The 70399-nt window shown below is 43.7% G+C and overlaps 5 protein-coding genes and 1 long non-coding RNA gene across 12 annotated transcripts in view; 3 read left to right on the top strand and 3 right to left on the bottom strand.

Annotated features, from left to right (window-relative positions):
- The first annotated feature begins 205 nt into the window (after nucleotides 1–205).
- On the top strand, nucleotides 206–12286 carry sik1 (salt-inducible kinase 1). Its single transcript, XM_064326568.1, has 14 exons — nucleotides 206–497; nucleotides 1029–1248; nucleotides 1475–1591; nucleotides 4112–4175; nucleotides 4527–4688; nucleotides 4828–4952; nucleotides 5090–5213; nucleotides 5425–5651; nucleotides 5917–6066; nucleotides 6161–6268; nucleotides 6483–6708; nucleotides 6995–7252; nucleotides 7486–7711; nucleotides 7841–12286. The coding sequence occupies exons 2-14, from the start codon at nucleotides 1096–1098 to the stop codon at nucleotides 8319–8321; spliced, it is 2421 nt and encodes an 806-aa protein (XP_064182638.1). The 5' UTR covers nucleotides 206–497; nucleotides 1029–1095; the 3' UTR covers nucleotides 8322–12286.
- Nucleotides 12287–22376: 10090 nt separating this feature from the next.
- cryaa (crystallin, alpha A) lies at nucleotides 22377–28251 on the bottom strand. Its single transcript, XM_064326569.1, has 3 exons — nucleotides 27915–28251; nucleotides 26267–26389; nucleotides 22377–23202 (listed from the first exon to the last, which is right to left on the bottom strand). The coding sequence occupies exons 1-3, from the start codon at nucleotides 28110–28112 to the stop codon at nucleotides 22990–22992; spliced, it is 534 nt and encodes a 177-aa protein (XP_064182639.1). The 5' UTR covers nucleotides 28113–28251; the 3' UTR covers nucleotides 22377–22989.
- Nucleotides 28252–28586: 335 nt separating this feature from the next.
- On the top strand, nucleotides 28587–30902 carry LOC135250364 (uncharacterized). The gene is made up of 3 exons (XR_010328910.1): nucleotides 28587–28950; nucleotides 29237–29443; nucleotides 30203–30902. It is a non-coding gene; the product is annotated as an uncharacterized LOC135250364 (long non-coding RNA).
- LOC135250362 (cystathionine beta-synthase-like) lies at nucleotides 30388–51666 on the bottom strand. 3 transcript variants are annotated; one of them, XR_010328909.1, is made up of 16 exons: nucleotides 51530–51666; nucleotides 44411–44710; nucleotides 43382–43488; nucleotides 41761–41895; nucleotides 41259–41338; nucleotides 40659–40863; nucleotides 39914–40005; nucleotides 39106–39231; nucleotides 38550–38634; nucleotides 37875–37980; nucleotides 37538–37615; nucleotides 37003–37137; nucleotides 36146–36254; nucleotides 35195–35279; nucleotides 31297–33623; nucleotides 30388–31228 (listed from the first exon to the last, which is right to left on the bottom strand). XR_010328909.1 is itself a non-coding variant. In XM_064326570.1 (15 exons), exons 2-15 carry the CDS (start codon nucleotides 44701–44703, stop codon nucleotides 33496–33498), a joined length of 1764 nt encoding a protein of 587 aa, XP_064182640.1. In that variant the 5' UTR covers nucleotides 44704–44710; nucleotides 51530–51666; the 3' UTR covers nucleotides 30388–33495. The 3 variants fall into 3 exon arrangements, 1 of the variants encoding a protein (XP_064182640.1); XR_010328908.1 differs by having other exon boundaries at nucleotides 30388–31261; XM_064326570.1 differs by having other exon boundaries at nucleotides 30388–33623.
- A 2632-nt stretch (nucleotides 51667–54298) lies between these two features.
- Nucleotides 54299–65093, bottom strand: u2af1 (U2 small nuclear RNA auxiliary factor 1). 2 transcript variants are annotated; one of them, XM_064326571.1, is made up of 8 exons: nucleotides 64940–65093; nucleotides 63541–63628; nucleotides 59704–59770; nucleotides 58202–58251; nucleotides 57029–57127; nucleotides 56377–56510; nucleotides 55670–55762; nucleotides 54299–54621 (listed from the first exon to the last, which is right to left on the bottom strand). In XM_064326571.1, exons 1-8 carry the CDS (start codon nucleotides 64981–64983, stop codon nucleotides 54468–54470), a joined length of 729 nt encoding a protein of 242 aa, XP_064182641.1. In that variant the 5' UTR covers nucleotides 64984–65093; the 3' UTR covers nucleotides 54299–54467. The 2 variants fall into 2 exon arrangements, with proteins under 2 accessions (XP_064182641.1, XP_064182643.1); XM_064326573.1 differs by lacking the exon at nucleotides 59704–59770 and adding an exon at nucleotides 61452–61518.
- A 2310-nt stretch (nucleotides 65094–67403) lies between these two features.
- Nucleotides 67404–70399, top strand: part of LOC135250365 (B- and T-lymphocyte attenuator-like) — a 10401-nt gene continuing 7405 nt past the window's right edge. For 2 of the 4 annotated variants that reach the window (XM_064326575.1, XM_064326576.1), the window contains exon 1: nucleotides 67407–67705. In XM_064326575.1, the coding sequence (XP_064182645.1) occupies nucleotides 67627–67705 (79 nt within the window). In that variant the 5' untranslated portion in view covers nucleotides 67407–67626. Of the gene's footprint in view, nucleotides 67706–70399 lie in introns of all 4 variants that reach the window. The other 2 variants (XM_064326577.1, XM_064326574.1) reach the window with 2 other exon arrangements.

Below are 70399 nucleotides of genomic sequence, written 5' to 3' on the forward strand. Positions count from 1 at the left end.
AAATCACGTGGTGACACATCTCTGGGATTGGCGTCATCGTCTTCATCTCCAAGCAACGGCTCCATCAGCACTCGCGTCAGAGCAGGCAGAGCCGCAGTGTTGCCCGGCAACTTGTGCCTTGCGCGCTCGCCCGGCCTTGCGCCCTGCTAGAAGCTCTGACGCGAATGTGACGTTAATGAGGTAGGTATCAATTTGTTATGGAAGAGAGGAGGGGTGGAGTTCCCCAGCAGAGTATCAGACTGTAGCTCCCTGCATGCCAGCAGAACGCACAGTAAGTGCTGAACACGATGTAGGGAGACGGGATGCATTGTAAATAGTTTTATTTTTTTTAAAGGTTTGCTCATAAAACGTTCATTATCACTGTAAACCCGTCAAAGTCACCTTTAATACAAAACGTTCTGTTTTAAAATACATTTTCACATGGAATCGCTGTTATATGAACTGAAGAAAATTAAAAAGCAAGAGTAGAAGAAGCTCGTGTCCACATGCCCGCTAAGGTAAGTTCAATGTTGCTACAACTGCTCGGAGCTGAGGGAATGCGTGACATCAGACTTAATGATTCTTAATATTTATGTCTATTGTGGGTAATTAGGGAGTGTAATCAAAATGAATCTCTCTCTCTCAAAAAAATTACAAGTCAAATTCGGGAAATGTTTTTTTGTACTTCAGCTTTCACTTACAATACAATAGTGCACAAGCTTTAAAGTTTTTTAAATATTTGATCTGTTTTACTAAGACAAACACAGGAACTTTAAAGCACTAAAGAATATTTTTAAATATAAATTTCAGTAGCCTATTTGGTAAACTACAGCATTACACGAGAATATCTGTTTAATATTTCTATTACGGAATTGGATCTATCATCGCAATTCGTTGTCGTCGTTAGTGTGTTTTATTTAGTATAGAGTGAAATTAAATATAATAAGCTATTAAATAATTTAACGATAATAATAATAATAATAATAATAATAATAATAATAATTGGCCACCCACAAAACGGAATTAACGTTACTTCTTGTTTTACGCAGGCGTAAACAATTAAACAAAACAAACTGATCCAGCTGGAATACGTAGACAAAAGAACATTCTACCATCATGGTGATCATGTCGGAAGTCGGCCCAGGGTCTCAGTCGAGTCCACCACACGGCAGGCCGCTGCAGGTCGGCTTCTATGAGATTATACGGACGCTGGGGAAAGGAAACTTCGCCGTAGTCAAACTGGCTAGGCACAAAGTCACAAAAACACAGGTATACGTTCACTTTGCATTTTCTTTCTTGTGCGTTTTAAATAATTCCACTGTTTGTCTATTACACATTAGTTCGTATTGTTTGCTTTTTTGTGCTTCATTACGTTGTTCTGGCATTTACTTTAAGGGGGTAAATGTTTAGCAATATTGTTATTTAAAAAATTGCAACATTAAAAACCACATGACGTAGACTGAATAATTGACTTGTCTTGTCCGATCACACGCAGGTCGCAATCAAAATCATTGACAAGACGAGACTAAACTCCTCAAACCTGGAGAAGATCTACAGAGAGGTTCAGATAATGAAACTCCTCAACCACCCCCACATCATCAAGCTTTATCAGGTGAGGTTTTGCTCTACGTTTATTTTACTGTACGTTTCTGTCCACCACACGAGTTACAGGGAAAATGTATGGAAAAAAATAGATATAGAGGCTCCGCTCGGGACGTAGCCTACAGGAAAGCTTGTCTCGTATTCTCGTCGTCCACGGAGTTGCTATTCATTGAATGCAAGTCCGGGGTTAATGAACCTGCTGACAGTTTCGGTTTCAAAAAGCGTTAAAACAGGCATAGGCAGCGCAGCGTTTCTTCCATGGATTAATCCGGTTCTGACGAATTAGACCAGAAGTAGTTGCAACAGAGCAATTGCGCGTGCTTTCTGTGAAAGGTGTCTGTCTTTTGCAAGCTTGGTAGTCATCTTGGTATGTTGTCCTGGGATGTTCTATAATTTAAGAACTATTAGCGCAATCCCTTTTGACCTCTCCCTGGATTTCTGTGTAAGACACAGACCATCAGTGATCAGGGATGAGCCGGGAATTATTAGTCAGAAGGCTCAACTCAAATTAGTCACGAGTCAATGCAATGTGCTTGACCAATCACGTGAAGGCCTGCTCATAATGTCCTGCTCTCCAGTTCCCTTGAATTGTAAAGGAATTAATCCGATTTTTGCCTAAGAATTATAACAATGAGCAGGTATTTGGGAGTATTTCTTGCCCCTTCCATATTTTGTCTTTGTTTTTTTGCATTTTGGAATTATCTGTTTTTCATCAATTTAATACTCTGAGTGCTGAGAATGCAAAATTGGCCCTAAACAAGTGAAATACTGGAAATAAGCATAGATTAGAACTGGTGCAAAAGGCTTCATGTGTGGGGGCATGGGAAAATGCTTGATAGCACTGATCTCAGAAAACGGACTCTCAAATTGAGTTTGAAGTTAACAAAGCAATCAAAGGCTTAATTATGTGTTCCCAGATGTTAATTTAAGCAAATTTAGTTGTATCAAGGTACATTAATTTTGTTTTTCCTAATGGTAATGGCCCCTGTAAAAAAAAGTTAGTGGGAGGACTAACAGTGTAACGGGTGCTGCTTCTGCAGTAGACCAGATCACCTTTGCTGCTGGATAATACCCTTGACAACATGTCAAGGAATCCAGGGAAAATTAACACTGTTGTTTCATCAACACTTGTGCTTTTGCTTCAGCTAAAGATTTGACTATCAAAGCACACTATCTTATGTGAAAGGTACTTGGATTCCTGCAACTATGGCATTATTTTTTTCATGCTGGTATCTCTGTCTGCCTGAGCCCCCTGTGGCAAAATCTCTCTCTCGTTCTCTCTCTCTCTAGTTTCAGACACTGTGACCTTGGGCCACACAAGGTCAAGTCGTTTGTCTCAGGCATATGTTTCCCACCCAGCATGGCCTTATTTTCAGTCACGCACAGTTCTCTTGCTCTCCTGGGGGGATTTCAGGAATTGGGGGGAAAGCAAAGCAGCAAACCACAGGTTAACCCCCTTGACCTTTTTTTCCAATAACACAGTAAATTAACATCAGTCAGGGAGGGCTCTCTGCTGCGTTATGGCAAGCTGATTAACTGAAACCTTTGTAAAGGAGAAATAGGGAGCCAGTGACCCCCTAAACCAAAACAATAAGCTCTCCGTTTCTTTGTCCACACAGCTCTTTTATTTGATGTGGCTTTGAAGTCTGGAGAGAGATAATTATTCTGAGAAGTCCTTGTTGAACCGCCTTGCCTTTCTGCCGTTATTGCTGTATTTGAGACTGGGGGGAGGGAGCTTTTATAAAACTAACGTGGCAACAATTAATCTGTTATTCTTGGAAAGGCAGTCATTGTATCAGACTTCAATCCTAACTGTGACGCAGGCTGGATTCATTAGTCAATGCGTGCTTTCCAAGCCTATGCAAAAAAATAAAAAATACCCTCCAAAAAAAGAAATGGTTCCGTCCAGTCCCGGATCTTCCATTCCTACCGTTTCCTCAGAAATGGCCTGCAGCTGTTATACCCCCTTTGCATTCAGACATGTGTGTTTTTTCCCATAATGGGCTCGGTGTGGGTCGTAAGAAAGTTTCACTCTTGCTGGGAAATTCCAGGGAAAATGTTAACAACTCTCTTGGCACCACCAAATTTCCGGTTCTGGAATGATGTTCCGGAAACTTCCGGCCAGTGAGGTCTTGTTTTGTTAGCATTTCCCTGGAAGAGGATGTCAGAGTGGCCAATAATGGGAAGCCCGGGGCAGTGTCGTTAAAAAAGGAACAATAGTTTGGATGAGCTGTGTGGGCCTGTGGGCTTGTATTCATGTCCTACTATAAATAAGTTGAGTACAGCATCTGGCTTGTGGATGCTGTTGTGTAATAACCCATTTTGTGGAAGACTCAGCTCATCGCATGAGTGATATTAAGCTTATGGTACAAACAGGAAGCTATTTCAGCAGGAAGAGAGAAAAAATACAAATGAGTATCGTAATGACAGGCGGTCAGCATTGTGTAGCAACGTTCGAGTCTAGCTGTGAAAATACGCTTCTGATTTAAAAAAAAAAACTGACAGATTTTCTTTATTTTGTGCCTTTCAGGTCATGGAGACCAAAGACATGCTGTACATTGTGACGGAGTATGCAAAGAATGGAGAGATGTTCGGTGAGTTGAAGCTCCTGGTTTCCCATCGTTTTAATAGCATTTTCTGCCAAGGAGTCGGGTGGATCACTGCCTGAATTGTGCAGGGGATGTAGTAACAGGTGCAACTTAGGCCAGTGAAATATTTTGGGTGATATTTTCTGGGCATTCAATCTCACTCTCCTACCAAACGTTTATTTTTTTAAGGCTTTGGAGATAGTAAGAGCCAAGTAAAATGAATTTGGATTTGCAGAAACCATTTGAATTCGTCTGACCACAAAATGGCCAAATGACAGAGATCCTGATTGGCTTCTCTCTGCCTCGAGTGTTGTATAAATTGACAGGAATCCCATTTGTTCCCCTCCTCAAATGCAGATTATCTGACCTCCAATGGGAGAATGAGTGAAGGAGAGGCACGGAAGAAGTTCTGGCAGATCCTGACAGCCGTTGACTACTGCCACAGGCACCATATTGTACACAGGGACCTGAAGACCGAGAACCTTCTGCTGGATGCCAACATGAACATCAAACTGGCAGGTAGGCAGACAGGCCAGTGTCTTCCAGGCTTTTAAACTATGGCATGTTACAGTGCCTAAACTGTCAGAGTGTCAGGAACTGCCATTTAAAAAATGTTTCCATGTTTTTCCTGCCTCTTTCCAACTCCTCCCACCCCTAGACTTTGGCTTTGGGAACTTCTACAATTCGGGTGAGGCGCTGTCTACCTGGTGCGGGAGTCCCCCTTATGCGGCTCCAGAGGTCTTCGAGGGGAAGGAGTACGAAGGGCCGCAGTTGGATATTTGGGTAAGGTCCGAGAAGCTGTTAAACATGTCGGGTCTCTGCTTAGTGATGTACTGTTGGTGGGGAATGGGATAATGATGAGTGGAGATGGAGGGGATTTAGAAGAGATGGTTGATTTTTGGACTGGTTCATCTCCTCAGAGTCTCGGGGTGGTGCTGTATGTGCTGGTGTGTGGCTCCCTGCCCTTCGATGGGGCCAGCCTTCCCGCGCTCCGCCAGAGGGTCACCGAGGGCCGCTTCCGAATCCCCTTCTTCATGTCCCAAGGTACGCACGGGAGACCCCATCATCTCTCTCACATTGCGGAATTATACACACACATGCACACCCAGCTGACCCATCGAATGACCTGAAACTCCAGAAAGAAAGGCAGTCTTTCCTTGTGTCAAAGTCAGCATCTTTCCTCTCACTCAAAGCAGCAGCGCGCCAAGGTCTTCCCCTTAAGCTGAAACCCAACCTGCTTTTTGCCTCCTTGCAGACTGCGAGAACCTGATCCGGAAGATGCTGGTGGTGGACCCCGCCAAGCGCATATCCATAGCCCAGATCAAGCAGCACCGCTGGATGCTGGCCGACCCCTCGGCCCCCCGCCAGGCACTCTCCCTCTCCCTCTCCATCACCGACTACAACTCCAACCTGGGAGACTACAACGAGCCTGTTCTCAGCATCATGCAGACGCTGGGCATTGACCGGCAGAGGACCATTGAGGTGAGGGGGGAGAGGCGGAGTCACCACAGCAGCCATACCAGCACTGTAGCCAAAAGGGGTCTCCTTTACAGTCTGGTCTTTATAAAGTCCCTGTGTCAAGAGATTTAGCTGGTGTATGAGATAAGGTGTCTCTAAAGGCTCTTTGGAAGTTGCTTGTTTAGTTTCTAAAGCCCCCCTTCGAGGAGATTAGTTCCTAGGCTGCACCATGTTTTAAAAAAAAGAGAGATTGTAAAACTGATGGCCCCCATCCTGTATGTCATTCCAGTCTCTACAGAACAGCAGCTACAACCATTTCTCCGCCATCTACTACCTGCTGCTGGAGAGAGTGAAGGAGCACCGGGGCCACCAGCTGAGCCGGCAGTGTGGGGGCTGGGCCCAGTGGCCCCGGCGCACGTCCGACTCGGCCGTCCCGGAGGTGAGCGCCGCCCCCCGCCCGCACGTTCGCGGTCAGCCACCGCTGCTCTTCGGAATGGGCTCTGACGTCCGGCTGTTCCCTGTCCCTGCCCCAGGTGACCATGGAGTGCACCGACGGCTTCAGGACCGCCTTTCCCTTCCCAGCTAAGCACTGCGCCCCTGTACATTCCGAGATGGAGTGCGAGTCTGGAGGATTGTTTCAGGTGAGCGAACGCACATGCACACGCTCACACACACAGACACACACACACATGCACACACACACGCATGTTGACAATCTCCCCCAGAATGCATTCCGACAGTGTATGAGGATTGATTGATTCCTTCAAAATTTGCAGCCAGCCCCCCTACCTCCCAGCTGTGTGCCCCCCTCCCTGTGAGAGGCCTGGCTAATGTGAGCTTCCCTTCCCTCCCCAGCGCGTGGTCTTTCCGGTGGAGGCCAGCCTGAACGGGCTGCTGCAGAACCGCTCCATCTCGCCCAACAGCCTGCTGGAGACCACCATCAGCGAGGAGGTCCGACCCCACGACCTGGAGGAAGAGGAGGGGCTGCAGGCCGTTTCCCCCCACAGCCTGCAGGGCAACACCTCCCGGCGACACACCCTGGCTGAGGTCTCCGCTCGCTTCCACCAGTGCAGCCCTCCCTGTGAGTATGACACACACTTTTGCCTGCACGTACATGCACACACACACATGGTACCTCACGCACACACACACATAGACACAGACACAGACACACCCACACAGGGTACCACACACACACACACACACACAAACACACGCAGACGTAGACTCAGACACACACACACACACACATTACAACCTACAGTCTAGATAATGTTACATGGCTACAAAGCTACAGTGTGGATGATATTCCACCAGAAAGATCCTGCTTTCCGGTTGTTCCTAAACTCCCTACTCCCCCCACCCAGGTATCGTGGTGTCCTCAGTCAGCCCCTCTGATGGAGCTTCCTCAGACAGCTGCTTGAAGTCCTCATCCTCCACCGCCAGCCCGGCCCTCTTCACCCCTGGGGAGGCCTTCCTGGCCGCCACAGCGGGTCCTGGCACTTTGGCCCCCGTTGGGACTCCCCTCACCCAGTCCTCCACCCTGCTGCTCCAAGCTCGGGGCAGCCTGCCCGGGGCCAACTTCCAGGAGGGTCGGCGGGCTTCCGACACCTCCCTCACGCAAGGTACAGTGCGGTCCGGCTGGGGGGCTCTGAGGGGATGACAGTTCAGTAGGGTTAATCTCTCAAGTTAGGGAGGGAGAACAAGGGTGGCGGGACACTAATTTAATCAGCTTCATATGTCAGGAGTAGAAAAGCAGAGTGAAGCGAAGATCAATCACCCTGACTTTAAACTCACTCTCTCCCTCTTTCTCTTTCTCTCCCTCTCTCTGCCTCTCTCTCTCTTTCCGCCTCCCCAGGTCTGAAGGCTTTCCGTCAGCAGCTGAGGAAGAACACTCGCACCAAGGGCCTCCTGGGCCTGAACAAGATCAAAGGGCTGGCCAGGCAGGCGTGCCCCCCGGCCCCCTGCCCCAGGGGCAGCCGTGGCTCCCTGGGTCCGGTACTCTGTGCCCCCTCTGGCCTCCACACCTCCTCGGGCCCCCGGGATGGGAGGAGCCTCCTGGAGGAGGTGCTTCACCAGCAGAGGTAAGAAGAGGCTTCTCTTTGTATCTGCAGTCAGTTTCTTTGGGGGTTCTTTATTGGTGGGGAGGGTGTTTCCTCTACCCATGCAAATTCGGGTGTGTGACCCCGTGTCGGTTCCCTCTGTCTGCGCAGGATGCTTCAGATGCAGCACCAGCCACAGCCGCAGACACAGACGCATCAGCCCTCGTCCCCGTCCTCCGGTCTCTTTTCGGCGGCCTCCCTGTTCGCCGAGCCCCCTGCCGGCCCCTCCCTCTTCCTGGCCGAACCCCAGCAGGCCCCGGCCCAAGGCCTGGCCCCGCTCGGCCTGCAGCACACCACCTGGCAGCATTCACCTTCATCCTCCTCCTGCTCCTCCTCCTCCTTCTTTTTCTCCCCGGCCTGCACTCTGTCTACCGTCACCACGGCAGCGCATCTGCTGGAGGCCCGCCTGCACATCAGCCCCCAGCCCCAGCTCCACCCCCAGCCCCAGCCCCTGCCTCACTTCTCCTTCCTGCCCCACAACCAAAGCAGCTGGGGGGCAGCTGCCATCCCCGTTAGAGACTCGGACATGCAGGAGCTGGGCCCCCCCTCCACAGGACAACAGAAACTCAACAGCTGTGTGATGGTTCGGTAGAAGAGAGAAAGAGTGAGTGAGAGAGAGAGAGAGCGAGAGCTAGTAAAAGAGAAACAAACCCAAAACACACAAAACAGAACTCCTGTTTCATTCCTAAGGGACTTGCAGTTCCTTCGCTGAGCCTATTCTTTGCCAGCAGTGGGAAAGACGACAGACAGAAGACGTTGTATTCAGGCCGGATTGCCAACAGCAGCACCAGACAAAAACACAAAAATTTAAGCCTGCGGTGCGGTGTGTCTTGACGGTGTGAATTCGGCGTTTACGGTAGCTGTGTGAAGTACAAGCTAAGCAAAAAAAACAAAAAAAACAACAAGTGAGAAATCCTTAAACCGTACGTGTGAACCACATTCATGTCTGTGCGTACGTGCAGTGCATGCATTGTCCAAAACAAGCAATAACAAAAATCCTTTGTGGGCCCTCAACCCTCGCCATGTCCTCAGAAAAGCAATACTGGGCTGGGACAGAGGTCTACCGGAGGCTCTGCCTCTTGTCACAGGACAGTGCGAGTTACTGGCCTCACTTGAAAAATGAAGAACTGGCAGTCTACTGGATACACACTTGACACGGTCAGAAAAAAAACAGGCTTATTCCCTTCTCTTTGTTTTTACAAAAAGTGTATCAATGTAGGAAGGGCCTAGTTTTCCGGAAAAAAAAAAGAGTTTACTGACAAGGACCAGGGGCCTCATTTATAAAAATCATCTTGGAACTCTTTCCTAAATGTGGGCTTACAATCGTTTCCTAAAATGTTCCTACAAACGATTTATAAATTGTCCATACACACAATAAATGTTCCGACGCATGACCCATTTATAAATCAGAAATCATCCTAAAATTGTACGCGTAGGAACAAGCTTATCAACTACACCCACGCCATCAAATATATATGTTCAGGTGTTCTGCTCTACGGTCTCTGCAACATCATTGTTGCATGATATAAAATTAATATAATATAGCCATTTTTTCTTCATATTTTGATTTTGTATATTTCAATTGTTCATTGATTTTAAGCTTTAAACTATTAATAATAATAATAATAATAATAATAATAATAATAATAATAATAATATTATTATTATTATTATTATTTGGCTGTTATATTTTTCATAAAGGTTTGCACACTTGATAATGTTAACCACAAGTGCTGCGATCATAGGTGTGGGGTTCATTTCTACTTTGGGGGAGACTCACTGCTGGACCACCTGGTCTCAGGTAGTGAAATGTCAAGTTTCGCAAGCATGCTAGCTGGTCTAGGGACCAATTCATATGAAAGTATTGGCAGTGACATGTCTTCCTGTCTTCCCCAAAACCTACACACATGGCTGCAATAGCCTGCTTAACAATATTGCATCTCACAGTGCTTATTACAAAAATCAGGTGTGTGCGTGGTCTAATAGTCTACACATCTCCATGTGTGAAAGTATTAGCAAAGTATTCTCAACAAAAAAAAATGTTGATCCTGCAGCACCGTTACATAGTTTGACGACAGTTCCAAGTTTTATAAATCTTAATTTGTGCAGTAATTTTCTCTTAAGATGACATCTCTTGAATTTAGAATCAAATCCTTGCGTACAAATGTTTTATAAATGAGACCCCAAACTCTTCTGTCCTTTGAACAGATCTTTGTTTGTTCTTTTGTTTTTAGAAAAGACCAAAGCTTGTTTTGTTTTCGTGCCCCTCCTCCTTATTTACAGTATAGTCTTGAAAACATGCAGTATCCAGGGTTACCAAAACTTCCATTCAGAAAGTAGAGAAATTATTAGCAGCCTTTTAGTAACTAAAGCTATTGCAATTACTTTTTTATTACCGAAGCTAACAAGACAAAAATTAAGCTACTGCTGCTCAAGAATAAAGAAAAACAGCGGTACGGCAGAAAGGGTATGCTAGCTTGCTAATGAAAGCACAACAGGTAATAACGGGGTTTAATTTTAAAAGCTAACAACAGAGCTTCACATCTTTCTTACGCTAGGTACCATTGGAGTTATATTATACTATGTGTTTTTTTTTTCCTGTTCACCGTAACTGAATTTAGAAATTACCATGGCACCAGCTATAGTTTTATTATTGTTTTTTTTCCTGATTTTATTTTCACACAGATATATGCATATGTGTTTTTTGCTGTTACTCCTGGTCTGTGTCTCTTTCTTTTCATGGCTGTAAGATGCATAATTGTCATGGCTATGACCTTTGACACTTCTTGAGCCTAGTTTTTCAGCAGAGTATTTATTATTTTTTTGTCATCATATCACTACCTCCTCCATGTGGTCTTGGTGTGCTTTTTGTTCTGGCGTAATTCAGTCTTGCGTTCCAGGCCGCGTAGTTTACAAACCTCAGAAACTTTTCTTTTCATCTGCTGTTGCTGCTTCATAAAGAACAAATTGAATGATTTCTCATGTGATAAGGCAACATACTTTCAGGTGGCGTTGTGTAATAATCAATAGCTTATTTTATGATTTTCGGCAGCAGTAAGGACACGCAAGCTTATTTGAATTCCCTTCCCCCCTTGTGCCCCCCATTTTCCTTTTTTTTGTGGGGTACCTATTGGCAGAAGCAGTCTTTTATCGCAGAGAGAACAAAGATTTTGGGATGTGTGCAATATTTCATATTGAAATTGAAAAACCAAGAGAAAAAAAAAAGATTATAGGAAACTATTGGCAAGTTCTTTGAGCTTGTGTTCTTTTTTTTTTTGTTGTTGCATTTTTTGTATGATTGTACTTGATTAATTCTAATATGCTGACAGGAATTATTATTATTATTATTATTATGATTATATAAAGGAACAACTGTAGGAAGAGGTACTTGTCATCCCAGACAATTTCCAGCTACTTTCTCAATGACACAGTTTGCCTTCGTGTCTTAGCTGGCTTTGTAGCAAAATGGCAGTATTAGAGTAAGCCAAAGAGAAATGATCTGAAGAAGCACCAAAATGCTGCTTGTAGCACATTTATTGTACAGACTTAACATGCTGTATGAAGATGTGGAAACAGGGATGGTTTATTACGCCACTTTCAGTACTAGACCAAGAGTGAGGATAGACTCTTCTTGGGGGATCAAGTGGGAGTTGTGGCTCTCTGAAAGACAATGGTTGTTTTTTTTTTTTTTAAACCCTTTTGTCTTTTGTTTTAAGAGTTGACTCTTAGCAATAGAACCTTGCTGGACTTCTTACTATGTAATTGTTTTAAATAATTCATTTTGAAGCAGTCAGTGTTGCTGGACGTATTTGTTGTTTATTTGACGAGACAAGTCATTTTCGCAAGGCCACCTTTTATTTTCAAATGATTCTCCTCTCATGTACCATCGTAGTTTTAAAAAAATTATTTTTGTCATCTCCTAACAATAATGACCTGTTACTATTATTGAACTAGAGTCTTTCCAGTGGCGGTTTTTATTTATTAAGTCTTCCATGATAAATTTCATCAGGTTTTTTCAAAGAGAAAAGAAAAGCATTTTGCGTCAGCTTGACCGGGCTCACCTCTACTGCTTGTGCCTTCTGAACAAGATCCAATGATAATAATGAGTATGAAGAAGCAGAAAGGTAGTCCAGGCCTGGGACAAGTTACAGCTGTTCTCAGGCAAGTCCAGAGAACTGAAGAAGCACACAGAAAAGGCAGAATAAACAACCATTTCCAGCCTTGTGGCCAGAGGTCAGACAGACCCCCCGTTGTAATATTTTATTTTAAATCGCTGTTTTAAGAAATGCACTTTATTATGAAATATGATATTTCTCATCTGAGATTTGTATCTTTCACTCGTGGGATTTAGAATTGTCTGTCCGTCCGCCCTGTTTTGACTGATGAACAACTGTCAGAAACACTAAAGCTTGTCGTTTTCATGTGGTTCTGTGAAAAATGTCATTTTTTTATTGTTCTGATATGCAAGTTGACTGAAGTATGTGTGCAAGATGTTGGTGCGTGTATGATGGTTTTATTTATGTTGCTATTTATTTGAATAAAAAAACTTCTTAAACATTCCAATTGAATTGACCCTTGAATTTAGAACTGGAATCTCACTGACACTTTTCATAAAAATATTCAAAGGATATCAGCAATCCCTTTTAAGCAGATGAAAAGATATGATTCTCTGAATTCACAGATATGACTTGTAAAGGCAACATTGTAAAAAAAAAATCCTCCTGGGCTTTGGCTTGGGATTCACTTGTTGGTCTAGACAGGGGTACATTGATAGATACATTGGAATAGATGAGGGGAAAAAAGTTGCTGTATTTTACAGCAGTCATATTAAATACTTCACTAATCACATGCATAGGACTGACAGTTGTTTTAACATATTTTAAACTTCACATTTGAACACATCTTAGCCTACATTTTAAGAAGGGGTGGGTCATTAAGCTTGTTAAGTGGGTCATGTGTTTGTGGGAAAATTCAAGAACTTGACTTTCAATTCAAATTGGAAGAGTTGAGGTGAACGTATTCACACATACAATAATTAATCTGGCTGCCCATGCCAGGTTGAAATATGTGGCCAGTTTTGGTGAAGTCACTTGCCTGTTCTGTCTTGCACAGACATCCTGCTCCATGAGCACGCTTTTCTGCCCTCCATTGCTGCTTGCTGATGAGGGCTCTGCCTCAGAGTTCCATGATGTAGCAGCTCACAAATACTTTGTCTTCTGTCACACACTGTGTTCCATCCCACACTGTCTTCTATCACACACTGTGCGTTCTATCAAATTTTGCTTCTTCTATCACACATTGCATCATCTGGCGCATACTGTTCTGTTTGTTAGTTCAGAAAATAACTAACAAAGGAGAAATTTAGTTTACGACTTCCGTGACACAATAAGAAATGCATTGTGGTCTGAGCTGAGAATGTTGACACCGAGCTCCAAATCCATGGCTTCTGTCAGCTATTCAAGTGACGTGGGAAAGATGAACCACAAGTGTGCAACAAATACCATGAACCAAAAAAACTGTGATGACAAATGCGACATTACACAACCAATAAACAAACTCTCACAAACTCCCCCACAGTACCTGTTTGTGGGGGCATTGTGGTTTGTTTGAAAGACTGTGCTCGCCTACAGTCTAAGAGAAGCGAGGGGAGAATGTTTTTGAGTGTGCGCTGGTAAAAGTGTGTGTTAGTGCGTGCAGGGCAGGGGTGTGTGTAAGTGTAAGGGGGGGGGGGGAGGGGAAGAGGTGGGTGATGTGTGGGTGACAGCAGTGTTAGACAGAGAAAGATTGAGGTAAAAGACATAGGCTGAATCAGGCTGAGTAGGCAGAAGGGGGAGAGGGGATTACCTCTGGCTCACAGATCAGCCACAGATGAATTATTTAGGGCAGTCTGGGATCCCCAAAGTGAATCTGAAAAATACCCTAGATCTCCTCCGCCTCAACCTCCCACTGATTTTCTACGCTCCCCAGTACTGACACAGAACTTACTGTAAACAGTACAAACCCCCCTGTTAGGAGGGAGAGGGAGAGAGAGAGAGAGAGAGAGAGAGAGAAAGAGAGAGAGAGAGAGAGAGAGAACCTCATGCATACAGCCCCCCACAAGAAAGCAACAGCAGACAAATTTAACTTTAATACATCCTTGATGAATAATGAAGTTTTTAAAAGCACTCTTCAAATATGTTTGACAGAAATACATTACCCAGTCTGTTCCTCACATGAAAGTTGGTGCAATCTTAAGGGTGAACGACACTGAACTTCTCTGTTAGGCTGCTGTCAAGACGGGTGGTACAGTCACAGTGGTTTCGTTGTGACTGTGCAGTTGAAATTGACTTCATACATTCAAATCACCACAAGCTGTTATGTAAACTGTTCTCTTTACTTCTTGATTGCGTTTCTCCACCCTTGTCTCGCTTGAGGCCATTTCAATGAAAATGAGACAATGACTGCTCCCATTGCTCTTCTTCGCCTTAATTTACCTGGCCGCTCTTGCCAGGAATACATCCCAAATGCAAAATAAAGAATTCACACTTTTTGCGTCTAAGGTTATTCTATTTAACAGAAAGTGCAATTCTTGGGGTACTTGACATACCAAAAAACCAAAACCAAACCAAAAACCAACCAAACAAAAAAGGGTGGTGCAACAGGCCTGGGGCATGAGAGAGCTCAAAGATGCTGTTTCCTAGCATTAAGTAAATACGCTTAGTCACAGACAATGATATCACAGTGGAAGATCAGTTCCAGAGGCTGACCTGATTAATTAAGAACAGAAATTCATGTTTTGGCATGCTAGAGATAGCTTCTTCCATGCTGAATATGGGCCAGAATCAAACAAGAACATAAAACTTTGAGCCAGTGCTTTATGCAAACAAGTAAACACAAGAATTTTGACCAGCATGTGTGCCTAAATCATAAGTCTATTGCTTGAGTAGAGTTGCTTGCTTTGTAAACCAACTTTTATGTAATAAAAAAGCACAGAATTTATAAGCATTTCTAAAACATTAGTGATTCAGCTCATCTACATTGTCATATATTCTAAATACAATTTACAATATATTTGGTAACACTTCACTTTTGGTAGTTATTTGGTAGCAGTTATAAAGCCTTCATATGCATTCATGTGCAAGACATAAATGGTCATAGCACTTTATCACATAAGCATACATGCCATTAATATACATTTATAACAGCAATAATAAAGTATTATACATTATATAACCAGAGAGCCACAATGCTTAATAGCCACTGTCATAACAAGTAATCGCATATGACTGAATTCTTTATGGCATAAGTTCTAGAAGCACATGTGTCACACTCTTATGTCATATTCAACACCCAAATGATAATATCAAAATTACAATCCTGTACTGAATCAGCATTGCTGGTACTATTATTTCTCATAGCAAGATTACAGCTGATACCACCACACCCAAATGATTACATGTGTGTTGAAAAAAAAAGAAAAAAAAAAGCTCTCTGTCTTTTTCTAATGAGATACATATGTCAAGATTAAAATGGGAGTATAATCTTAAAGTACGTGGTGGCTGAATTCGTGACATACTGTAATCCGAGTGATGTTGGGACAAGTCTTCGTGGGCATGTTCTGAGAATGTGAAGTTACAGTGTATTGACTGGTGTCTGGCTTGAAAACAGACCTTCCCTGTCAGATTACATTGGCTGCAGACGATTAGAGCAGGCAGATAATTTTCAGACAGCACCATGGACACAAACACCCCCCTGTGAGAGCTTCATAGAGAAAGCAAGGTTGCTGTGCAGCACTGTACACCATAACACATAGCTGATCTGTTTTCTGGCTTAGCCCCCCCCCCCCCCCCTCCGCCCAGGTTTTGCCCATGAGCAATTTTCTAAAATGAATTTGAGAAAATAAGGGGGAATTAAGCTGGTACAAAGCTGTTTAGTGGAGCAAAGGCCTGTAATGGAATGCTTTGCTAGACCAAGAGGGCTCCTGTATAACATTAACTGTTGCTTTAAGTGCGTCATAGGGCTAACTGCTGACCCAGAGAGGGTGAGCGAGAGCAGGTCTCTCTCCCTCTGTCTGACTCTCTCTTTGTCTCTGTTTCTGTTTCTCTTTATCTCCCTCTGTCTCTCTCTCTCTGTCAAACAAGTACTGTAAAATCCCACTGGAATATGGGCTAACCTACTGAACACTTATTTTGAAAAACTTAGTGAGGAAATCTTAACAAAGATCATAGCATGATTACAAGGGTATTTTTGTGCCTGCCCCCAGACACCCCCCCCCCCCATCCCCGCCCCCCAAGTCCCCACATGGGACGTGCACATTCCAGCGTTGAGTCAACGTGCCAGAGTCCCTGTCACCATTAGGGTAAGGACTCTGATGACAGGCACTACAGGAAATGTGGTAAACAAAACAAAAAAACAGAGCGTGTTTTGCGTCTGGGTGTGTTATGCCATCAGGGGTTTGGGCGGAACTGAGTGCTGCTAAGGAGACAACACAGTGAGCTGTGAGAGTTCTGTGGCTGACTGGGCGCCATGGCTGACAGGGGCCTGATATATAACCTTTAATTCCTTATCACTTGCGCACTCCCCTCTTGCATTTCCAGGCACGTATACTCTCCGAAGGCCAAGGTGGATGAAGGGGGCGGGGGTGGAGGGTGGGGCAAGGGGGGCTGCCTGGTTGCCATCGATAGCCTACATGCCTGATGCAGCCTCGCAGTTTGGTGTAAATGACACCACACTCCGCCCGCCTTCTCACTTTTCAGCCGGTGTGACTTTCAGCTTCTTCATCTTCGGTTCAGAACGCCATGTACTGAGGGAGGGTGGGGTGGGGTTCGGGGGGGGGGAGCTGTTTGTCCCTGCACACTTCACAGAAACCTCTGTGCCCCACTGCCACCACTAAGTGCCTTGGTCGGAAGGTTGCCAAAGGTAAAAGGAGGCCAAATAATCAATCCCAGAACAACACAAAGTTGTGTGTAAATCACCATTTATCATCCCAGAAACGTTCTGATTGGCTGACTGTGGGTTGGTGCTGATGGCTCTCGATTTAATCTCAAACATATCGTAAGCTGATTGGGCGCAGCACAGTGTGTAATTATAGATCGGCTTTATTAGGTCTGGGATTTAATAGCTTATAGCTGGGTAGCACTGTGGTATGGCACTACCTTGTGTCCAATCACAAAAATATGATACAGAGCTTAATAACTTAATAACTAAACCATAAACATTTTCCTCAGTGATGAAATACAATTATATGGATGTACAGTGAGCTCCATAGTGTTTGGGACAAACACATATTTTTTCTTGATTTGGGTCTGTACTCCACAGATTTGTAATAAAACAATTCACATGTGGTTAAAGTGCAGTTTCTCAGATTTATTTAAGGGTATTATTATACACTTCGGTTTCACCGTGTAGAAATTACAGCACTTTTTTATACATAGCCCTCCCATTTCAGGGCACCATAATGTTTGGGACACATTCATGTTATAGAAATGAGATTAGTCATGTTTAATACTTACATTGTATATCCTTTGCATGCAATGACTGCTTGAAGTTTGTGGCCCATAGACATCACCAGGTGCTGAATATCTTCTCTGATGTTGCTCTGCCAGGCCTGTGCTTCAGCCATCTTCAGCTTCTGCATGTTTTTTGCCTTAAGTTTTCTCTTCAGCACAAGAAATGCATGTTAAATTGGATTAAGATCAGATGTCTGACTTGACCAGGCAAGTGTTTTTGGCTTTTAAAAGCTCCTTAGCTTCTTTTGCAGTAGCACGATTAGTGTCTTGCTAGAAGATGAAGTGCCATCCAATGAGTTTGGAGGCATTTCGTTGAACTTGAGATAAGATGCTTTGGTAAATTTCAGAATTCATTTTGCTGCTGCTATCACGTTACATCATCAATGAAGGCAAGTGAGCCAGTACCTGTTGCAGCCATACATGCCCAAACCATAACACCCCCACTACCATGTTTCACAGATGAATGGGGTGCTTGGGCAGTTTCTTTTGGCCTCCACACTGTGCACTTGTCATCACTCTGAAACAAGTGAATATTGGTCTCACCTGTCCACAATACCCTTTTCTAGAACTCAGCAGGCTCTATTATGTACTTTTTAGCAAACTGACTAACTGCAGTCAGGTCCATAAATATTTGGACATTGACAAAGTTATTGTTATTGCTACCACAGCATATTGGAGTTGAAATTAAATAATGAATATGCTCAAAGTCCAGACCGTCAGCGTTAATTTGAAGGTACTTACATCCAAATCGGGTGAACGGTGTAGGAATTACAGCACTTTTTATATGTGGTCCCCCCATTTTTAAAGGACCAAAGGTAATCGGACAATTGGCTGCTCAGCTGTTCCATGGCCAGGTGTGTTTTATTCCCTCATTATTTCATTTACAAGTAAGCAGATAAAGGGTCTAGAATTGATTTCAAGCTTGGCATTTGCATTTGGAATCTATTGCTGTTATCTCTCAATATGAAGTCCAAAGAGCTGTCACTGTCGGTGAAACAAGCCATCATTAGGCTGAAAAAAAACCCATCAGAGAGATAGCAAAAACATTAGGTGTGGCCAATCAACTATTTGGTACATTCTTAAAAAGAAAGAACGCACTGGTGAGCTCAGGAACACTAAAAGGCCTGGAAGACCACGAAAAACAACTGTGGTGGATGACAGAAGAATACTTTGTATTACTCTAGTAAGAATACTCTAGTGAAGAAAAACCCCTTCACAACAGTTGGCCAGATCAAGAACACCCTCCAGGAGGTAGGCGTATCTGTGTCAAAGTCAATAATCAAGAGAACACTTCACCAGAGTAAATACAGAGGGTTAACCACAAAATGTAAACAATTGGTAAGTCTCAAAAACAGGAAGACCAGATTAGAGTTTGCCAAAACACATCTAAAAAGCCTGTACAGTTCTGGAACAACATCCTATGGACAGATGAGACAAAGGTCAACTTGTACCAGAATGATGGGAAGAGAAGAGTATGGAGAAGGGAAGGAAGTGCTCATTAAACAAAGCATACCACCTCATCTGTGAAGCATGGTGGAGGTAGTGTTATGGCGTGGGCATGTATGGCTGCCACTGGAACTGGTTCCCTTGTATTTACTGATGATGTGACTGCTGAAAAAAGCAGCAGGATGAATTCTGAAGTGTATAGGGCTGTATTATCTGCTCAGATTCAGCCAAATGCTTCAAAACTCATTGGACGGTGCTTCACAGTGCAGATGGACATGACCCAAAGCATACTGCGAAAGCAACCGAAGACTTTTTAAGGCAAAGAAGTGGAATGTTCAGCAATAGCCAAGTCAATCACCTGACCTAAATCCAAATGAGCATGCATTTCAATTGCTGAAGGCAAAACTGAAGGCAAAACGCCCCAAGAACAAGCAGGAACTGAAGACAGCTGCAGTAGAGGCCTGGCAGAGCATCACCAGGGAAGAAACCCAGCATCTGATGATGTCTATGGGTTCAAGACTTCAGGCAGTCATTGACTGCAAAGGATTAAAGTGTTAAAAATGACAATTTAATTTATGATTATGTTAGTTTGTCCAATTACTTTTGAATATTTTTGACAAAACCCTTAATTAAAGCCGAAAGTCTATACTTAAATCACGTCTTGATTGTTTCATTCCAAATCCATTGTGGTGGCGTACAGAGCCTAAATTATGAAAATTATGTCACTGTCCAAATACTCATGGACCTGACTGTACTGTCTTCGTACTAGTCTTCGGCAGTCAATAGTCACTGACATCCATGCCTGCCTCCTGAAGTGCGTTTCTGATCTGTTGGGCAGGTGTTTGAGGGTTGTTCTTCATTATGGTGTGAATTCTTTGGTCATCAATTGTAAAGCTCTTCCTACCAGGCTCTTTGCAATTGCTCAAGAGCTTACCATTACTCTCCTTTGTATTAATGACATTCCAAACAGTTAATCTTGTGAGCCAAAGGTTTGGCCTCTCTGGCTGTATTTTCTTATTTCTCAGCCTCAGACTTTCATTGGCACAACTCTGGTCCTCATATTGACAAACACTGATAGGTAATTAACAGACAGAAACAAAAGTCTATTATCAAGACTAGATATTGTAAGCCCTCTTATACCTGCACCAAGGAAGCAAATGAATATACCTGACTCATCAGGAAACAACTGTGAAGCCTTTTGTCTCAAACATTATGGTGCCTAGTGGAACTATATACAAAAACTTCTGTCATTTCTATGTGGCAAAACCAAAATGTAAAAAATACCCTTTAATAAAATCTGAGAATCTGCACTTTAACCACATGAAAATTGTTTGATTGATTACAAATCTAAAATTGTGGAGTACAGCACCAAATGGAGAACAAAAATATCTTTGTCCCAAACATTATGGATCTCACTGCATGTATGTGCATGTGTATGTGTTTGAAAGAATTATTTTATGTAGGTATGCATGAGCTTGCTTGTGTAAAATAAGCTCTTATTTTCTGATATAAATGTTCATAGCCTGCTTTTTATCATTTGACATCATACAAGTATCAGAAAAGGCTAATTACTCTTTCCCAATTTCCAGTATCAGAACTGGAGGCGGAGGAAAAACTCTCCCAGCTCAAATGAGACTCGGCTTGTTTCTCTTGGAGGAGGAAATGGGAGTCGTGCTTGTTTTAACGTGTCCCTGTACTTGGAAACGGGGTCGAAAAGGGGAGGAAGCGCCGGGTGTGTCACTGAGTTCCACTCGGGAGTCGAGGCCACAGTCTCAGGCAATAATAGCGGAATACCACTACGCGCTGAATTGTAAAACGGGAAACAGATGCACGTACCAGTACATTTCATACACGTGTATGAAAAAGGAAGACAGACCGACCTGACAGATCTGTCACAGGAGAGTCTGTAAGCTCATCTCTGCGCATCGTTTCCAGAGTCATTTTATCATCTGCTGTGCTCACAGTAAACGCGCATTCCTCATTGCGCAGAGAGAGAGAGAGAGAGAGAGAGAGAGAGAGAGAGAGAGCGCTCCTCTTCCCCGGCCCACCACACACGATGCATTACCCTTTGTCATTCCGCACCATTAGCTACTTCTCTCCCCAGGCTGAACAATGATGTCAAAACTGTCTTAACTCGAGCGTCACCAACTCGACTAGTTTATTAAGACAGACAGCTCATAACTGGACGAATTCCATAGTCATGCGTTTTTATGCAATCTGAGGGACATAAATGGGGAAGAAACAAATGCGGAATCACCAAAAAGCAATGCATTTTAAAGTGGGTCGCTGGAAGTTCTAACAATGGAATGAGGCCAGCACTTGCCACGCGTCTAAATGGAATGGCTTTAGATGTGACGTCAACATACAACTCGCCAATGAACGGTGAATTGTAGAACTTGCGAAAACTGTCCAGTTTGGCAAGATAGCTTTTGGCCCAGTCGGCTGAGTGAGGCCAGCAGACTGTGATATGTGATGACTGTAATCAGAGACAGGTGGAGGTGACTGAAGTGGTATGCAGCTTAATCGACGCTGCCACTCACCACATGCAAGGGAGAGAGAAGGTAAGATTCACTGTGCATTATAATAAACCTTCAGTATGATGTGACGCAAAGCTAATTTGCTGCCTGAAAAAGAACGTGAGGTCTGCAGGTTCCATGTTCGCTTCGTGATGTGTTCGGGGAGTGTGAGTGATGGAGGGTTGAGTGATGGCCCAATTTGATTCCAGCCTATGTTTGTTTAGCGCAGTAATAAAGCATATTTTATGTCAGTCATGTGGACATAAGGAGCAGACCTGATTGATAATAGAGACCCAGGAACTTAGTGAAGTGGTTGTGACAGTCAATCATAGGAGGAGGGTGGGGGTAGATTGGGGGGCGGGGGGGGGGGGGGGGACCATGTCAACAGACCCAATTTCCCAATCGTTACAAGCCTCTGTTACAAGGGTCTCTGTCATGGGGCTGTCCGGATTATTCCCGTTAAGGGGGGTTTGGGGGGGGAGGTTCACACAGACAGCCACAGTGCAGTCACTGTTCAAAGATCATCAGAGATCAGCAGAGCCCTTGCATCTGTTCACTTTATCACTTAGTGGTGAGGACCTAACACAGGACTGAGCTCTGGAGTTGGCCCTTGTATGTGGAAACCTGGCTCAGTCAGTTACCCAATAATCTGGGTGTGTTCAGGCCAAGAACAGCAGACCCACCCCCCCACCCCCCATCCCAGGGTCATGGGCTGTTAGGCCAATGGATGTGGCTGGTCTCCGCATTCTCAGATTAGAATCTTGTCGGCTGGTTGGTTGGCGAAATTTCTGAGGAAGTGAAGCAAATGTTGAGGGTGTGGCTTGGCGGGGGGTAGGTAGCGAACAGTTAATTCCTTAAAATAAGTACATAAGTGGCAACATAATCAAATGGAATGCAGTGACATCATTGCTCAATAATCTTTTCTAGGGACATGTTGTTCCTCTTTTAAAAATATAATGTCATAAAATAACACCGCCCACACGCTCTCAGTGTGTGTGCATACACATAGATTATTCTAGGAGGGTTTATCATATCAAAACAGTAATTAAAAGCAGACCATAAAGACACAAACAGGCACACGCCCCTCACACACCTTAAATAGGGATTAACAGATACAAGGCATGATTGATGGATGTCATACAGCTAACACCCAGGCAAACAGAAAGAGGAAATAAGAACAAGGCAAGAATGTAGTCGGCCTTTTCATTAATTCTTTATTTAACTTCTTTTAGTAGGACTTCTCAAGCGCTGTGCCAGATATCAGTATCAGTGAGCCAAAAAATCTACAGGACAGGAAAGCTTGGCTGACAAAAAACGAAGAGAAAGGGTTTGAAAGAGTGGACACGGGAGTGGAAAAAGCCAGGTGGATGCGTGGTCCTGTTGATGGAACCTCTCTGGAATTCAAATCTTCGGGCTAAACAATCAAATGCGCTCAACACTGGACCCCATTCCTCTCCATCCATCCTCATAATCACAGATAATAATAATAATCATCATAATAATAATAATAATAATAATGTCAGTATTAATAATAGTTTACCTAGAAAAGCGGAGAATAGTCAACTGGACATGCACTGATACCTATGAGATGGCTCTTGGGGTTAGGAGGAGAGGGCGGCCATCTTGGGTGGTAGAGGGGGTTGCTGGGAGATGAAAGAGAATAAGGGGACTAGATACTCCACCTAACCCCCACCCCCCACCCACCCCATGATACCTTTCCTCAGATAGGTGCCTCTCCCCAAGCTGCCTCCCTCCCACCCCCTCCCCCCCCTCATACCCTCACTCTCGCCAGGCAGCGAGCCACACCTATTTAAGAGGAAGGCGGGGCGGGGTTGGCCTTGTCCTCACGGGTGACTGGGACATTGCGGTCACTGCGGTTGGAGTCCGTTCCCGTGGAGACCTTGGGTCCGCAGAAGGTCAGGAGGCCGTCGGAGGACAGCGTGCAGGTGACGGCCGACTGGTCCACACTCGAGGGCATGCGGTAACGGCGATGGAACTCACGGGAGATGTAGCCGTGGTCATCCTGAAGAGGAGGAGAAGAAGAAGGAGGAAGAAGAGGAGGGGCAGCAGTGGAAAGATGATGTCATGAGGAAGAGGGGGAAGTGAGGCAGGGCAAAAAAAGAACAGCAAGAATAACAAAGGTCAGGGTGCGGTCACTGTATCGTAGTCTCTTTCAAGAATAATGCCTGATCAAAGATGGTTTTTGAGGAAAAGTGATATTGATCTTTTCTGCCCAGAGACAATCTCCACACCATGTTATGAAACACCTGAAAGTCTTTCGGGCAATATAATGACTAAATTATTGAGTTTATAACCCAAAGACTGCAGGCTTGATTCTCAGGTAGGGGACTGCCATTGGATCGTTGAAATAGGTAGTTACCCTGAATTGCTTATATGTAAAGTATATATGTATATATAAGTATATATGTAAAACAAACAAAAAAAATAAAGTAACTCTGGATAAGATGTAAATGTAAAAAGTCCCAGACTTTTTACAGACAGGAGTTGTCGTTCTCAGAGGGGATTGCGAATTTAACTTTTTATTCTAACAGACATTTGTGTTTGGAAGCTGTGTCGAGTGGTGTCCTTCCCATAGTTGTGCCAGTATCTGTGCTGTTGCAGTGCTACTGATCAAAGGGTTTGTTTTGCCATTGTCATGCATGGCACATTAAAAGATGATATGAATGAACAAAGTCTTTTCTCTACAGGGTGTAAACCCGGTACTGCAGTTCATCAAGGCTACAGAGAAAAGAGGTTCAGGCCCCCAGTCAGTGGGTAGTCCCTCACAATGCCTGTCCAGAGTCAAACCCTGGCCTTTGATATAATTTGACACACCACAGCCAGGCAAATCTGGTTCTTGGCCCAAAAGATCAATGGCACAAGCCTGTGATTGGATAAAAAGGTTGCTTTGTGAAGGAGCAAAGGATTCTGGGAGGACAGTGTATGCAGTACCACTCTATGCGGAATTGACTTAACTCAAAAGTGCACATTGCTCACTGACTCAGGCTGGCGATGGTTAAGTTCATTGCATTGGCCCTGAGCAATGTGGAGCCACCTGATGTCACTTCCTGACATATTTAAGCCAAAACCTCATCGTGAAAATTTCCATGTGACTCAGGTGATTTTTTTGTACACTCCTGCCCCAGGGCACCTGGAAGCCTGAATGAGCAGCGTGACTGCTTTTCCGGCCAGGAACCTTTCATAAAAGCAAAACGGTTTGTCCACAGAATCAAGCAGAAGCACAAAGCAAATACTGCCTTCCCTTTTTCTCGCTCAGTCACAGAGGAGACTCAGTTCCCATTTCCCAGCAATGACAGCGCTTCAGTGCAAACCCCACAGCCTGTTCGCTCTAATCAGGAAATCGCCACCCCCCCCCCCCGTCTTCTAGCGCCCTCTAGTGACCATAAGACTCAAACACTGGAAAGTGCTTGTCAGCAACAGTAACAGTCACAGTAAAAGATGCGGTGATCAGCAAGGTGGGTTCCAAGTCTTTGCTATAATTTGAACACCATGCATTTTCAAGGGAGACACTGTGACTACAAGGCCACTGTTGCTCATTCTGTCTTAATGAGCGGGCCTCCCATTCTGACCCGTGTGACACTATGCCCAATAGCGCATTGCATGAGAGGAAAGACCCCTGTCATGGTGCCCCAGGCATCTAGCCGCAGCACGGTCCATGTTAACTGAGGGGGCCAGAGTGGCACAGGCAAACAAAATCGCCTTGTCCCGAAAAGCGGGGCGCTGCCACGGTCTTAAAATCTGCAGTATAGGGCATTACAATTGAAATCAGTTCATTCAAACCCTTGGTTTAACGGTTTGAATTCTATGCTATCTCACCTGTCACAAAAGAATTTTGTTTCAACTCTGGTAAAACCCCAACTACGTAAATGGGTTAAAGACGTGTTTCAGCCGATGGGAATAATAGCTTGCTGCTTGTGCTGATCTTGTGCCTGCGAAGGTGCCCTATCTCAGCGTTCGTGATGGTGGAGAGCTGCCTGGGGGGCTCAGACAGACAGTCTCGCACAGAATCCCTTCCCCGCAGTCAGCTGCTCCTGAGAGTGCACTAAACTTTCCGAGAGTTAGAAAGGTTAGTCGCAAACTTTCCCCCGGCCGCCGGCGGTACAACTGGGAATGTGTCCGTGACGCCAAGGAGACGTAAGAAAGATTTTAAAAAAAAATTATTTAAAAGCATTCTTCCCAGAAACTGTTCTCCAGTTAATCCCCAAGTTAAAAAAAAAAAAAAAAAACTGGTGCATGGTGTCCTCTGTTTCAGTTTATGTCATCATGTTAAGGGCACCCTTACAAAAAGCCATTAAACTGAAGTTCACTTTTATTGAGCATATTTAAATATAGTTCAGTTATTGAAGTGTACCTCTGTAATTTCGATAAACTTACATATTACAATTGTAAGTGTACTATTTTGATACTTATTGAGAAACCTGAACGCCTTGATGCTTTGGGGTTAGCATTATACGGGAGTTATATAGAGTGACATATTTCTGAGAGGGAGTATGCCATTCAATCGATCTAAACTGAAAAAGGGAACATACATAAGATGGAAGCTTATCTAGCATTGCATTGTAAATGAATATAAGGCAGTGGTATTCTCTTCTAGCTCCAAGTGAGGTCAAGCCTACTTACAATGTACAGTCGTCACCCCTAACAAACCTGAGTGCACTATGATACACTGCATCAAGTGGTTTGAGGGTACGGGCAGATGCACGCATGTGGATTATAGCAGCATAATTCAGTACACATAAAAGTTTTTTGAATGACTTCTAATCTAGAAGCCCTTATTAAGCAACTTTTGTTCCTGTAGAAAAAACCCAATTTATATTTCAGTTTTTTCATGAACAATTCACATGTGAATTGTTTGATTACAAATCTAAAATTGTTGAGTACAGAGGCAAATCAAGAAAAAATATATGCCTTGGACCCAAACATTATAGTGCTAACTTTATGTGCACTTATGCACCTACTAACCAACGTATATTTACATACATGTTTAACACACACATGAAAGCTTATATACTGTGCTCAGTCCCAGTGGGGTGAGGTGGTGTTGGGAGGGGGGGGGGGGGTCTCACCTGTCTCTCTCCATGTTTGCCCTGGATCTCAACATAGTCATCCACCACCTTGACACTGAGCTCATCGGGGGAAAAGTGCTTCACGTCCAGGTGAACAGTGAACTTGTCCCTGTCGGACCTCACCTGTGCAGAGGAAGAGGATGCCACAGCACGGATCAGAGGTGGGGCCACTCTTCACCTACCACCCCTCCCCCCACCCCCCTTTACTGTAGGCCCAAATGGAGGGCGCTATCAGCACAATTCATTGGTCTTCACAGAGGAAGAATGCATTGCCAAACTTTCCAGAAACCTTTGAGAGTGGACTTCAAGGCAGACCTCCACACCAGTGATTGACAAACTTGCATTGTTACTGATTTCGTAATTACCATAGACTCGGGCATCAAAACTCTGAAACTTCCCCTGAGCCTGTGAACCATCTGCCCCAATTTAACCATGAGTGTCAGTATCACATGCCCTGGAGCCTGACAATGAAACAATGACACAGAGTTAATGGCCTCATTTTTAAGCCTGCAACATAATAAGTAATGACGTGCTGGTTATTATGGTGATGATTGCTCTCCGTAACAGACTGGGTACCGATGACACTTAATTGTTGCCATTATAGACAGGGCTAGCAAAACCCTTTCTGTCTTTCTGAATCCCACTCCCGCAATCTGCCAGCACTGTATCTTTCTATCCGCCTACTCTCTGCTGTTTTTCTTTCAGTTTTTAAAGATAAAGAAGGTATGTGGGATAAGTAGTCAGCAGGCCACTATGCTGTGCTCATGTCTCTCCATGGGATTGTTTCGTTTGTACGTGTTTTATTGGCTCATTCGCTAGCGCACTGGCTATGTTACCGGTTGGCGGTCAGCCGCAAAGCACGCAAGCTTTCTTTGTGATAACACAAAGGATCAAACGACGGTTTTTGTTTTCAATGGAGATGGTATCCTAGAAACTGTGTGGAAAACAATGGCTTGTATTTACATGTAGATGACAAGAAAGCCATTTTCACAGTTGATCTGAAAAATTGATTATATGTCAAAATCTGCGGAGAGTTTGCTTGGGATATAACTGAGAAGTACTCCAGATATATTCCCTAAAATAAGATGTGCCTTGGGCATCTCAAAACGGCCTGACCAGTCACAGCCCATCCTCGTGGGACTACAGCTGCTTTCCGTGCTCATGGTAAAAGGCCGCAGTCAAGAACAGCAACATTCCAGGAAGAAGATGATTATGCTTGTTTTCCATGGGATCTCCATGAGCAAAGAACTGACTGAAGCTTATATGTCAAACCTCTCCCATCCCTGGACACAGTCTAAGGTGAAATTTAATACCAGCAACACAAACTTGACTGTTGTCACACTACTGTGTCCTCAGAACTGACCACTCAAGGCTTCCAAATCGCACAGACAGCTTTTAAAAACTTTATTGGTCAATACGGGTAAATGCAGAGCTCCTTAAGAGATGCAATACTGAATAATTGAAATTTATTGATGGGGACAAAACAAATTGCACAGTTTACTCTTATTAATGCAGCAAAAACAAAAAAGAGGCACAGTTCCAAAAGCACTTTACTGTGTAGCTCAAAGGCAAAAAAACAGCAAAAATATTGGCAAACTTCTTCCCCCTGAATGAACTCAAGTGTTTTGTTAATTCATTTTTTTGTTACCTCAGAGATGCCGGAGTTGGAGGATTCCAGAAAGTTCCGGAAGAGAGTCTGTCTGTAGTAAGGGCTGATGGTGGGGGCCATGTAGGGGAAGCAGTCATAATCGAACATGCCCTCCCCGAAGAACTGGTCGAAGAGGCGGGTGGGGTACAGGGGTCCCGGGCCGCGTCTGAACCAGGGGTGCTGGATCGCTATATCCATAGTGTCTGGCTGGGCTTGGACTTGGGGTTTGGGACAGAATTCAGGCTTGTGAGGAGTGAGCGAGTGAGCGAGAAGGAGAGCGTGGAAAGACGGAGGCAGCAGGATAGAAGATGAGCCCCGGTGGCGAGTGACCCACCACTCCCGCCGTCCTGTCTATATATACCTGTCCCACAGAAAGGGGGGCTTTAGCTCGGATCTCTCTGGAATGACATTATCTCATTGGTGCTGTCCGGGACCGTCAGCAGAATCAGCGGGCATGGTGGTGACCTGCAGATGACAGTCTGGGCTGGGACCCTTTTTTTTGGGGGGGGCGGGGGTAACACTGTTCAAGCACTGGCTGGACAATAATCTTCTGCCAAAACAACCAGGACTATGGTAGACTGAGGGGCAGGAAGCTGAGGGTGGGTTTTGGGGAGGCGGGGGGGGGGGGGCTGTTAGGGGTGAGGGGGTGCTGGGTAGGGGTGGGATTTAGCTTGGCAGAATGCACAAGGGCCTAATTATACAAGGATGCTCCATTACCCAAATTTAGCCCTGCTCACACACATAGTAAAAAAATCCAGTCAGCGCTGAAGGAGAATGGCCTCTGCTAAAGATGCAAACAATGCAGCTTATAAAGAACAGAGTGTAACTGCAGAGGAAGCCTTCCCGTGACGCACGCAGAGCTGATAATCTTCAGACTCCCAGCCACTGAGCAGGAGGGTGACTTCTAATAGCGGAATGGAAAGCCTCCAGAATAGAGAGGCAGAGGAGGATGTCAGCCCCTGCCGTGATTTTGAGGAAACCGAACAGACAGTACCGCACATGGAGGGACAGACCAAACCTTTCGTCACTGGCCGCGGTAAATGCGATCTGATCCTTATGCCTGTGTCCAGCAGAGACAGCACACGGGAGCCTTCACATAGTCTTCATTTATACTTCTGAAAGTTTAATTCAAGCACTGTTGAGAGAAGCTGTGCATTAATCAGAGGTTCCGGTGTATGCTAGTTTCAGTGTTCCTCAGCATTTAATTGGTCAGTTACAGGAGCTTATTGCACAGCTAAAGCACCATGAATGATTTCTTGTGTCTGAACTTGTTGCTGATTTTAAGTTTAAAATAAAAACCAATGGATCCTCTGGTCCTCCAGGGCCAGGTTTGGGGGCACCCCTGATCTTGGACATACCAACTGGGCTCAAACTGGCCACTCAGTGGTTGCAAGCCAATTCTCCCAAATGGCTTTCTCCAGGACCCAGAGGAAAGGCTTCCAGAAAAACCAACAGCGTGGATCTTTTTCCAGCTAGAGAACCCCGGCCAGCTCCCCAACAGTGGCCAGGAGGTGCAGAATGCACACGAGGTGGGGGAGGGGGGGAGGAAGGGAAGGGCGGGGGAGAGTGGGCATTGTTGGGGTTCCGGCGGGTGGATGTAATGGGGGTTTAGGCACTGGCCGGATTTCAGCGCAGTCAGCAGGACATGGGGCATCCGCCCAGATTTCGGGTTTTGTCAATGGACCGAACAATGGGGAAAGCGGGCTGGTACTTCCGATGTGACACACCAGTGGGGACTCCTCTATGTGTGCAGCATTCCATCACTAACATTTTTGCACATTTTGTTTTTCATTTTAATACCAAGCCTTGAAAATATCACTGACAATATTGTGATTACCGCAATTATTAAATGTTAACACTAAATAGCTATATGCCCCTGATGGAATTGCATTGTGATTTAGACCTACTAGTGCGTCAAAACAGCTGTTGTGGTGCTGAATAAATGTATCAAGAATTATTATCGAGATTGATACCCCTGCCCTGAAAGTCCAAACTTAAATCCTGGAGGGGCCACATAATCAGCATGTGTTTGGGGTTCCTGATAATTGTCAACAAATTTAGTCTGATTAACCATGAGATGATGTCGTGGAAGACACCTTGCCACATTTGGCACAGTGTGCATTGCTTGGGCACTTGGGGCAAATGTGGCAGGTGCTGAGGCACCCTGAGCCACCCCCTCTGCACGTGTCTGGTCGTTAATATTGCTTTGGGGTAATGCCATGACTGCCGCAACCCGTAAGACGTGTGGGATTTTAAATTCATGTTTTTTGGTTAACTTTGTCTTTCAGTTAAAGACGGGGCCTCCAAGACTGGGGTCCTCTGACACCCCGTTTTAAGGTTTGGGAACCTTTACGCTTACCAGGAGCCAAGGGCCGGGTCAGTCAAGTGAATGGACATTACTGCAAACTCCCTCTCACAAGAAGATCACTCAATTACATTAAGTACTTGTGAAGCAAAAAATGACATCAGCACATTTGCAGTAATCAGAACAAACCTTTATTTGAAGCCATTTTTTGCATTACAGCGCCTGAGGATAAAAGACTCAGAAAATAAAAATCAACAGCTTTGATTTTGTCAACTCCAAGCAAGGATGGGTGAGAAGAAACAGAAACTGTCCAATTAAGTTAATATACTGAATATCTGATTTTTTATTTTTTTATATTGTCAGTTTCCCCAAGGGATATTTCTGCATTTGCATGTGTTTGCATTTGCATGTGTTCATGCAAATAGTATGTCTAATAGTGATTTTTGTGATGAAATGCCTTGATTATGCTGCAAACCAATTTCCCCACGGGGACAAATAAAAGTATCCATCTCATCTCATTCTTAATTGTCTTGGTATATGTTAAAGGTCCAGGAAACTGAAATCTCAATTCTTCGCTGATGTGCCATTTTAATACTTTTTTTTTTTTTTTTGCATTCACAAATGGCCGAGAAATATTTTTTAATTGATTCTTGTAAAAAAAAACCGAAAAAAAAAAACACAAAGGCCTGTGCTGAAATTGGTTTGCTCTCCCCCTTGGCAAAATGCAAGGTTTTCAGTAGGTGGAGTTAACCTGGCATTAGTTATGCAAGAAAACCATTCCAAACCAATCTGACTGGCTTACAGACTCTTGATTGTTTTTTTGAGTGTGAAAAAAATTTGGGCACAATTGGCTTGAATTCGTCAGGTGTGAGAGGTCATGTGTGAAAATTCTGTTTCAATTCCCACTGACCAATCAGGAGGTGGCTCCGTATATGACATTTTGCCTGCTGTGCGTTGCCGACTGTAACTTCATCTGATTTGGTCGGGAGCTTGTATGCTATCATCTGACCTGTAACTCGTATAGTCTATGCTATCATCTGACCTGTAACTTATATAGTCTATATGCTATCATCTGACCTGTAACTCGTATAGTCTATGCTATCATCTGACTCTAGCACAGGACACACTCCCTCCCCCTGTCCTTGTCTGCTGAACAGGTCGCAATAAGCAAATACTGTTTATTACAATTTAATGGTTATAATTGGGCCAAAAACTTGAAAGAAATATTAAATAGGGGGATATGATCAAAATTTGAATCCAGTTGCCTGTACCTTTAACTGCATAAAATTCATTGTCATAACATAAATTCAATCATTTAAACAAAGTCAAGGTACAGTAAATAGGGAAAAATCCTGCAAATTAAGCCTAGATTTCCCCAACAGTGGCCTGTATAAAAGACCTCCTGTGCTGACCACACTCTACATCGAACAAAAAGTACACCTTAACATCTTGTTTCAATACAAGAAAATACCCAATGCTCTTTTGGGTGCAAGTTCGGTTTGGCCAAACACGTCTAAATATAGTCCTACCCAGATACTTCCAATTGCCAACTAAACAAGGTTTCCAGAGTAACTACACTATAGAGTTTTACCTTGGACAACAGGCCAGCAAGAACACATCTATAGTGGAAGCAGGCGATCTCCATGGAAGCGACTTGAACCAGCCCTCTCTATGTCGAGTGTGACAAGAGATGTGTTTTTTTAAAGGTCATTTAAAATACAGCTTGCTCATGTCTACAGGAACCACTTCACCTGCTATGCTTTATATCAGTCCATAGAGGGCGCTACACCGCCACAAATACAAGAGAAAAAAATACACAAACTGATTCAATACTTTGAGCCCATGGGAGGTTGCACTACAGCCACTAATTAAATACTTTACAGTAGAAATATAACCTTCACAAAAATGCACATAAATAAAACTTTGGTGATGATTTTTGGGAGTGAGAAAGTAAAAGTAAATACTATAAGAGGAAGAGCAGATTTGATCAATTCGGGGAAACCACGTGCTAAACTTCCTGTCACTAAATTAACCCAGAACACACTACATTGTGTTAAACCCAGCAGAATAATAAGCAGGTTTTTGAATCGCAACTTTGTAACGGTCTGAAGTTCGTCCCTCAAAAAGAAAAATTAAGGAAGCATTCCTTTCACTAGCTGATCTGGTGCTGACCCTCAGGCACTAATAGAGAGTAGATGTGCTAAGCCAATCACCATGCACTATTACTGATCAAAGAATGTTTAAATCAAATATGACTTTGGAGCAGGAAAAATAATTATGCATTCCTCTACATCTTTTTGATCAATCAAATCCCTTCGAACATGCGAGTTCACCCAAAACTCTTCACTCAAGTAGATATTATTCAAATACTTCGAAAAGAACTTCCGCTATAGGTACGCTATAGGTATTGCAAGACATTTTTGCAGAGCAGCTAAAAATAGTGATTTCATTTAGTTTTCCAACCATAAACATACTATACTGACAAAATAGCAAAAGATGATTAGCTGCAAAAACAAATCAGTTAAAAAATGTGCTGATTAAAATTAAAATATAAATCCACCCAGCTCTTCACAAATGAAATACAGATCTGAGGAATCAAAGTGTTTTTACAGTAAAGTCATGGTCTGTGGACCATCGAAGAATAAGGAATTCCAGGACAATTTTGAAAATGACTGACAGAAAATGATTATCCTCCATATTTGTTTTACCAAGTTATAGATTATCAATTAGAATGTAATTTAGAAACTTGTTAATGATGTTATGTTAATGATGCTCTTAAGATGTGCAATAATTGTTTTGGTTTTCCCAGTCAGGAATCAGTAATTAAAAATGTAACATTAAACAAATATTTTTGGTAAATATTTCAAAATTGTAAAATTCCCCAGTATAATTTTTGATTATTTATTTTATTTTGAAAGTTCTTTGAAAGCAAAGAGTTCCAGAACATCGACTTGTAATTTTGAAAACCAAAAATAATAATTCCAAAAAACCTATTCTTCACTGGGTTCAAAATTCCATCCAGTTGTGACAAATCACAACTCAAAACAACAAATAAAAGAAGAGACATTCATGGTTCTGAGATGGCCCTCTAGCTGAATCAAAAGTTCCACAGATTTCTACTGGCATCACAAACATCAGTAGATTGATTGGGTGCACCTGTGCCAGAGCAGCCCCGCCCGCAAAACTAACGACCTTATCGATTCTGGTCGATCCTCGCACTCACACACCGACGCACGGCACACACACACACACACATACGTACACGCAGGAAGGGATTTAAAGTTCTTCCGTGCTCTCGGAGAGAGACAGCGCCCTCTCCCGGGTGGTGACGAAGTTGAGCAGGTCGATGGCGGTCACCACTCCGAAAACCATCTGCTTCAGGGCGGGCGATCCGTCCGTCAGATCTGCAGAACAGACAGACAGAGAGAGTGAAAGACCAATACAGAGGCAGAATGAGCAACAGGGACCTTGTGTTCACAGTGACAAGGGGGGGGCAACCATAAAGTTCCCATCACTTGTGCCCCCCCCCCCCCCTCACAAATAGATGCCAATGACATGCCAGTAAGCACACATTTTTATGCCATATCAGTTACAGCTGCTTCAAAGAGGTTGTGTAAAAGGAGATGAAGGAATCCTGCTTCTCCACATGATGAGGAACTGATGCATAGCCCCAGCCCGATCTTCCCGTGCGCCTCGCGGCCTGCGACGCCGTCTGGACGCCACTGAAAAAAACCGAGCAATGCGGACCAGCAACTACTCGTTGACCAGGCCCTCGAGATGCCAACCAAATCCCAGAAACGAAAAAAGGAGGGCAGGTGGACTTTGCCACTGTTGCACAAGCCTGTCAAACACACAGCACGGCAAAGCAAACACAGCGGCCAGGCAAAGATAATCTCCCCGTGCCAGACACAGCGTTTCGCTTTCAAGGCTGAGCGTAGAAGCAAAACAATTTATTGAACCGCGCCTTCAACTTTTCCGAGTCCAAGTGATGCAATGATGCGGAGACGTTTTTTTTCCAGAATGAGAGTGCACCTCAGTGGTGGCCAGCAATTAATATCACACCGTCCCAGGTACAGAAAGGTATCAAATGACTTGCCATCTAGTCTACGGGAGGACAATATGGACCAATCTCGTCTAGGCTTTCATGGAATCGTCTAGGCTGAATTATATAACAAGGCCTGTCATTCGATAGTTTCTTTGGATAAAGTCATAAGTCACAGCTGTGTGGAGCATGTTTCATGCTGGCTTCCGTCATAAAAATGTTCTACCGTGGTCTGATATAAGAAATGAGCCAGCACTGGTGTACGCTACCGTTTAGGGAAGTCAGAATAAAAATGGGTTGAAATAAAAGCCAGCATTTACACAAATTCCCGGATCTATGCCCTTTGATCAAAGGAGGGGGAGGGGCTAAATCATTATGCTGTGACGGACATGGCTTCTCGTTGCAAAATGGTGGAGAGCTGTCTATTTTCAGTTTCTTCCGCAGACCATCCTTAACAGGTCTATTAGTGTGAAGAAGGAAGGACAGCTCGACTGAGAGCATGTGGTAGACCAAAAAAGAGGAAGAGGACAAGCAGAAGATGACAGGAAATAAAGCAGAAGGCCGGAAAGCAGAAGAGAAAGATAGAGGGAGCACGCAGAAGTGGGAAGACTAGAGCAGAATAAGAGAAAAAGAGAAGAGTGACCAAAAGTACAGGAGGGGAAAAAAAGAGAGGGAGCAATATTATACCAGAAATATTATAGTAGAGTGAGAGCGAGAGTGGAGTTGGCAAAAGGAAGTGATGTGAAAGATGGGGGGAGGGAAGAGACAGTGAGAGAAAAAGTGAGACTCTGATGCCCCTTTATTAGAAAAAATATAAATATAAAAATAAAAATAAACCCTTGTTGCAAATCAACAACAACAATTTTTGGTTGACCATCATGGCAATGTGATCTCCAAAACCCTCCTCATCAGCCAGAGAGGGAGAAGACTTACACTGAATCTGCTCGTGAACGACCAGGGCGAAGTGATCCGTCTCCAGGATGCGGGATATTTTCCCCAGGTTGTCGATCAGGCGCACCTGTGGGGGAGGGGAGGGGGGCTTAAAATCTCCCAGGAAGAGTCCATTTTCATCTGAGCTTTCATCATCGCCGTGCTCTCGATACATCCCGTGCTTGATCATCTAGAGCCCAGGACACCGAGTAACTCTGGCTCATCATTTTAGCACACTGGTCTAAAAATGAACTTTTTTACGGGACACCTGAACATCTCCGTTTTTAAAAAATAAGATCAAAATTGACCGTCCTCTCCCTTATTTCACAGGTCTTGAGTCGTGCACCTTGACGGTGACACTGATTTGAATGTAAATCTGCCCATCTTAGGCGGACCTATAGTGGCGCTAGCCTACCATGTGAAATGCACATCCCCAAGTTGCCGTGGCCAAAAGCACCAGCAAAATGACTAAACTGTAACAGTGGTTTCCATGTCACTGAAAAAAAGATTTAAAATATTTACAAACCACCTCTGTGGATTCTTGAGGTGCCAAACACACAGGCACGCCAGCACAAGGGGAATGTTTTGGCTGCACGCATTTTATACTGGAGATCAGCCAATCAGGAGAGATAAAACATGCCACAGCCTCAAAACACCCCTCTCTACTCAAAAACATTTTTAGCCAATAGGCACAAGGCTGGACTGTACTGAACACAGCAGATGGACAAAGGAGGGATTTACCCATACTGAAACCGTATCTTCCAAGGACAGTGCACTGTGGGCGCAAGTGTGAGAGTGTGTGTGAAAGAGTGTGTGTGTGAGAGAGAGAGAGAGAGAGAGAGAGTGTGTGTGTGTGTGTGCGTGAGTGAGAGACTGTGCAAGTGTGTGTGTGAGAGAGCATGCGAGTGCGTGTGTGGGTGTTGGGGAAAGGGTAAAGGAGGGTCAGGGACTCACCTGCTTGAACTGCTTGTAGAGGACCTTGCTGACGGGGTCAGATGGCTTCACCTTCCCGGCCAGCACGGAGGACAGCATGTTTCCAAGAGTGACCATTCCCAAAATCACCCTGTATAGCAGAGGAGGAAGTAGGAACCTCAGAAAAAAACTTGGTGACAGACTCTCAACAACATGGCACACATTTGCTTACCTTTTCTTTTTTAAACACTTTTACTTATAATTCATTATCGTGTACATTTCATAAACAGAAAAGGACAAGGACTTCAGGGCTGAGGACTGGAACTCAAACCCTTTGCTGGGGTATGAGAGGGTGTGAGGCAGTATAATAGATATGTGTAAAACAAATTATGCTGTACATTACAGACATTCCACAGATGCTGACAGAGGTCAGATTACACCCTGCCAAAGGTACAATCAGACAGCAGTTCAGGTATGCTACTAAACATACGTTAAAGTACATTTTAATAATGGGTGTACTGGCTCAGTAAATAAGGGTTAGGTGTGGAAGGTCTGGGAGCTGCTGAGCAACAATTTGAGGCCCCAGCCCTTACCAGAATCTGTCCAGGCGTGAGCGGTCCACTGCCATGATAGTAATGTTTATCTCTAAACATGCTTGGGTAAACTGGCCACGTAGCCAAAGGTGTCGAGCTGAAACTTAAGGCGTTCACACCTCCAGAGGTGAAGAGAAATCAAATTTCAGTAGACACAACCTGGCCAAACAGCCAAAAGGCATCCTGTTCAAATTTAATGTTCACATCCATCGACACCAAAAAAAAAAAAAAGCCACCCAATATGCGCCGAGGGGTTGGATTAACAAAAAAACACCACCGAATGGGACAGCAACGGCCAGGACCCACCCAGATTCGTCGACGACGGGCGCCTGGTCGAAGGCCTTCTCCTTCAGGATGGTGATGGTCCTCTTGATGGTGACGGTAGGCAAGACGGTCAGGGGGGCGCACAGGTTAAGGACCTGCAGGGTGCGGTTCCACCACCTGGAGGGGGAGCGGGACCCGGGACCCGGGACAGGGTCAGGGTCAGGGTCGGTTAAAAATGACCGCGGTCGCCCCAGCAACCGGCCCCCGCTCGTCAAGGGGTTTAGGTGCTGCACGTGCTACACTACAATCCGTTACCTAATCCCGAAAACATCTCTTATCTGCATGGAGTTCTAGGAGCAATGCACCCCCAACTCACACCGCACAATACATTCAGACCACTTAAAAACAAACAGTCAACATCTCAAATCAATAAAATCTTTAATAGAGAACTATGTTTCTAAACACACCATATAAACAAACACACAGGCCCTCGTTCACCCTCTATGCACGCACACGCAGGCACACACACCCAAACACACCCGCATCCAAACACACACACACACACGCAGAGTCTCACCAGGGCTTGGACACCATGAGTTCCTCCTCCCTCAAGAAGCCTTTCTGACACATCCACTTATCACTCAGGAACTTGGACCTGAAGTGTGTGGGGGGGGGGAGAGACAGCACAGAGCAGTCAGTCTCAGTGCACTGTTAGAGACCACATCCACATCCCAGGGAGGCTAACGCTACAGAGCTGCTCAGGCCCAGACACTGGACCCGGTCACAGCCGAGCACTCTGTCATTCTAGCTGTGAATTTATTCAGGGAATTAGCTCCTGCATCCAGGTATATGCATATGATCACTGCTTAAAATGGACAGGATTTAGACCTCTAAAAAAACAACCAGGTCCTCACATGTAGTTGCGGATGGAGTCGGGCAGGATGACCACACAGCGCTGTCCCTCCTTCAGCTCCTTAGCAACCTGGACAGCTGCAGACATGGCAGTGCCCGAGCTGCCACCTGGCACAGGTGCAGGAAGGACAAGGGCACACGGTCACAGGCACGCCCAAACGCCTGTCCGCCACTCCCTCTGAACATGCACCGCTCCACCCTAACCCGGAGAACAACCCTCCCCCTCATAGGCCCCAGCCAACACCTTCAGTACACCTCTCGATCACACACCCTTACACTCAACTGAGCGAGAGTTCTTCGCTCAAACTCCTCTTTCTCATAAGCCCCTCCCTTCACTAAAACCCATCCCCTTTTCTGATAAGCCCCCTTCTTCACTCAAACCCCTTCCTCTGCCTCATAAGACTCTCCCTTCACTCAAACTCCACCCTTTCTCATAAGCCCCTCCCCTTTGACCTACTCAGTCATACAGCCTTCCTCTTGCTGCAAGCCCTGGTCTGTTTACGGTCTTTACTCTTCACACCTTTCCCCTTTCTAATAGCCGCCCCCATACCCTAACAACATTCTCGCACCATGACCCACGGCTAGCAGCCTGTCACTATTTTAGCCATTTTGTTGTGCCAGTAGCCGCTGCTACTCTCGTAAGCAATGATGGACAGGTGCCAGACGGGAAGCCGTACCGCAGAGAAGACCCTCCTCCCTGATCAGCATGCGCGACATGGCGAACGAGTCCTCGTCGTTGGATTTGAACCAGCTGTCCACGACCTGAGAAACACGTGCACAAAAGCACACCTCAGAGAGTGCGCTCACAGCTCAGAGAGTGCGCTCACAGCACAGACTGCACGCTCACAGCAAAGCCCATCACTGAAATCTACTGGTGCTTAAACCGTACACAACACAGGGTGGGCTGAGCCAAAACCTCCCTGTCCCCTTTCACGCAAAATTATGCATCAGGCTTACAGCATACATCAAATCTCCTCCCCCAGTATTGCCTGTGTCAGCCAGAAAAAATTATTCTGGTCTCTGACTACCCTCGGATTCATAACAGACAAAGCACTCAGAGTCAAAATTGCACTAGAGTGTCTTCGTTCAACAAACTGCACTGAGGCCAAGGGATTAGTCAGCATTTTTACATTGACCATGTACACCATGGCGTAAAGCTATAAGTATCCTTCAGTATTTCCTGTGAGAATAAGCTATCGTATTGCGTGTGCGCACGCGTGTGCAGAGACTCACAGATCTGTCCAGCACGGTGGGGATGAAGTCGTACCCGATGCCCTCCACCTCATACTGGGTTTTATCAGTCTTGTTCAGCTCCTCTGGCTCTGCCAGAATCGACCCCTCAGGGTCCACTCCGACAATCTGAGAAAAAACAACAAGGATTAACAGATGCGCTCTTTCCACTGCCTTACAGAACCCAAGCACGGCCAGTAATGGATCCTAAACAAGATTAAACCTCTGCCTCTCATTCATTTTATTTCTTCCAAAATCAGATAGGCTTAGTGATTGCTAAACTCGTTGATTAGAAAGAAGTAGCAATTCCTGCTTTTGATTGTTAGTTGAAGTTAAGGAAAAGCATTAATTGAATCTCAGCCTTAATATTGCTCTGCCCCACTCTATGAAAACATCAACACAGTTTAGACTCCTGTGCATTTCAGCATTTCCCAGGAGTTCAGCTCTGTCCTGTTGAAGGGATCAGAACATTTTCAGATTTTGCTAATTCCCCCTGTCGCACTGGGTGACAATCTGATTTCAAATGGAGCTAGATAAATTGAATATGAGTAGTGAAGCCTAATTAGCATGATTAGAGAACTAAGAACTTGAAACACAAAGGCAGTTGGCTTCATTTCCAGGTGGGTCACTACCCATGAGCAAGGTACTCTGAATTGCTTCAGGAAATCTAGTGGAAAAAGCGAACTTTATGTAAGAATGTAAGTGCGCAGGTCGATCTGGATAGGAGTCTGCCAAATGCTTAGGAATAAAATGCAAAACAGGCAAGATTGTGCATCAATGTCGTGTCAGGTTACAGTGTCCAGACACACACCTTTATGTTTGGGCATCTCTCTTTCAGCTTGCGGGCAATGCCAGTGATGGTTCCTCCTGTCCCAGCGCCAGCCACCAGCATGTCCACCTTACCTGGGAGCAGGAGTGGGGGGGTGGGGTGGGGTATTAACATAGAAACAGGAGGCATGATAACCACCTCTCTATGAATGAATTAACATGAACTGTTCTGTCAGTGTTGAATCTAAAACCCCCCACCCCCAATTTACCAACACAGTATTGCATTTTAACCAAATGCATTCATTATGATACATGTACAAAGCTATATAAAAACTTTCAGGGTGCTGTGATTTAAAAAAAAAAAACCATTTCTGTACAAGCAGAAATTTGTCCAGACAGCTGACTATGCGAATTGCCTTCTGAGCCTGACCGGAAGATCTAAGACCAGCACGTTTGACTGTCACGTCCTCTACTGCCACCTACAGTAACTATACTGAACTTGCAGTCACCCACAGGGGTCTCGTATCCCCTAACAATCTGCCAAGAGGTCATCTCCAGGTTTCAGCCACGGTGTTTGTACACATTGGGATGTCATAAATAGCTTGATATCACTATTTATGATGTCCTTAATTTAGCTGTAACACACATGCTTAAATGGGAGGAACGGTGCTTACACAGAGAGAGACCTGAGACCTATGGCAGCCACTCGTACTCGTACACGCATACACACAAACACAAGCATGCATGCACGCACACGCGTGCATGAGGAGGCGGAAGACTGTCCGCACCATCGCACTGCTCCAGGATCTCCTCGGCCGTGGTGTCGTAGTGGGCCAGGGGGTTGCTGGGATTGCGGTACTGGTCCAGGATGTGCGAGTTGGGGATCTCGTTCTTCAGCCTCCAGGCCACGCCCACATGCGACTCCGGCGAGTCGAAACGAGCGCTGGTGGGCGTCCGGACGATCTCAGCTCCCAGAGCGCGCAGGACATCGACCTGAAACGCACCGAAAAAATAACTACGTTTACCAGAGAGCACTGCACGTTTCTCTGCAGTGCACAGTGTATAAAGCAAGCACAAACAGTCCACAGAGTAAAATACTGAGGTCCTAACAGTCAAATGGCAGATGTGTCATTGACATAATTACCTAGCCTCACCATGAATCCCCTGGGCCCTCTGCAAACTGAACTCACGCAGTCTGAGCACGACACAGTGACTGAACACACTTCCCCATTTCAGCACATATAGCCATACACATGGCTCTACCTGAACTTACACTCGATTAGGAGGGAGCAAGGGCACCGGACCAAAAAACTCAGCGCCTGGGCCTGCCAAACAACAACATCTGACTCGCACCACGGCCCCACCCCACCCCCACCACACCCCCTTACCTTCTCCATGCTCATTTTCTCGGGCATGACGATGATGCAGCGATATCCTTTCACTGCCGCTGCCAGAGCCAGCCCGATACCTGAGGGGAGAGGGGGGAGGGGGTCAAACAAACCCTTTAAAAGGTGCACTGAAACAGGATAGAGACTTGGCCCGGTGCTCTGCGCTTGGGTTACGTGGCCTGCGGGGAGGCCAGGCCGCAGTAAGAGCACCCTGGGGCTGTACACGCGCAGAACCACGGGACACGCACTTTCAGATAAACATGCATTTCTGCCAGGTCTGGGGAGGAGACCAAATGGTGAAGTGGAACAGCGGTAACTGAACTGGTTGGGCAGGCTTGGGATGTGGCGATGGACAAAGGCCAAAGTGAATTCACAAACAACATGAGCGCAAAACAAATTTTCACTACTGCATGTGGAGCATGGTTATTTGGGACTTAACAAGAGGCAGGTACACACACACACACACACACACACACACAAACACACACAAACACACACACACCAGTGTTCCCAGACGTGGGCTCGATGATGGTGTCCCCAGGTTTGAGGATGCCAGCTCTCTCGGCGTCCTCCACCATGCGCAGACTGATCCTGTCCTTCACGCTGCCCCCCGCGTTAAAGTACTCGCACTTCGCCACTGCAGAGGGAAAGAGAGAGAGACACAACTCAATGACGTGCATACATGTATTTAAAGCAGGAAAGTACCACTTTTTAAAAAATGTATAGTGTCCCGTTTCACTCTGAACCCCTGAACGGGGACAGGAGGGACCGTTCACACCCATTTTAGGATTAGAGTGCTGGGTAATAAAGCTCGTCTGAGGCAGGAGGGGATAAGAGATTGAAAGAGAAAGAACAAGAAAGCAAGAGAGAGGGGGAGAGAGAGAGAGAGAAAATAAGCATTTGGCATGGATTACAATGGCATTCAAATCCCACGTGTTTTAGGCAACAAAAGAGGTCTGGTCAGTGGGAATTTCTAGAAGTCTTCACAGGGACTGGCATTTGGCCCCCGTTAATCCAGAGGAATCAACGAGAGACTGGGTGCTAAAAAGATTAAAATGTTTTAAAACTGCTCATTAAAAATGTGCAGTACCCCGTTCAAATTTTAAGTGAAATATCTAGCCAGTGGCCCGATCCTGCCCAATTAACTGATTCCTGCATCAACACATGTAAGGTTAAATATGTTAATATGTTAAGTTACATGAATACAGTGAGGTCTAATCATAAACTGATCCAAAACAAGTATCCATACTTCGACTTCAACCCATCCCACAGTCTAAGCAACAACTTGTGACTCCGTGCAGTCTATGATTAGTCATTGGCAGTCATGTATGCCCAAGTCCTGTGACATGCACAGGCATTTAAATATTCAGAAAGTTTGAGGAACAGCATGCAAATGAGAGCTCAGGATAACCATCCAAACAACACCCAGCTGTTAAACTGGTATGGAAATTCCAAAGAACATGCGGGGGAGAGACACGGCATTTGCTTTTCCTATTAAATCGGATCTCATGGTGCTACAGAACCCGTGACCGTTGTGCTACTTGGTAATGGATCACTCAGTCTCCCCTTGCTATCGGAGTTGTTACAGGGAATTATGTCTCCTAGCACACAATGAAAGCTTTTCATGTCACCTAAATGTTCACTTGCATAAGACAGGATTCCACATATCAAACAATTCTGCCCCCCCCCCACCACCACCACCTCTACTTAAGGAAAGTAACTGTGGCATGGTACAAAAAGGCTGACCAACCCTGGTCCTGGAGATTTCATTTAATTTTTTATCCCAGCCTGTAAACTAAACCACTCAAATTTCTTGGTGCTCCTCATGTCTACGATACATTACACAACTTCATGAAATTTTCAATATTTGAAACGAGTGACAAAGCAAGAGAGGAGAAAAATGAGGGAGAGAGCGAGAGCGAGAGAGCAAGACATCAAGACAGCGAGAGAGAGAGCGAGAGAGAGACTGTTGCAAAATGTGAGAGGGTATCCGACATTACTTGTCTGTAACTCATTTAATGCATAGGAGCCGCTAGCTGACATTTATGGGATTTACATTTATAACATGTATAGGAAGGATTATTTGAAATTGATGGCTCAGTAGGGAGAATGTGGACACTCACAAAGCTCGCACTTCAGTCCAAAAGTCTTGGGAATCTTGTTCATGCGCACCAGTGGGGTGTCCCCGATCTTCCTCAGAATGTTGGGGAGAATGCCAGAAGGTTTCGTCCTGTGGGGAGAATGCATATATACATTTAGACCATAACAGTTTAGACCATAGGAATGAATAATAACAAGGTGTAATTATAACAGATGCATACGTTTCCAAATTAGCAGTACCCTGGTCATCATCTTCCTATTTAAGAAAAACTAAACAAAAGATAAAACAAAAATCAACCTAAAAATACAATTACAAAACATCTTAAAACTACAGTAAATTAACAGAGTAAATATAGATGCCATCATAACCAGTCCCATTTTACCCTTCCCACCAGTGAAGACTTCTTTAAAGGAAGCAACCTGGGTCAAATTTGGATCCTTGTAAACAATGTACAGTATAACCATCACAGTGATGAAGCACACAGCTGAGGTGTTATCACCCTCATATGTTTTGTCAGAAAGTGCCACTGCGATTAAAACCTCGTTTATCAACGAAATTTGGCCAAAACAGGAAAAGAGTAAAAGGAAATAAACACAGAAAGCACGGACAAAACTACAGAGGAGAGATTAAAAAGCGAGAAACTGCTCATGACACATGGCATTCAGCGGGGTTACCGTTATTTATAAACCAAAATGTGTGAGGGCTATAAAAGTTAACCGAAGTACGAGTTTAGACTCAAGATTGCTCTCTTATATGGTTACGGTTACGCACTTACATTTTTTTTCTGAATGTAGCAAGCCATATAATAATGCAAGCCACACTGGGAAAGCAGGTTACATGTAAGAGTCAGAAGCAGTGGCAGAACATAAGAGCAGGCCATTCAGCTCATGGAGGCCCACCGTTTACCTACAAACTAGAGATTATCCAGCACCGCACCAAGCCTGGACCTAAACACCCTTCCTCTAGAGGAGGAAGATGACAGCAGGGGATCAGGGGATTTGTGGGTAGGGGGGTGGGGGAGGCAGGGGAGATAAGCTGAGGAAACCCTCACCTTTCAGGATGGCTGTGCGGGGAGGCTTCCGGGGACATGCCCAGCCTCCAGGTGCACCTGCTGGGCAGGTCGGGGCGGATCCACTTCCTGTCCCCGTTGCTCTCTTCCCCGTTGAGCTGCGGAGGCTCGGGATAGGCCTTGCCGTGCTCCTCCCCGTTCTTCTGCAGGGGGCCAGGCCGAATCTTGCCACTGTCGTCGCCGTTGATGAGCATCTGGCCGGAGTGGAGCTTGGTGGCGTGCGGGCAGGCCAAGGCCAAGCTGCTGGTCTCTGTGCTGGAGGGTACTGAAGGCATGGTTCACCTGAGTGGGGGGTAAAGGTCAGGAGGGCAAAGGTTAGAGGTCACTGCAATTAAAAAGCCATTGATTCTGTAGGCATTAGTAAGATTCTCATCGTCTAATTTTTTTACATTTAATGCACTTAATTAACACCCTGGTGTTGAAGCCGAAACACTCCAACGATGCATCATTAAAATTTAGCAAGGGCTGTTGCCAATGACCATGCTGGGACAATGGATGTTCTGCATCAAACTGCTCCACAAACATCTGTTACCTAGTTTTGTTGGGAAGAATTAGAGGATGCAATGAACACAGGAGTTAACCAACTAACTACAGAATAAATGAAACACACCACGCATTTTCCCAAACAGCCATGACTATTCAAAGTTGAATGCACAATGCTGTAAATATAAGATAATGAAAAGCATAATTCCTAGAGACTCATTACTGACACAAGTACTAGTTGACCTTACATGACTGTTCAGAGCAGCAAAGACATGTTTCTACAGCAAACAGTAGCATTGCAGTAATACAACAACAACTTCCAGTCAGTTCCAGTTTTCCAGTCAGTGGAATGCCATCTCAAAGCGATCAAGACAAATCTCAAGTGATGAGGCAACAAACTGAAGAGGTGCCAAAGGAAGAGTCAATGTCAACAAATCAGGAAAACCGGCTTCTGAAAAACCTCATCATCTGCGCAAGGACAGGTGACAAATAGGCCAAATGAAGAGTGAGCTGGAGAATGGGAGACATGGCATCACTCATCAGATTTTGTTTCTCTCACATACGCAAATATAGATACATCTGCACACACACCAGCAGAACAAGAATAACTGAGGCCAATCTAACTACCTACCGATCCACATTTAATCAGAAAAAAAACAGGTGCAACGAGTTTCAGTATGACCAAGCAAATATTTACATATTTGCTGGCACTGTGGCACCAAAATAAACATTTCTAGTTGAAACAGAGCATATGGAGTCCATTTGACTAGCGCTCGACTGAAAACGCCTTCCTACAAGAGCCACATTTCACTACATGTATGAATCACACAACGGTTAAACTTCTTCCTACATTACAGATAGTGGGAAAAATAATAATAAATCCATTTGTGTGATGTTGTGTCTTAGCATCTCGAAAAAACATTTACAAGTCATCCCAAATGACCTTGAATACGTAAAACGGTTACAACTCAAAGGACAGGGAAAAGTGAACGTAATGAGGGAGAACACCACAGTAGCATTTCGCAGATTTGCGGACAGCTACAAATAGCATCGCTTGTATTATAAATTAACCCATTTCTTAATAGCGCAAGAACAATCTGTTTTCTGTCGGAATTAACTGCATAGCCAACATTCATCATTGGGAGCCCTTGTCCGTGTAGTTTTTTTAAGAAGAAAAAAAAAAAAAAACATTATCCACAGCACACCACATACCATACCATATACCACGTAAAGTGCCAGTGTTTTGATTGGATTTTAACTTCTAATTGTTGTCATTTAAACAGGTAAAAATCATCCCTTTAAAAGCTCAACAATATCAAGCACTTTAATTCCTCATTTGAAACAAGACTGCAAGCACACATGCAGGTGACCCTAATACTCAGTAGCAAATGCTGCATTGAAAATGCCCTGAACCAGGCCCTAATTCAACAGGCCACGTCACTGTAAATATTCCCTTGTTTCCCTTGCATTTCTTCATACCCCAGCCAAGCATGTATGTTTCTGACAACAAATTTTGTCAGCTCTAAGGCAAACCAACAGTGGACAGACCAGAGCAAGAGACTTAAATTAGTCAATAACCTCAATACCACACGTAAACAAACTGTTCTCTGCACCACTAAGTGTAAATACATTAAACAAACATTGAGGTGTCAGCTTCAGAGATGTGCGTATTTAATTATTGTGCTAGCTGTAGCGGTAATCCCACTTATAACAAAATCCTCCTTCAGTCCACAATAGACCAAAAATACTGGTACAAACAGGAACTTCCCAGAGCAGCCAAAACTAAGCAATAATGGAAGCAGCTTCATAATGAACTTCAAAGTGCACAGATAATCAGAGTGCTAAGTACCTTTGCCTTAAAATGAGCTAACCCGATAAGGCTATCACTGCCAAGAGAGGAGCCACAGTAAAAGGTTTCACTGGAAGCCATTTAAATGCAAATACTGCTTAGGAAAACAAGTGCCACTGTACACCTGGAACAAAACCTTGGCACCTGAGAGAAAGATTGGACGGGAAAGACCACACCTGTCTTGCAGTGTGACTGGTGTAGAGAACATCTCTACACTGTTGCGTGTGCAAGTCTGAACTAGTAACTGCTATCTGGTGACAACCGGAAGGTGTTACAATGTATCGCCCTACAGACACCACTTCAAAAGATTCATATGAAAAATGGAACTCTCTTTGCTCCTTAACTTATTTGAAAGGCTAATTATTTTTGTCATATAAATTAAGCAGCCAAGACTGCAGTCTCCTTTCTTTCAAATCTTTATCCTCTGTAGATCTGAACCTTGTTAACAAGTGGGTGCAAGGTTTTCCCATCTACAAATACCCCTAAGTGACATTAAAAGGAATTGGTCTAACCAACATAGTGCAGTCTGTAAGTATTTGGACAGTGACACAATTTTTGTTTTTGTTTTGTTTAAAACTGGATTTGAAACTAAACATAAGGTTAAAGTGCAGACTGTCAGCTTTAATTTGAAGGCATTTACATTCATGTCAGGAGCAGGAATTACAGATTTATACACAGTTCCCTCATTCCCAGGGTTTCCCCATGGCTTGGGCATGTATTGATGCCACAGGAACTGGTCACTTGTCTTTATTGATGATGTGACTACTGATGGCAACAGAAATATGAATTCTGAAGTTTAAAGAAACATTTTATCTCCACAGATCCAACTAAATGCCTCAAAACTCATTGGACAACAATTCACCTTGCAGCAGGACAATAACCCCAAACATACTGCAACCAATTACATTTTCAGGAGCAAATAGTGGAATGTTCTTGAATGGCCACGTCAATCACCCGACCTGAACTCAACTGAACACGCGTTTCACTTGCTGAAGACAAAACAGAAGGAAAAAAGCTCCCAAAACTAAAAGGAGCTGAAGATTGCTGCAGTACAGGCCTGGCAAAACATCACCAGAAACGATACCCAGTAACTAGTGATGTTTATGGGTCACAGACTTCAGGCACTCATTGAATGTAAAGGATTTGTAGCCAAATACAAAGTATGACTAAGATGATGCAATTTGTACAATTGATTATGGCAACCTAAAACGGGGGACCCTATGTATAAAAAGGACTGTATTTCGTACACTGTTCACTCAAACTGTATGAAAGTACCCTCAAACTATAGCTGTCTGTCTATACCTTAACCTTCATGTGCATCATTTCAAATCCAGTGTGCCGCAATAGTCAAAACAACAAACTGTATCACCGTCGAAATACCTACGGACTAAATCGCATGGCACTAATTTTGGCCACAAAGTAAAAGGTATCAGCAGGGAGGTACTTTTATCTGTCCCAATGGCTTACTAGTTAGTCTCACTACGCTATATGAGCCTGGCATTACAACATCCATGCATTCCTCCAGGACATAAGCTTTGCCACCTTCTCACCTACTGTAGCTTGCTGTTTCAGATATATTTTCTTGTTTAACGACCGCCAATTTTTCTCCCCCGGTTAAACACTGGAGTAGTTGACTGAGTAGGAGCGGGTGGTTAACAGAGCTGGCGATGTAACTGGGTTTGGCTTTCACCACTCTTGGCAGGGGTCCTACATACCACCAAACCCCAGAGTCGGATATCAGATGTTCTTCGCTGCGCTGAAATGTCTGTGTGGACCTGCACGCACACTTGCTTGCATTCACACACACACACACACACACCAGCTTGCAGCAAAAGCGCTGGAATATCCCCCAGACAAAGTAGACACCATTGTATAATTTATGCGTTTACGGCAGCATCAATGGAGATGCATCTATCAGGCAATATGAAGCACATTAGGGGCTAACAGTGGGGTGGAAATTACCCCTCATTGCACAGCAGTTTATCAGCCTCTCTGCACTCTCTGTGAAGAGCCCAAGAAGCTGGGAAAATGCAGGCAAGGCCTCTTTTCAAACTCAGGGGTTGCCTCGCCGCTACGATGTTATTGACATTGACACAGCCTGGACAATACAATGAGAAATAAATACACATTTTTTTGTCGAGCATTGAGCTTCTACACGTATCAGGTTATCACATGGAAAAAGAACACACAAGCTCTGTGGCATGACAGAGACCTTTAGATATGTTCAGAGTCAAGGCAAACTCTTTTACAGAGTGCGCTGGCGTTTGCTTATGCTCATCTAAATAAAAATGGAAGTCCAGGTGATATGCTCAGAACTAAACGCTTCAAAAAATCCTGTGATCAAACTAAAAACGCAGAGCACCTGACCCCTGAACTTCATCAGCAGTGATACGGAATGAACACTTGTTTTCTACACGCAGGCCAAAGCCCTCAGGCCAGTTTTGGGTGGCAAGGTTTCTCCTGTGAACGCATACATCAGCAGCTGGCAAGAAAACTCAACCTTTTGACTGTTGTGCGCATGCCACACCCTGGGCGACTCACCTTAAATCTTGGCTGGCAGGACAAGGGAGGGATTCCACACAGAAAGAATGACGTTAGTATTGTTTCCTTACAACAGGGATCTCAAAGGCGAATCCTGGAGGGCCACTGCCTCTGCTGCTTTTTGATGTGTGTCCCTACAGTTAAGCGCTTAATTTAAGTCATTGGTTGGGTGAAGAGGCTGCACACCTTGATTCCAAGGCCTAAATTTGCTATTGATTGACAGGAAATCACAAATTTCAGCAGACTGCAGCCCTCCAAGAATTGAGTTTGAGGCCCCTGCCTTACAACAACAATTCACAACAGTTAAGCACTTGAAAGCTTTCCTATCCCCAACTCCCAGTTCCTCCAATTCTGGAATTTCTATGGTTGTTGCTGGTGCCACCACGACTCCAGAGAGCTGCACTTTAAAAAGTCAGTCAGTCCATGCCTGCAACACGATCCTGAAGATGCCAGCCCCTCCCACCAGCAGAATCCTATGTGTGTGTGTGATAGAGAGCATGTGTGAGTGTGTATGAGAGACCGACATTTAACGACGATTGGGGGTTGTTCAGCTGACACGGTCTCAGTTCCAGTGTGTCAACAAGAGAAGGACCAACCTGCAGCTATCATATCCGGTTTTTTCCCGAGACGGTTGTTTCTTCTGACATGATTCATCCTGTTGTTCTGCATCTTGTGTTTCGTTCGTACAACGGCTCTAAGTGGGGCCAAATTATTTCACTACAGGCAGAAAAAAATTAACGAGATGGGGCGGTTTCGTCTCAAGTTTTGATAAACGGCTTATTCATCCTTAACTCGTTTCACTTAAATACGTGACGCGTGAGGAGCAGAGGTGACGGGGGGATGACGGTTTAACAAAGACAAGAGTATCATAATCGTTTTAGCACATGCTCTTTGATTATCGGTGTAGCTTTGTGTGACTGGACAAATCCTTATGAAAACTTCCAGGTTTCCAAATATAGTCATGTTTGTTTAAGCATATAGGTTTAAACATTTTCCCACAGTCAGAAACATCGTTGGCTAACTTACGAAAATATGCGGCTTCTCATTTACAGAAATAATATAGAAATTGTAATGTTAGAACGGCCCCGTTTAAACACTTTGTCTAGAACATTACGATTACGTATATATATATATATATCGTATCGATGTTTTTTTGTGTGGGAAACTTCAAGTGTTGTAACCGACTATGTAAATAGACTGTAACAAACTGACTCAGTTATCCGTTTCGTTTGATCTTAAACCCCAGGTATTTCTTCTTTTAAAAAATAATAAATAAATAGTGCATTTTAAAATTCAGGGTTTCATTTATCAAGTATAAAGTATAAGTTTTATAGTGCATAATAACTTATATGATATTACTTAAAACCTAAATTGGCTAGCTCATAGCATAGGTAACTTACAGCTAGGGGTAAGTCAGTAGCCTGTTTTACGTTGCCAGTTAATTGTAAATTCTGATAACTACATCCAACTCTAAAACGTCCTTTCTTTATTATTCACAGGAAAATCAGCTCTGACAACGTTGTCCAATTTGTCTTAGCTATCCGTATTAATGCTATTGCTTATCTATGAGCTATTCGTTTGACCCAGAACCCCTAAGATGATGCAACCCTCATCCGTAGTAACATACCAAGCTAAGTCTATTAGCCATAGCCAACTACCCAGTCTCCTAAATTGAGAATAACTGAATGAGGTAGTCGCTAATACTGATTGTAACAAGCCAGTAAGGATAAAACATTTAGCCACCAATTTAAAAAAATAAAATAAAAAACGCACAGCGTTATCAAGCAAGTGGTTTTTGACAACGACATTAAATGCGTTATCATTCAATGGGTCATTTAAAAAAACAGATAGCTAGCCAACTAGCTAAGGTTAGCTGCATGATGAAATAACCGCATGTCTGATCTGAACTAAAGGCGACTGGTGGGGATGCTGTGACGTACAAACTATTTCACCATGCCTAGTATATCACGACTGGCTTTCTACTAAACGCTCAGTCACAAAAACTAGACACATACGTTTTATTATTTTGTTTCTGGTTGCTGATTTGCTCAAAAATGAATTCATTTTTCAAGCTCTGATTGATGTGCGGTAACACAGGTAGAAAAAGCCGAACAAGCCAGACACCTTTTTTGGATTGTTGCTATCCTCTGGCTATCCTGAAACAACAAACGGTATGTCTAACGTTCTGCTGTTCGCTGTGTTTCGATAACGTATCGCATTTCACATACCTGTTTGTCAGATACTGCGGGAAATATGAGGCAACGTCTTCCGGCACCTACTGTACCTTAATGTTTCAGATGAATGTGCTTATAACACGCTGAAGCACCGCTCGCAAGCATGTAAAAGGACAGGCTTTGGCCAATCGCTGTGGAGTAAGCCATGTTTGGTGTGTGTGCTTATTGGCTACAGCGGGGGCGTCTGTTCAGCTCCCTTGTCCAATAAGAGATCTTGATTCGAGCAAGCCTTCGTTTTTCTCGGACAGTGGTAGTAAAACCGAAAGTTTGTACAGAGCTATCACGGACTATGTAGTATGGAGCTTATAAAACGCATAAAGGTCGAGACTGAGGAGCTTATAATGAAACGCCGAAAGGTTGAGAAAAGGAACGTTCGATTTGAGCGCAGAATCAGCTGTGCTCGCGCAAAGATTTTTGTCTGCACTCGCTCAAAAAAATCAGTCATCGCGCTTGGACCTTATAAAACGCCATCTGGTTGAGAGGAGAAGCATTAGATATGAGAGCAGAATCTAGGTTACTCCGTGCTTCTTCTGTCAGACTTCTGTCAGACTCGGTGTTTTGTATGCTCCAGTCCGATACTATACGTTAGCATGTGGTAAGCACATTCATTGTTTGTTCATGGACAATGAACTGGAGACGTTTTTTTGTTGTATGTGACGCCTCCTAATTTGTCCTTTCCGCTCTGCTGAATGTATGGCCTTATAGCCTACTTTTGAATCTCCACAGAAAATTGCGGTCCGTGGGCTTAAAACTAGGCTTGGTGAGCCATCTCAGAAACTGGACCCTCTTTCTTTACGAAGAACAGATGTCTCAGTCCGCCACAATAAGGAAAATATATGGCGTAGGGCTAGCAGTGTTCATCATCATCATCATCACCCTTCCGACTGCCGTCGAGATAGTAGTGTTATCCCACAGCCTAATGTGTTAAGTCGATGACGTATTATTGCATGGCATATGCTTTAAAATAATCAAATAGTTTAAATGTTCTTATTTTCGTAAAGAACAGGCCGGGCCAGTGCGCCCCAAAACTGAAGCTTCCCATCTGAGATTCTGCCGACGTGGAATATGCAGGGATTTTTGCGAGCGCCCAATGGGAAACTACAATCTTGTTTTCTCTCAAACGGCTACCCTTGTCTACACTTTCACAAACGCACAATATAATCTGCTTTCCTGGTCAGCCTGTCAAATAAAGGCATTTTGGTGGAATATGTTATGGAATTGAGAATTATGTAATGGTGCAATTTATTTTGTTTTTATTTTTGTAAATTAGGCTACACATTACACTGTAGTACTACAGTAAACTATGCATGTACTCAGTGTTTAAAATATGATTAACAACCTTTTTTGAAAGGCATATGGATGTTCCGACTTCAGGGCGAGTGGGGAAATAATAGCCTACAGCAACACGAACAAGAAAATGCTATGTTCTGGGGTGAACATGGTCTTCGTTATAAGAATAATATAAAGCATAAGATACCATCCTTCCAGGAACTAGACGCCAAGCATAGTTTCAGATAACTATAAGACCAACACCGAATACATCAGAAAGTACAAGTTAAGCATGACTCAGCAGATTCTTTGTTCATTATCCTGCGGATACAAACCAGCAGACGATTTTATATGTAGTCATTTTTGTGCTAAATTTCTGCGCGTGGGAGGGGGTATTTTGAGCACAGAGATTTAGTATTCTAATCTTTAGATTTTGTATAAATCTGTCCTTTTGACTAAACGAAAAGAAAAATTGCATTCAATAAAACGTTTATTTGCATGTCTGCTAATATCCACATTTGCGGATAATTCCAACCTAAGTGACTTGGTGTAGTTCAGCGCGCATATCTCGTCGTCCCTGGACATCCGAGATCTGTGCACGTTCGAAGTTTTATGTGCGCTCAATCAACATGCACAGCGTTGCAACTGGGCCTCAATTTCAGCCAATCAGAGATAGAGGAATTATTGATTGGCTGGATCTATCGCCGATAGTTAGAATAGGAATAAAGCTGATAGGTTCCGGCCAAATCGCTCAAAATGCTTTTATAAATTAATTTTTTATTTAGATTGTTGTTTAATATAGGCCTAGTTGATGCATGCTGATAAACGTACCGAAGAGAACACGTTAATGAAACCGTGGAAGAAACGCATTCACTAGGATGAAAGGTAGACATTAAAATATATGATACAGCCTTCTCTAAATGTTGCATTTCTGTTATTTGCCTGGCACTTCTCGGCAAGTGATTTAGACATACAATCCCGTATAACATTAAAATGCAGCCACTGTCCTTTCCCACAGAAGTATTAAAGCTAGATTGCGTAAACTGACCCTCAAGTTTCCTAGGAATTTGCGCAAGCCCTTTCTGCCGCTTACAAAAGCGAAACTTTGAATAGCTTTGAATAATTAATGTGCTTCAGGAAAAGAAGAAAAATCATTCAAACCCAGTCCTCCGACCTTTTAGTTCAAACAGCTGCTGCTAATCTTCCTGTGCTCATGGTACATCCGCATCACTCCAACTGGGAATCAAGCTCCTCATCCTCTGAACTACGAGCCCAGCTGCCTAACCATTATGATACGCAGCCACCACTAAATTGAGTTATGGATAAAAAACTGATTGCATTTGAGGTGCTACATCAATGTAATTACCTCAAATGGTCAGGGGTAGTTCGCACCAACCCCTGTGGATTAGCGCGAAGCATGACTCAGGGAAGGGAGGGGACAATTAAGAAGAAGTCCACAGTATTTCATAATAAACACAGAAAAATCCCAACTGATTCATTCAAAAGTTATTTTTATTGAGAAAGCAAGCTTTTTAAGTTTTTCCTTTTCTTAAAAAAAAAAAAAAGTAATAAAAAAAAAAAAGGTCACATTTCAATCACATTTTGGTCATTGGGAGACAATTCTATGCAGGAGGGGAGGAGGCGGGAAAATTTGGGTATCCACTCAGAATCGTCCAGAGCGCTCGCGGTCCCTCGACCTCCGCCTCTCACGATCCCGGCCACCGCCGCCGCCGCCGCCGCCGCCCCCGCCTCCGCCGCCTCTGCCCCGGTCCCGGGAACGGGAACGTCGTTCTCGAGACCGTGAGCGGGAACGATGCCTGTGGAAAAACAGTATTATAATACAGCAACATAAAGAAAAGAAAAAAACAACAAGGCTGGTTTTACACCCACACTTTTCTATGGAGATTCAAAAGTATAGGACCAGAATTTCAGCTGAGTGGAAAGAACAGATTGGGAAGAGTCACATACGACATGCAAAACGTGACGAGTAACCTTTCATTCACACAATGAGCAATTTGGTCAACCAGTTGCTGGAAGTCCATTCATTTTCTATGAAGCCGAGTGAAGGCCAGCAACCAAAGTAACTGGGCAACTGCGCGACAAAAGTTTCCCGAGAAAAGTTACCTGTGGTTTCTTTTTGCATATACCACTCACCAACACCAATCAGAGTTCCTTCTTTTTGCATATACCACTCACCAACACCAATCAGAGTTCCACGCTTGTTATTTTATAACCTATCTGATCCCATTTTCAGAATAATTGTTCCACCTGACTCCACACATTATATTGGAGGAGGCAGCAGACCCAAATATGTGGCATGTTCAACAGTCACACTGACACCAAACCACACCATAGAGCTGGCTATTGCTAGCGATCTATCCACTGAGCTCACTAGCCAGCTAGTGAGAGATAGAGATCGCCAACTAGCAAGAAAGATGTAGAGATCTCTAACTAGCGAGAGATATGCAGAGAGTTCGCTAGCTAGCTAAGGAGAGATATATAGAGATCTCTAGCCAGCTAGCTAGATGCAGAGAGTCCGATATCACTAGGTGGCTAGTTAGCTAGCAAGACAGATAGATATATTGCAAGCTAGATGTAACAAGATTACAGTCATCTCATAACTAAAGAAACTTAAAGAATAGGCTATATGGCAACTACACATCTATGATACTTTGCGTAATGATGTCATTTTTGTTCATCAAAAATTTGTAGGCGCATGAGACCACTAAGAGGACACAATGGGAAGCTCTTTCCACTCAGTCAGCCAAGTACACTTGAGCTTGCCATGAGAACAGGGGGGGAAGGGGGGGGGGGGGGGATAATAAACCTTGCTTGCTGGTAAATGCAGACGTAAAAAAGACTCACCTTTTCCGACGACGACCATACAACTCCCTGCGCAGCTCACGAGAGATGGGCTTCAGATGCATAAAGTTACAGAAACCACCTCGAGTGCACTCCCTGTGTTCAGAAAAGGCACTACAATCAAACTAGCTGCACATTTTGGGAAATGGTAAATGGACTGCATTTATATAGCGCTTTTATGCAAAGCGCTTTACAATTAATGCCATTCACCCATTCACACACACACTCACACACCAACGGTGAAAGGCTGCCATGCAAGGTACCAATCAGCTCGTTGGGAGCAATTGGGGGTTAGGTGTCTTGCCCAGGGCGGGGGATCGAACCGGCAACCCTCCGACTGCCAGACAACCGCTCGTACCTCCAGAGCTATGTCGCCCCCAGTTTTCATTTAGGATTCTAATAGGTAAAATAAGATTGATCAACCAGAAGGTCCCTCTGAAATTACACTAAAATGTTGGTCAAGCCATTCTGTTGACAGAGCTCTTAAGTGTCAGAGCATGATACCGCACCCCTACCCAGCCGATCTAAACGTTCTTGAAAAACAGAATGCTCGGAAAAGTGTAAAATAATCTTGAACTTTCCCCATTTAAATTTCTGTTAAAAAGAGATGTTGAGAATCAATCTCCTAAGTACAACATTAGCCAGCTGTCAATGCAAATTTGTGCACTTAAATTGGCTTCAAAACACCTACAAGGAGAGGAGACACTGACCCCATTTCGTACTGGCGACAGCAGGCCTCCCTGAAGTCAGTAACCGGAGAGAGCTCTGCATGGATGGGCTGACCGTTGAACCACCGGTTGTTCAGGTCCATGACCGCCTTTTCTGCGTCTTCCTCACGGCGAAACTAGTTCAAGAAATGAGTGTAAGAAAACGGCAATGTCAGAGAACCTTGTTTTCTTTGGCATCTCTCTTCGCACTTGAATGTTTGAAAGTCTTGTCTCTCATGCCGTGCCCACAGGTTAAATCAAAGAAGACTGCTTAAGTTTCAAGCAGAGAAGCACCAAATTACTGAATGATCTGTTCCACTGTGCTTGCCACACTTTCAACTGCAATTTTTTTCCATCCATGCTAATCTTCAAGGTTATTCATTTTTATAGGTTCATGTTCGACTCCTGCACATTAGTAATTTGAACTCTTTGGTTACATGCTATTTACCAAATATAATAATATAATAATATGGACAGTCAACAATAGACAATAGATATCTTCTATTATTTTTGTCGGTGACTGTTCAAAACCTTTCAAACAAGTTCTACAGAGATGTACAAATAGCTTTACTTGAGGAAGCATTTTTTCACCACTCACTGTTCAAGCATTTTGTCCCTCTGCAGACAATAGAAATAAAAGACCCAGTACACTCACCTTCACATACACATTTCCAACCAGGTGATCCCCCAGGTTATCACATACATTCATCTCCTCCACCTCTCCGTACTTCTCCTCCATCTCTGTGAAGACTTCCTGCAGATAGGGGAGACATGCACTACATGGCCAAAAGTACATGGACTCCTAAAAAACATCTCATCCAAAATTACAGGCATTAATATGGAGTTGGTTCACCCTTCGCAACTGTACCGACCTCCACTCTTCTGGGAAGACTTTATACTAGATGTTGGGAGCATTGCTGTAGAGATTTGCTTCCATTCAGCCATAGGAGCATTAGTGAGGTCGGGCACTGATTGGCAGTAGAGCCTGGCTTGCGGTTGGCTTTCTAACTGATCCCAAACGCGTTGGATGGGGTTGAGTTCAGGGCTCTGTGCAAGCCAGTCAAGTTCTTACACATAGTTCTCGAAAAATACCATTTCTATATGGACCTCACTGTGTGCCCAGGGGCACTGTCATGCTGACACGGGAAAGGGCCTTCCCCAAACTGTTGGGGAAACACTAGAATGTCATTGTGTGCAGTAGCATTAAGATTTGCCTTCACTGGAACTAAGGGGTCTAGCACAAACCATGAAAAACAGTCCTAGCCCAAGGGGTGTCCAGATACTTTTGGTCATATAGAGTACTTGCTTGGCGCATGGCAGCTACATGGCAACAGCCTGTGAAACAGTGCACTCAAATACTGAAGGCCTGCACTGTGTGATGGATATCAGCGTGCTGCTGCACTTAAGTGCTTAATTTAAGTCTCTGATTGGCTAAAGAGTAAACACCTCATTTCCAAAGAAAGGAAACAAAATCTTGTAGACTCTGTAGGCATTCAAGACTGGACACTGAGACCCCTTCTGTGACATAATAGAATATTTTTTAAAATCTCAATTTCTGTGCCTTCAGACCAGTAGAAAGCCAAAGCCAAAATAGAAAAAATCTGATTGAGTGCAAGACCAACATTACGAAGATTACTCCGATGAACACACTGCAGCTGTAGATGCCCATCTCTACCAAGCCCTTTCACATGCAAAAATCATGCAATGAATTCAACAAAAGTGGGTTAACATGAATGCTCTCTACAGTGATAGATGACAGATAGGCAGATGCACACAACTGAATAAGTCAGAGGGCACAGCCTCGGCTGCAATACCAATGGGTGCTTACCTCAAAGAACTCATCGTAGTGCTCCTGCATCTCCACATCACTGACAGCACCTAAGAAACAGCCGGGGGGGGGGGGGGACGACATCCAACCAATAAGTGACAGTTCAGGAAAAAAATAAAAAATCTGAACCAATTTCAATTTCACAGGAAATTTTTTAATGTTTGTACTGTGTGAACCAAATTGCTCTTTAGAGATGTATGCTGGTGCAGAAATTGATGTGTATTAAAAAAAAAAAAAAAAAGAACCAGAACAATTTCCCCTTGAAAATGTTCAGAAAGAAGCAGAGGACACTTCTAGAAAATAAACCTTGCTCTGATATCCGTGGAGACAGCAAGGAGAGTGAAAGAATGAGAAAGAATGAGAGAGAGAACAAGACAGAAAATATCCCCAATAAGACGGTGCGCTAAAATAAAGAGTAACTGCACTGTGCCCCCCAGCCCATGTAGACACAGGGGTTGCTCCTGTGACAATTCAGCATTTATGAATCTGAGGAACATATGCTATGAACCAAGGACTGAGGGAGGGACAGCCGCTAGGCCAGGCAAGTAAAGCTGGCTGTAAAGGAGGTCAGACCTGAGGAAAGCTGGCTAATGTGTGCGCACAGTCATCTGTTTTGAATGGGGGCAACCATCTCTCTTGTCCTCTCCACAAGATTCCTTTTAGTATCAAAAGCAAAACTGAAATAGGAAAACAGCCTTTCACAACAAGATAACTGATTTCTAAAGACTGCAATAAAGGTGGGAAGAAAAAAAAAAGTTTGTACCCTAACACACAAATAACAACTACCAACTTGGCTGTGTGGTGACAAAAGTATCCTGTAAAAGTATCCTGTGTTTAGCATCCCCTTGCTTAAACCATAGCGGCATACATAAGTGAAGACTTTACAATAACATCTCCATGTTGACTACCGCTCTTAAATTTAAATCAAACTCTCCCTGCTCAATACAGTCAACAATGTGCTTTAGAAGCAGCTTATTCATCAATTATTTGTGTACACCAATGTCATTATGGCCTTGACCATCGGCGTCCAGGCAGCCAATTAAGCCACGGTTAAAGCCTTCACTTGCCAAGCAGCGATGGGCTAGGCTGCTTCTGAAGTTCCCGCTCATGGAAAAACAGGCAGCTAAAATACGAGAAAAGCCAGCAGAAGACGAGCAGTCACCAATACGCAGGATCAGATCCAGAGGGTACCAGTGCCAGACTGCCCTTGTGCAATACCATGATGAGACTACTGCAAATTCAACTCGGCTTTCACAATTATCAACCTACAAATGCAACCTCGCCCCTCACAAAGTACTGTGTGTGAAAGCTAAGTGCTGACCATTTTCTGATTTACAAGAGAAAATAATGGCAGAAACAGTGGTGCAGGTACATGTACAGTTAAGACAAAATAAGCAGTGGTGTTGGTATAGTTAAAGGTACAGTTGAAGACATCAAATTAAAAAAACACCATCAATCACAATTGAAATACCGTAGGATCCTGCAAACAAGAGGCAACTTACAGCGCAAACCATCAGCAGACTGGGCAGTGTTTTGAGGGTTACGGTAAATGTTCAAGAGGGCAATAGTCTGAAATAGAAAATGTACATTTTTTGTGATCAACCTTTTTTTTCTGTCCAACAAATCACAGAGGTTAAGGTTAAGTTACCAAGCTCTGAGGTGTTGCACGTTTAAGTTTTTTTTTTTTGGTCTGGATCCCTTGAAAACCGTGCACATGTTAAACCTCCACCCCCCGAACTCACCCCCCAGCCCTGGCCAGGTAGGGGGGAGGAGGGTTTAGATGAAGCTGAAAAAGAAGAGTTAGGAGAATCCAAGGGCCTTGCCTTGTCCAGGACTTCAAACAAACAGTTAATCATGAGGAACTCAGAACTATTCACTTTTCAAAAAAGGCACTTTTCAAATTTGGGGGTTGGGCTGGGGACTCTTACAGTAAATCTTACTCAGCAACAAGGCTGAAAAAACATCGAGAAGTGAGCTCAGGAACTGGCTGTACGCTTCCACGGGGAGCGGACAGGCCTTATAATAGCGGCACGCGCTTCGACGAGAAGCAGCGTGCGCTAATTCTGAAGTCCTCATGGGAGAACGGACGGACATTTTCCCCCAGAGTCGAGAGTTCTGAGACGCTCCTGTGAAATGGCACACTGACAACAACACTTACCTGCGTGGCAGCGAGAGGCAATGCGTCAGCTCTGCTAGAACGGGCCTCGACACGTGGCTACGCCTCGCACGGCCCCGCCTGGGCCAGAGCTACCCTCGGCCAGTGTGGGGGTGGGCCTAAGGTTTCGACCGCAGTCGACCTTCACGTCCACTGTGCGGGCACTACGGTGGGCTTTTTGCGACAGACGATTTTGGAAACTAAAATAAAGCACTTGCACACGGAACCAGCCTTTCTATCAAACAATCAAATCGCTGCACAAGTTAAACTGACTGTCACTGCACTCTTCTGGATGAATTTAGAATATGCAAAACACTGCTGCTGTCAGAGGGGACATCGTAGAATGAAGCAGGCATTTATGTTGGATCAAGGTTATACATGAGATCTGCAAGTGAAACTAGCTGTGGCACATATACTCCTGTTAATAGCCAAGGCAGGATAAATTATTCAGTGGTAACAAAATAACGGTTTAATCAAAGTAGCAATATACTGTGCATATTTCAGTAGTAACTTGAAAACTACCAAGCCATCGACGGAAGCAGTCTCGAAATTACCAAGCATCACATTCCTTCGATAATGTCCTTAACTGTTAAGTTTTTTTTTAAAGAATATCCCAGGTTCTTTTCAGAAATACCCATCAGAATGTATTCTGCAGCCAATAGGTGTCATAAATAATTTAGTCTATCAGCAACAGAACAATCGAAGACACCAATCACTTGCTCAGAGTTCACAAATCTGCAGCATGCAGATTTTTCTCTGTATGTGAACAGCCTTGAAGGTTATCCTTATTGTTTTCAAAACATGGAAATAGTTAACCTGGAATCAGCTTATTATGTAATGTCATTTAAAAACATTTGCAGCGATTGTTTTTATTATTGGAAGAAGAAGCCATATTTATCGTTAGGCTGGTGAGGAATGAAGTTTCAGCATTTGCTTGTGTGTCGTTCTGATATGTTGGGGTCCCCCAACTAACAGTGCTGAGGCAGCCCCTCAAAACTGCCAGCTCCCAGCTCTTAGGTAACCTATATCGTGGGGAGGAAAAAAGGGATTTTTGTACCCCTAGTGCCAGAATATTTCTCGAATTATGGGACTTACAGTGAGAGCCGTCGGCCGTCTGTGCACTGTTTTGGGGATTACGGTAGATGTTTTGAATCAAGATGGTCTGCAGAGGGAAAAATAATAAAAAAATCAAAAGAAATTCCCAAAAGATTGTACTGCGAAGCAGGATTTAATTTGCCCCTCATTGGGGGAAGCTGATCTTTTGGCTCTTTCTCACTCAAGGGATTTTGTTTTAACGAGGGGGTGAAAGTATATATATATATATAAAAATATGCTTTCAGAAGATCCCAGGAACCTAAAACCTAGAATTTGTATAGGGTGTAGAGGTTGGGGAAATAACTGGAAAAGCTGGCAGCTCTTTAACTCCAGGTTCTATGGGAAATTCTACAAAAATGGACATCTACTATTGTTCACGTTTCTGAAAGCCGACACTGGTGGAATAATTCCTCTGAAGAACACCAAAAGGAACCTCACTCAGATTGAGCAGAAAATGTGAAGTTAAACCAAAATCTACACAAGGATCAGCCATGCAGTGAAACCTGCAGCAAACTGGCTTTAACATGCAAGTGGGCTTCAAATTGGTACCAAAGAGGAGACCCAAGCAAAATATAGTGGAAGTAAAACCAACCATTGATCTTTTTCCTCTCACACACATAGGCAGAATACTGCCAGGTATTACTGACGAGTGTGTGTGTACACCTGTTTTACCACCTATTGTGTTCCAGCTGACATCAGAAGGACTTTTGAACAAATGAGTCCTAAACTTATGAGTGTGATCTGATGACGCAGCCTGTGAACTTCCAGCCACTTCAAGGTCAGGCAAGAGGACATGCAGGGAAGGGCCAGGGGCAGAGGAGGATTATTCCTCCAGACACCCGCCAGCAACTGGAGAAGACTGCCAGGGATCGGGGAGAGTGTTTAATGCATGTGGAAGGAGGGCAAAATAAAAGGCGTGGGCCACATTACAACACACACAGCACTCGTTATGTGCTACAAGTTTACAGCTGTCCTAATGGAAAGGCAACTGTTACTATATGGACAGAGTGCACATACATGCCTAAATAAATATGAAAACGTCTCTAAAATATGGATTGAAAAAAAAAAAAACATTCCTCAGGGCAATGAAAAAATTTCTGATAATTTTCAATTTCTCAAATGTCCTCTTTTGAACAAGGACGATTCTGGCCATGAATGAATTTCCCAAAGCCACTGTGCCTAAATATTTCCCGTCAGGTTGCTTTGAATGACCCACATGAATAAATGCTTATTAACGTTACACCTCCAAGTAAAGCTTTGGATATAGGTTTGCTATGCGACTGAACTTCAATGCAGTGGCTTCATACCCAAGAAGGAGAAAACAAGCACACTGGATGAGTGCAGGAGGTCATCCCTCAATACCAGCATTCAGACCGGTTACCTACTTTTGTTACCTATACAATAAGCAACACTAAAGCAACCCTCCTTCTTTGAAATGGGCACATGGGGCTTTCAAATGAACATATAGCGTTATCTGCCCTCGCTAAATGACACAGTCCCGTTCATCATTGTCTGTACCAACAAGAATAAAGAGGCATCTCAAAGGGATTACACCCAAACGTGTGACCACCCATCTGCTGGTCTGTTTGAATCTGAAGTATACAAAAATATCTGCCAATTTAGCTGTATCAAAAGCAACTTTCTGTGGAGGAATGGGTCAATTTCACAGCATGTACATATAACATTTCTTCAGCCAAGCATGAATTCTGCAACAATAAACCAAATCCGTTGTTAGAATTAATGCAGTGAGAAATAGGCACACATTTAGCACAAAGGGAAATACAGCTGCATTGCATATATCCACTGTGTAGCAATGCACAGGGCAGGTTTTACTGATATAATGAATGGCAAATAATCCAATCCTTCACAAAACAGCAACAGTTAACCAGCAAAAACCTGGCTGGGATTCATAACGTGACCGCAACATATTTGCACAGCCTTCTCAGTTGCAATAAGGTGGTCAATACGCCTACCACTGAGATACCTCAATGTACTTTCACTTATTTTGGTTGAATACACAGCTGGCACCAAAAAGTTACATTTGCGTATCTTAACCTAACTTGATTTGAAATTTTAGCAGAGCACTTACCTGGCTGAAAGTAGGCTTATTGTGCAACCTGGAACACCGGTCTCCGTGACGACATGCGCCAATTTTAAAGTAGAAAGAACAATTGACCCTGTTGGAAACAAAATCAGCAGAAAATCATGTAAATGAATAGCAAGCTACAATTTCGACTACCCCAATGTTTTCACAAACTGGCAGCTAACTCCTTAGCCATAACTCATCTCGTTTCCTTATGAATATTCATAAATAAGCTTGGCGTGGCTTGTGTGTGAAAAGTGCCAGATTTTTGCCCGCCGAACTCGACTCGTTTAAACAATTTGAGAAATGCTAGTAACTAACACGTACACGCAGTCTGGCCTTACCTTTAATCAAAGACATAATGCATCAATCTTGTTCCAAAGTTATTCATTTTTTGATGAGAAGGACAAATGAAAGCACAGCCAGAGGGAACTTTTGTGTATGCAGTAATCGTTACTGTAACAAATAACGTAACGTAGATGAGATGAGAACGTTGCCATCTGAACGACAGATTTACTAGGAAGCCACGTCTGTCCAGAATGTAAACAAGACAAGGTCGGGAGAAATTTTATGACACCGTAACCAACCTTGCTGGCCATGTTCGCTAGTATATCAGGCCGAGTAAATGGATGATATGCAAAAATATCTGCAAGTCGCTCACGATGAGAGTGAGCTGATTCGAAAGTTAAACACTTGTCACCTACACCCGTTTAATCATATAGGTAAGTCAAAGTAAGATGGGCATTACTGCAAAGAATTGCAATTAGCTAACAGTTATGGCGTGCTTCCAGTTGCTGCATAAAGCCAACTCTGACTAATGATTGGCTGGGTCAACTTGCTCAAGCAGGCTTCAACTCCCTTGCTATGCTTGCAACACATTTGCCGAGTTAAATACTCGCCCTTGGTTATAGATAACCGGTTAATTATAACATCACGTTAAATGCACTCTCCCCACAAGAAACGACGAAATTACAGCTCTGATCGCCAATTTACTGCAGACGCAAGGTGGCAAACAATGGCTGACCTGACGAAGGCCAGACAACGTTACTAATGTTACCTAGTTTCCCTGTGTAGGGTGTAGAAGATTGTTAACTAAATAGCAATACATTGGCTGGGGAATATAATTGGAGATTATGCGCTTAATTTAGTTCTTGACATAAATGATCGCTTGGTCGTATCAGTACATAGGAAGCGGCTGAATTTGCGCACATGCTGCAGTTTTTCCTCCTCGTCCCGATGCAACGCACACGGACTGCCTGGCTACTTGGGCCAACCAGATACCCGGGGCTCCAGATATACGTTATAGGCCCGTCTACACCTAGATTTTTGCAAGGCTAGTTAACAACTAGCCAATTTCTTGTTTTATTCGTGAGAACTAATGAAAAAAAACAATTATTTTACTCACTTGTCTTTCTCTGTACCGAAAATGGATGCCAAATACTCCGCCATCTTGAACTCTGGCAGCAACGTCGACAATCCTGCGCACTACGTCACAGATTATATGCGTTTTGGCGTTGTCTGCGTATACATGCGCATTAGTGTAGAACAGGCCTAGGGCAAACTGTTGATATTTAAACTTGGCCGCTAGGGAACGCGAAAGAGCTTTGTAAAAGGCAGAGCGAGGAATAACATGTGTTGAAGTAAATCTTTGTGTTCGACCTACTTCGAAGTAATTCACGGTACATTCATGCTAAAATAATAAAGCACAATTCATTATTCCCCTTCCCTAGTAATTCACAACAGTTAAATAACACTGCATTAATTCCATGCCCCGCACAAGTCAAGAGTAGCCTATAGCCTACGTAGATTCTCCACACTAGAGGGCGCCAATGTAAACATTTTGAAACATGGACCTTCTTTCTAAACAGACTTCAAGCTACGGGAGAAACGCGACAACTCATAGTATTTTAATACATTTTTCAACTGAGAATGAATTACTTAAAATGCTTGTCTTTGTATAACAAATATCTTGTAATCTTGTTTAAGTAGAATATCCTGGAATCATCTCATTTCCCTTTTGGGGCTTCCATGCATATGATCTAGGCTACTAGTGATGGGAATTATGGCTCTTTGGAGAGAGCCGGGTTTTATGGTAACGTTCCTTTCCGAGAGCCGTTCAAAAGGACGGCTCATCGTTCTTTTTCCTTTTTAGGGGGCGGGGGTTTATCAGTCAATCTTTGGTTTATCCGCGGAATAATCACTAGGATAATGATAGGATAAGATCAGGATCAGATTCAAACTTAGATACTTAAAGCCCCTGGAAACAAAGCCTCAAATCGTTAAAATATAAGCTATCCTATGTATGATATCAAACATGAGTGTGGTATTAAGCGTCCACCAAAGTTTGAATGAAAAAAAAGAGTATATATATATATATATATATATATACTTATATTAAGGTGACAAGACGTCCCCGATTTTCGGGGACAGTCCCCGAACTAAGTCATCTGTCCCTGACCATATCCTGTCCCCGAAAACGTCCCCAATTCGTTCTTGCAGTAAAAAAAAAAAAAAAAAAAAAACGCTTCTATCCTTATCGCGTTATAGAAGGCAGACGCTTAGGGGAAGGAAACTGTAAATGAATCATGCTTGTTTCAATGGTTGCAATGTCGGATTAAAAGAAACTCGGTATTTTGCGCTTGAATTGAGAGAGCGCGAGTGAAGTGATACAATGTTGCAGTTTTTGGAATTCCACCCTCTGTATGAAATGTGTGATGTAGGCTACAACAAGATCCACGTGTGTTCACGTAAAGGGGGGTTGGTATGGCAGGAAGTGAAATGGGCACAACGATAAAAAGAACGGCCCCCACCAAGCACCCACTCTGTTCCCTTCGTTCGTACCAAAGAGCCGTTCAAAAGAACCGGATCGTTCGCGAACGTCACATGATCTGCAAGCTATTTAGATTGTAGTTGTTCAGGTTAATTTCTTTTCTTTAGCGTTGTGATGTTTATTTAAAATCAGCGTGTGTAAGCCAAGCCCAGTAAATGTATGTTTACATATGGTTGTCCTCCTACTCATTAAAACTGATCAAATATTTTGGCACACAAATATACATTTCTGAGGAGCTTTAATACATTGTGCCGCCAGTGTAGCATCAGTTCTATATCAAGCTTTTAGCATTCCATCTGAGAATCACCAAGAAGATCAACGAGACCTAACACAAATAACTTTAAAATTCAGACATTTGATATCATCGCCCTCTACGTGTTTCACTGAAATCTCCTTCAGGTGAGCATAACATTTTAGCATAATACACTTTTTTTTTTTAAAAATCTCAAAGACTCAATGTGTTTCAGATGATTTTAAAATAAAAAACATTATAGCCTACAACCGTTTTTGTCTGTATGGAATTGACTACAAGGGAACTGACACTTTTAAATATTCAGAATTTGATTAAATAAATTGCCCATCCTTCTAAATATATGTATATTTTATCATACATCGGTCACAATAATGATACCCCATGCCAGTCCTCACAATTTTAGCTTCTGAACAAGATTAGCACTCATTCCTTAGTGGACAGCCTACTTTGCCATAAAAACCAGGTGAGAAACAAATGCATAAACACTCTAGTTTGGGACGGCGGTTAAGTGTTTGGATGTTGGGCCCTGTGAAAAGATCTCACATTCAGCCCTACTACACCAGACCATCCCATTATTGCACAATTACAGCACAGTTTTCTGAGGGCCCCTGTCAGTCAGGGTCCATGGAATCATCCTAATCAAGTTCCTGATTAAAAAGAAGACAATCATCACAGCACGGAACCGGTACAGCAGTGGGAGTACGGGAAAAAGGAGGCAACGTGAAGTACAGATTGACACAAGGGGAGGAGTTTACAGAAACCACATATGAAACTATATGTCTTTCAAGTGAAAGAGAGAAAGGAAGAGAGAGAGACAGGCACAGACAGTGAGAAAGACAGTGAGAGTACACCCTGCTGAGCAGTTGAGTAGTGCTGCAGTGATATGAAGTTGAACTGACACGTGCTTACAGAAACACAGAGACACTGACACAGTGAAGGTGATGGGTTACCTGCGCTGATTCCCAGAAGCCCTCTTGGACACAGAAAGACTGGCCTGCTGCCGGCGAGGATGAGGCCCCAAATGGAGAGGACCAGTCTGGCTCTGTCCCTTCTGCTGCTGGTGATATACGTCCCTGGAGATGCTTGGGGTAAGTGAGGCTTGGAGCCCCTTCTCATTCCAGATCCCCACAGAGGGGACAAGACCAGTGATAGAGACAGAATTGGTCAGTGTGATACAATTATAGAACCTATGATGTCGCAGCTTATTATCACCTGTCAAGTGAATGCCGGTGTAACAGCGTTTCCCCTCAAATCATATGTGTATTATATACATACACGTGTGTGTGTGTGTGTGTGTGTGTGTGTGTGTGTGTGTGTGTGGTGTATAAAGCTTCTGTTTTTCCACCAAAACAGGGAGGTCTCTGAATCTCCCTCATGCCCCATCATTTCAGAGCAAGTGTGGTGCTAATTGAATGAATCCGACTTACGTGGGCAGGCAGGATAATGGACTCAAATTATGTGTCCAGTGTATCCATTTAATAAGAGTAGTCACTGCACCACCAAACTTCCTCTACATCAATCAACATGAGCAAAGTCGAGGGAACTATACCTCACATGAAGCTCAGTAAAACAGGTGGCATGTATGTTAAGCAGTTGATCAAGGATGTTGTAAGGATTTAGTCTGATTGTACTAATGAGATTAGTTTAACCAGGGTGCTGGCTGATCATTGGCAAGATCTCAATCATCAATTCATATAAAAGTAATCACCAAGAAGGCACTGTAGACTAGATATGCCTCAAAAATTTATTAAGGATGACTAGATGTATGGTGGCAGCATTGTGTCCCAACTGTGGACTTAATTTTTTGAAACAATTACAGATGAGGGCCGCCAGGATTATCTATTGATTGTCTTGAATCTTGACACACCACTTGTAAATCCTCAAATTAGGAATATTTCTAATAATCATAATAATAATAGACTAATAATCATAGAACACATGAATGAGCCACCTTTAAGAAGGGGGAGCTGTCTGCTCTGTCATGCAAATCCACACGCTTTTCAGAGTCTTCAGATGTTTGGGGACTTTTTGGTGTTTGATGACAAAGGTGGTGGGCACAGATATGTGGGGTGCAGACAGACTGAGTTTTTCATTGTTTTTATGGTGTGAATAATGCTATTTTTACTGAAAAAAGTGAAATCTGAAGGTCTCCTTGCGTATCAGTTTAACTGATCATAAGGGAAATTTCCAGTCTGCCATCACAACCTGACAGTCAGCTCACTTTTACTATGATTTAGTCATGCCCCCCACTTCCCCGAGCAACCTGTGAATGACCCTCTTGCAGACTTGTCAGTGGAAAAGTACAGGGTCAAAGTAAGGACTAATAAAAATAAAAAAAAACAATGTGAGTGCCCCCTAACAAATATGGACATTTCACGTACATACGCTGAACTCTGTACTATTTTTTTAGCATATGTTTGTGATACGATCTGAGACTAGACAACAGGTTGACAGATTTGTTAATGATCTGTGTAGCTAGAGACCATTCCGTGATGTATGTGGGGCTTTTTCGGAACTGCTTTCCCCTCTTTTTCTTTTTTCCCCAATTTGGAATGCCCAATTATGTTTACACTGCAACACACACCACAACCTCCATTGTCAGTTCCAGAAGGTCTAGGACAACCATGTACCCTCCTCTGAAACATGCAACATCACCACTGCTTCTTTTCACACTGCAGTTTAAAGGTCACACATACATTAGTAGAAGAAAGACATTTCATGTATGACTCAGCATATGAACATTGAGCACCAAATCATTCCGCTTCAAAATATGATGTGAAATGGATTAAAATGAAAGACAAGAGACACACATATACACATGTACACGAATGGAAATAAACACACACATACTGTAAACAAACACAGTTACTATGCAGTTTTATAATACAGTATTCTTTGTGTTCACTTTCTCTCTCTCTCTTCCACCACCCCCATCACACATACACACAGACACACACGGAGTGTTTGGATTAGCTAAAATGGGCAGGAAGTGAACTGCATGTTTGACTGAGAGAGCGTCTTGTACAACCATTTTGTCGGACTGTCACACGCTGTAGAATGAGAATGAGGTCGGCCCCACAGGCACATACAGCACCTTTTTACAACAACTGGGAAAATGGCTCCAACTGGCACTAATGATACATAAAAAGTATTCTGCTGGATTTCAATTAAGACAATGCAGTTCTATCCACAGTCATCCAAATACAGTTATCTGAGGAATCTAACTGCTGATCAACATAACAAATACAAAATTGTGCCTGTTATCTTTGTCTTAAGAAAGCTTTACAGATTAACTCAGATTACAACCTGTACTGATCATAATATATGTATCATCCATTTCATTTTGCATGCTACATGGTTCATTTTTTCCATGTATCTTGCTGTATTGTGAAAGCAGAGAAAATTGAGCGGTAGTGGAAATTCTTGTGTAGAACCAGTTGTAGCGTTAGTTGCGTGTGTCTGTGCGCATGTGTATGTGTTGGGTAGAAGTGTGTTTCCATGCTAATAGGTGACTGTATGTTGACTGTTTCTCTGTCCCACACACAATGTTTCCATTTGAGTGAGTAGAGCAACACTAACTGCTCAAACCTGTGGGAAGGTGAAAAGAAGAGCCCCCACCGGCATTTAAAATCTGGGTCTTCATGAGGGGGGCAGCCAATTGATTTACTTCATTTTCCATGCGACAAACTTTACACAGAACAATGCAGACCAGAATAATGCAGACCTGATTAACAGGTGCCAAAATTGAAAACTGGTGCCGAAAATGTGACTTAAACATTTCC

The sequence above is a fragment of the Anguilla rostrata genome, chromosome 3 (genome assembly GCF_018555375.3).
Source record: "Anguilla rostrata isolate EN2019 chromosome 3, ASM1855537v3, whole genome shotgun sequence".
Lineage (NCBI taxonomy): Eukaryota > Metazoa > Chordata > Actinopteri > Anguilliformes > Anguillidae > Anguilla > Anguilla rostrata.

Coding starts and splice junctions, on each gene's coding strand:
- LOC135250362 (XM_064326570.1), bottom strand. CDS start 44,703: ATGCCTTCAGTACCCTCCAGCACAGAGACCAGCAGCTTGGCCTTGGCC. Junction 40,006..40,658: donor GATCCTGGAGCAGTGCGATG/GTGCGGACAGTC, acceptor TCCTGCTCCCAG/GTAAGGTGGACATGCTGGTG. Junction 33,624..35,194: donor CGTTCACGAGCAGATTCAGT/GTAAGTCTTCTC, acceptor TCTGTTCTGCAG/ATCTGACGGACGGATCGCCC.
- sik1 (XM_064326568.1), top strand. CDS start 1,096: ATGGTGATCATGTCGGAAGTCGGCCCAGGGTCTCAGTCGAGTCCACCA. Junction 4,689..4,827: donor CATGAACATCAAACTGGCAG/GTAGGCAGACAG, acceptor TCCCACCCCTAG/ACTTTGGCTTTGGGAACTTC. Junction 6,269..6,482: donor AGTCTGGAGGATTGTTTCAG/GTGAGCGAACGC, acceptor TTCCCTCCCCAG/CGCGTGGTCTTTCCGGTGGA.
- cryaa (XM_064326569.1), bottom strand. CDS start 28,112: ATGGATATAGCGATCCAGCACCCCTGGTTCAGACGCGGCCCGGGACCC. Junction 26,390..27,914: donor CCAACTCCGGCATCTCTGAG/GTAACAAAAAAA, acceptor TCCTCTGCACAG/GTGAGGTCCGACAGGGACAA. Junction 23,203..26,266: donor GCAAACATGGAGAGAGACAG/GTGAGACCCCCC, acceptor CCTCCTCTTCAG/GATGACCACGGCTACATCTC.
- u2af1 (XM_064326571.1), bottom strand. CDS start 64,983: ATGGCGGAGTATTTGGCATCCATTTTCGGTACAGAGAAAGACAA. Junction 59,771..63,540: donor ATAAGCCTACTTTCAGCCAG/GTAAGTGCTCTG, acceptor TTTCTATTTCAG/ACTATTGCCCTCTTGAACAT. Junction 58,252..59,703: donor GTCTGCTGATGGTTTGCGCT/GTAAGTTGCCTC, acceptor GCTGTTTCTTAG/GTGCTGTCAGTGATGTGGAG.